This window comes from Elephas maximus, chromosome X (genome assembly GCF_024166365.1).
Source record: "Elephas maximus indicus isolate mEleMax1 chromosome X, mEleMax1 primary haplotype, whole genome shotgun sequence".
NCBI classification, from domain to species: domain Eukaryota; kingdom Metazoa; phylum Chordata; class Mammalia; order Proboscidea; family Elephantidae; genus Elephas; species Elephas maximus.
The window spans coordinates 28,469,483-28,541,571 of NC_064846.1; the positions used below are offsets into that span (position 1 = coordinate 28,469,483).

Below are 72,089 nucleotides of genomic sequence, written 5' to 3' on the forward strand. Positions count from 1 at the left end.
TGGTAAGATTTATTCCTAAGTATTTTATTTTCTTGGGGGTTAATGTAAATGGTATTGATTTGGTGATTTCCTCTTCAATGTTGTTTTTGTTGGTGTAGAGGAATCCAAGTGATTTTTGTATGTTTATCTTGTATCCCGATACTCTGCTGAACTCTTCTATTAGTTTCAGTAGTTTTCTTGAAGATTCCTTAGGGTTTTCTGTGTATGAGATCATGTCATCTGCAAATAGAGATACTTTTAATTTTTCCTTGCCAATCTGGATACCTTTATTTCTTTATCCAGCCTAATTGCTCTAGCTAGGACTTCCAGCACAATGTTGAATAAGAGTGGTGATAAAGGGCATCCTTGTCTGGTTCCCGATCTCAAGGGGAATGCTTTCAGACTCTCTCCATTTAGAATGATGTTGGCTATTGGCTTTGTATAAATGCACTTTTTTATGTTGAGGAATTTTCCTTCTACTCCTATTTTGCTGAGAGTTTTTTTTTTATCATGAATGGGTATTGAACGTTGTGAAATGCCTTTTCTGCATCAATTGATAAAATCATGTGATTCTTGTCTTTTGTTTTATTTATATGATGTCTTATGTTAGCTGTTTTTCTAATGTTGAAACATCCCTGCATGCCTGGTGTGAATCCCACTTGGCCATAGTGAATTATTTTTTTGATATGTTGTGACTTCTATAGGCTAGAATTTTGTTGAGGATTTCTGCTTCTAAGTTCATGAGGGATATAGGTCTGTAATTTTCTTTTTTGTGGTGTCTTTACCTGCTTTTGGTATCAGGGATATGGTGGCTTCATAGAATGAGTTTGGTAGTATTCTGTCCTTTTTTATGCTCTGAAATACCTTTAGTAGTAATGGTCTTAACTCTTCTCTGAAAGTTTGGTAGAACTCTGCAGTGAAGCTCTCCAGGCCAGGGCTTTTTTTGTTGTTGTTGGGAGTTTTATGATTACCTTTTATCTCTTCTTTTGTTATGGGTCTCGTTAGTTGTTCTACCTCTGTTTGTGCTAGTTTAGGTAGGTAGTGTGTTTCTAGGAATTCATCCATTTCTTCTAGGTTTTCAAATTTGTTAGAGTACAATTTTTCGTAGTAATCTGATATGATTTTTTAATTTCATTTGGGTCTGTTGTAATATCGCCCATCTCATTTCTTATTCGGGTTATTTCCTTCCTCTCCTGTTTTTCTTTTGTCAGTTTAGCCAATGGTTTATCAATTTTGTTAATTTTCTCAAAGAACCATCTTTTTGTCTTGTTAATTCTTTTTTTTTTTAATTTTTATTAAGCTTCAAGTGAACATTTACCATTCCAATCAGTCTGTCACATGTAGGTTTACATACATCTTACTCCCTTCTCCCACTTGCTCTCCCCCTATTGAGTCAGCCCTTACAGTCTCTCGTTTCGTGCCAATTTTGCCATCTTCCCTCTCTCTCTATCTTCCCATCCCCCCTCCAGTCAAGAGTTGCCAACACATTCTCCCGTGTCCACCTGATTTAATTAGCTCACTCTTCATCAGCATCTCTCTCCCCTCCACTGACCAGTCCTTTTCATGCCTGATGATTTGTCTTCGGGGATGGTTCCTGTCCTGTGCCATCAGAAGTTCTGGGGAGCATTGTCTCTGGGATTCCTCTAGTCGCAATCATACCATTAGGTGTGGTCTTTTAATGAGAATTTGGGGTCTGTATCCCATTGGTCTCCTGCTCCCTCAGGAGTTGTCTGTTGTGCTCCCTGACAGGACAGACATCGATTGTGGCCGGGCACCAACTAGTTCTTCTGGTCTCAGGATATTGTAGGTCTCTGGTTCATGTGGCCCTTTCTGTCTCTTGGGTTCTTAGTTGTCTTGTGACCTTGGTGTTCTTCCTTTGCCTTTGCTCCAGGTGGGTTGAGACCAATTGATGTATCTTAGATGGCCGCTTGTTGGCATTTAGGACCCCAGGCACCACCATTCAAAGTGGGATGCAGAGTGTTTTCATAATAGAATTGTTTTGCCCATTGACTTAGAAGTCCCCTCAAACCAAGTTCCCCAGACTCCAGCCCCTGCTCCGCTGACCTTTGAAGCTTTCATTTTATCCCGGAAACCTCTTTACTTTTAATCCAGTCCAATTAGGCTGACCTTCCTTGTATTGAGTGTTGTCTTTCCCTTCGCCCAAAGCAGTTCTTATCTACAGATTGATCAATAAAAAGCCCTCTCCCTCCCTCCCTCCCTCCCCCCTTTGTAACCACATAAGTCTGTGTTCTTCTCCGTTTTTTCTATTTCTCAAGATCTTATAATAGTGGTCTTATACAATATTTGTCCTTTTGCAACTGACTCATTTCGCTCAGCATAATGCCTTCCAGATTCCTCCATGTTATGAAATGTTTCAGAGATTCGTCACTGTTCTTTATCGATGCGTAGTATTCCATTGTGTGAATATACCACAATTTATTTACCCATTCGTCCGTTGATGGACATCTTGGTTGCTTCCAGCTTTTTGCTATTGTAAACAGAGCTGCAATAAACATGGGTGTGCATATATCTGTTTGTGTGAAGGCTCTTGTATCTTTAGGGTATATTCCGAGGAGTGGGATTTCTGGGTTGTATGGTAGTTCTATTTCTAACTGTTTAAGATAACGCCAGATGGATTTCCAAAGTGGTTGTACCATTTTACAATCCCACCAGCAGTGTATGAGAGTTCCAATCTCTCCGCAGCCTCTCCAACATTTATTATTTTGTGTTTTTTGAATTAATGCCAGTCTAGTTGGTGTGAGATGGAATCTCATCGTACTTTTAATTTGCATTTCTCTAATGGCTAATGATCGAGAGCATTTTCTCATGTATCTGTTGGCTGCCTGAATATCTTCCTTAGTGAAATGTGTGTTCATATCCTTTGCCCACTTCTTGATTGGGTTGTTTGTCTTTTTGTGGCTGAGTTTTGACAGAATCATGTAGATTTTAGAGATCAGGTGCTGGTCTGAGATGTCATAGCTGAATATTCTTTCCCAGTCTGTAGGTGGTCTTTTTACTCTTTTGGTGAAGTCTTTAGATGAGCATAGGTGTTTGATTTTTAGGAGCTCCCAGTTATCTGGTTTCTCTTCATCATTTTTGGTAATGTTTTGTATTCTGTTTATGCCCTGTGTTAGGGTTCCTAGGGTAGATCCTATTTTTTCTTCCATGATTTTTATCATTTTAGTCTTTATGTTTAGGTCTTTGATCCACTTGGAGTTAGTTTTTGTGCGTGATGTGAGGTATGGGTCTTGTTTCATTCTTTTGCAAATGGATATCCAGTTATGCCAGCACCATTTGTTAAAAAGACTATTATTTCCCCAATTGACTGACACTGGTCCTTTGTCAAATATCAGCTGCTCATACGTGGATGGATTTATATCTGGGTTCTCAATTCTGTTCCATTGGTCTATGTGCCTGTTGTTGTACCAGTACCAGGCTGTTTTGACTACTGTAGCTATATAATAGGTTCTGAAATCAGGTAGGGTGAGGCCTCCCACTTTCTTCTTCTTTTTCAGTATTGTTTTGCTTATCTGGGGGTTCTTTCCTTTCCATATGAAATTAGTGATTTGTTTCTCTATCCCCTTAAAGTATGACATTGGTATTTGGATGGGAAGTGCGTTATATGTATATGGCTTTTGGTAGAATAGACATTTTTACTATGTTAAGTCTTCCTATCGATGAGCAGGGTATGTTTTTCCACTTAAGTATGTCGTTTTGAATTTCTTGTAGCAGATTTTTATAGTTTTCTTTGTATAGGTCTTTTACATCCTTGGTAAGATTTATTCCTAAGTATTTTATCTTCTTGGGGGCTACTGTGAATGGTATTGATTTGGTTATTTCCTCTTCGGTGTTCTTTTTGTTGATGTAGAGGAATCCAAGTGATTTTTGTATGTTTATTTTATATCCTGAGACTCTTCCAAACTCTTCTATTAGTTTCAGTAGTTTTCTGGAGGATTCCTTAGGGTTTTCCATGTATACGATCATGTCATCTGCAAATAGTGATAGCTTTACTTCCTCCTTACCAATCTGGATACCCTTTATTTCTTTGTCTAGCCTAATTGCCCCGGCTAGGACTTCAAGTACGATGTTGAATAAGAGCGGTGATAAAGGGCATCCTTGTCTGGTTCCCGTTCTCAAGGGAAATGCTTTCAGGTTCTCTCCATTTAGAGTGATATTGGCCGTTGGCTTTGCATAGATGCCCTTTATTATGTTGAGGAATTTTCCTTCAATTCCTATTTTGGTTAGAGTTTTTATCATAAATGGGTGTTGAACTTTGTCAAATGCCTTTTCTGCATCTATTGATAAGATCATGTGGTTTTTATCTTTTGTTTTATTTATGCGATGGATTACATTAATGGTTTTCTGATATTAAACCAGCCTTGCATACCTGGTATAAATCCCACTTGATCAGGGTGTATTATTTTTTCGATGTGTTGTTGGATTCTATTGGCTAGAATTTTGTTGAGGATTTTTGCGTCTATATTCATGAGGGATATAGGTCTAAAATTTTCTTTTTTTTGTAATGTCTTTACCTGGTTTTGGTATCAGGGAGATGGTAGCTTCATAGAATGAGTTGGGTAGTATTCCGTCTTTTTCTATACTTTGAAATACCTTCAATAGTAATGGTGTTAAGTCTTCTCTGAAGGTTTGGTAGAACTCTGCAGTGAAGCCATCTGGGCCAGGACTTTTTTTTGTTGGAAGTTTTTTGATTACCGTTTCAATCTCTTTTTTGTTATGGGTCTATTTAGTTGTTCTACTTCTGAATGTGTTAGTTTAGGTAGGTAGTATTGTTCCAAGAATTTATCCATTTCTTCTAGGTTTTCAAATTTGTTAGAGTACAATTTTATGTAGTAATCTGATATGATTCTTTTGATTTCATTTGGTTCTGTTGTGATGTGGTCCTTCTCGTTTCTTATTCGGGTTATTTGTTTCCTTTCCTGTTTTTCTTTAGTCAGTCTAGCCAATGGTTTATCAATTTTGTTAATTTTTTCAGAGAACCAGCTTTTGGCTTTGTTAATTCTTTCAATTGTTTTTCTGTTCTCTAATTCATTTAGTTCAGCTCTAATTTTTATTATTTGTTTTCTTCTGGTGCCTGATGGGTTCTTTTGTTGCTCACTTTCTATTTGTTCAAGTTGTAGGGACAGTTCTCTGATTTTGGCTCTTTCTTCTTTTTGTATGTGTGCGTTTATCGATATAAATTGGCCTCTGAGCAGTGCTTTTGCTGTGTCCCAGAGGTTTTGATAGGAAGTATTTTCATTCTCGTTGCTTTCTAAGAATTTCCTTATTCCCTCCTTGATGTCTTCTATAACCCAGTCTTTTTTCAGGAGGGTATTGTTCGTTTTCCAAGTATTTGATTTCTTTTCCCTAGTTTTTCTGTTGTTGATTTCTAGCTTCATTGCCTTGTGGTCTGAGAAGATGCTTTGTAATATTTCGATATTTTAGTTTCTGGAAAGATTTGTTTTATGACCTAATATGTGGTCTATTCTAGAGAATGTTCCATGTTCACTAGAAAAAAAAGTATATTTTGCAGCAGTTGGGTGGAGAGTTCTGTATAAGTCAATGAGGTCAAGTTGGTTGATTGTTGTAAGTAGGTCTTCCGTGTCTCTATTGAGCTTCTTACTAGATGTCCTGTCCTTCTCCGAAAGTGGTGTGTTGAAGTCTCCTACTATATATGTGGAGGTGTCTATCTCACTTTTCAATTCTGTTAAAATTTGATTTATTTATCTTGCAGCCCTGTCATTAGGTGCGTAAGTATTTAATATGGTTATGTCTTCCTGATCAATTGTCCCTTTTATCATTATATAGTGTCCTTCTTTATCCTTTGTGGCGGATTTAAGTCTAAAGTCTATTTTGTCAGAAATTAATATTGCTACTCCTCTTCTTTTTTGCTTGATATATTTTTTTTCCATCCTTTGAGTTTTAGTTTGTTTGTGTCTCTAAGTCTAAGGTGTGTCTCTTGTAGGCAGCATATAGATGGATCGTGTTTCTTTATCCAGTCCGTGACTCTCTGTCTCTTTATTGGTGCATTTAGTCCATTTACATTCAGCGTAATTATAGATAAGTAAGTTTTTAGTGCTGTCATTTTGATGCCTTTTCATGTGTGTTGTTGGCCATTTCATTTTTCCACATGCTTTTTTGTGCTGAGACGTTTTTCTTAGTAGCTTGTGAGATCCTCATTTTCATAATGTTTAACTTTGTGTTTATTGAGTCGTTACGTTTTTCTTGGCTTTTTTCTTGAGTTATGGAATTGATTTTCCTTTTTGTGGTTACCTTATTATTTACCCCTATTTTTCTAAGTAAAAACCTAACTTGTATCGTTCTATATTGCCTTGTATCACTCTCCATCTGGCAGTTCAATGCCTCCTATATTTAGTCCCTCTTTTTGATTATTGTGATCGTTTATCTATTGATTTCCAGTTGTGTGTATTATTTTGTTTATTTATTTATTTTTTAGAATTAGTCTTAATTTGTTTGTTTTTGTGCTTTCCCTATTTGAGTTGCGTTGATATCAGGACATTCTGTTTTGTGACCTTGGTATCTGATATTATTGGTCATCCGGCCAAACAATCTCCTTTAGCATTTCTTGCAGTCTTGGTTTAGTTTTTGCAAATTCTCTAAACTTGTGTTTATGTGTAAATATCTTAATTTCTCCTTCATATTTCAGAGAGAGTTTTGCTGGATATATGATCCTTGGTTGGCAGTTTTTCTCGTTCAGTGCTCTGTATACGTCGTCCCATTCCCTTCTTGCCTGCGTGGTTTCTGCTGAGTAGTCTGAACTTATTCTTATTGATTCTCCCTTGAAGGAAACCTTTCTTTTCTCCCTGGCTGCTTTTAAAATTTTCTGTTTGTCTTTGGTTTTGGCAAGTTTGATGATAATATGTCTTGGTGTTTTTCTTTTTGGATCAATCTTAAATGGGGTTCGATGAGCATCTTGGATAGATATCCTTTCGTCTTTCATGATGTCAGGGAAGTTTTGTGTCAGGAGTTCTTCAACTATTTTCTCTGTGTTTTCTGTCCCCCCTCCCTGTTCTGGGACTCCAATCACTCGCAAGTTATCCTTCTAGAGTCCCACATGATTCTTCGGGTTTCTTCATTTTTTTTAATTCTTTTATCTGATTTTTTTTCAGCTATGTTGGTGTTGTTTCCCTGGTCCTCCAGAAGTCCCAGTCTACATTCTAATTGCTCGAGTCTGCTCCTCTGACTTTCTATTGCGTTGTCAAATTCTGTAATTTTATTGTTAATCTTTTGGATTTCTACATGCTGTCTCTATGGATTCTTGCAACTTCTTAATTTTTCCACTATGTTCTTGAATAATCTTTTTGAGTTCTTCAACAGTTTTATCAGTGTGTTCCTTGGCTTTTTCTGCATTTATCCTAATTTCATTTGTGATATCTTTAAGCATTCTGTAAATTAGTTTTTTATATTCTGTATCTGATAATTCCAGGATTGTATCTTCATTTGGGAAAGATTTTGATTCTTTTGTTTGGGGGGTTGGAGAAGCTGTCATGGTCTGTTTCTTTATGTGGTTTGATATGGACTGCTGTCTCCGAGCCATCACTGGGGAACTAGATTTTCCAAGTAGTCGGCTAAAAAAAAATGCAGTCAGATCCCTATCTGAATTCTCTCTCTGGCTCCGGGTATTCGGATGTTAATGGGGTCGCCTGGGGAGGGTGGGGGAGGGATCTGAGAGCTAGGAGTGTAGCACCACAGAATATAGAGCTGAACAACACGTTCACGCTCCGCCCCCGTTTGCCAAAATCCGGGCTGGACGGGTCCCTGGCTAGGACACTGCTTTCCTTGCTCGGAAACCAGTCACTTCCTCCTGGGGACTTCCTCCGGTGCGCGGCACCGCTCGTGGGCACTGGGTGGGCGTTTCCCGCACGAACGGGTGGGCCCGCCCCCAGGGTCTATTCAGGCGATTATAATTGGGTCCCACGGTCACGCCCCGCCCGTGCGCGCGCCCAAATCCCAGCGGGATGACTTCCGGGTTGAGACGCTGCTTTCCCCGTTCCGGAACCAGTCACTTCCTCCCGGGGACTTCTCCTTCCGAAGCGCCACACCTCTCGCGCAAACTGGGTTGGCGTCACCTGCACGGCCAGGTGGGCCCGCCCCCTGGGTCAATTCAGGGTAATAAAAATGGACCCCACGCTCACGCCCCGCTCGTGCGCGCGCCCAAGTCCCAGCAGGACGGCACCCCGTCTGGGATGCTACTTTCCGCGCTTCGGGACCAATCACTTCCTCCCGGGGACTTCTCCTTCCAGTGTGCCACACCTCTCGCGCAAACTGGGAGGGCGTCACTCGCACGATCAGGTGGTCCCTGGGTCAATTCAGGGTAATAAAAATGGACCCCGCGCTCATGCCCCGCCCGTGCGCGCGCGCCCAGATCCCAGCGGAATGGCTCCCCGTCTGGGATGCTGCTTTCCCTGCTTTGAGACCAGACACTTCCGGGGATTTCTCCCTCTGGTGTGCCGCGCCACACGCGCGGACTGGGTGTGCGTCCTCCCGCACAGACGTCTGGGCCCCGCCCTGGGGTCACTTTAGGGAAATATAGTTGACCCCCCCGCTCGTGCCCCGTCGGCTTCTCGCCTAACTCCCGGTGGGACAGCACCCCAGCTGGGACGCTGTTCTCCCCCCTCCCAGATCAGTCACTGCCTCCCGGGTGCTTCTCCCTCCGGCTGCGCCTCTACGCCGCCCGCGCCAACCTGCTAAACTTCCTCCCGGGATGGGTTCGGGGGGGAAGGGGTGGGCCCCCTTTCTGTGCTGTCTGCCCCCCTGGGCTCTGCCCCAGATCGGGCTCCGAAGGTCACCTGCCTGGTGCACTGGCTCCTGGTTCTGAAAACAGTCGCTGTCTGCCCGTATTTGTTCGTTTTCCGTCTCTAAGTCTGTGCTTGTTGTTCAGAGTTCGTAGATTGTTATGTATGTGATCGATTCCCTTGTTTTTCCGAGTCTTTGTTGCAAGAGGGATCCGCGGTAGCGTCCACCTAGTCTGCCATCTTGGCCCCGCCTCCCCCTGTCTTGTTAATTCTTGCTAACTGTTTTTCTGTTTTCTATTTCATGTAATTGTGGTCTAATTTTCATTATTTGCTTTCTTCTGGTGCCTGAGGGTTTCTTTTGTTGCTCTCTTTCTATTTGTTCAAGCCGTAGGGATAATTCTTCGATTTTGGCTGTTTCTTCTTTTTGTATGTGTGCATTTATTGATATCAATTGACCTCTGAGCACTGCTTTAGCTGTGTCCCAAAAGTTCTGATAGGAAGTGTTTTCATTCTCATTGGATTCTATGAATTTCTTTATTCCATCCTTAATATTTTCTATAACCCAGTCTTTTTTGAGAAGGGTGTTGTTCAGTTTCCAAGTGTTTGATTTCTTTTTCCTGTTATTGATTTTTACTTTTATGGCCTTATGATCAGAGAAGATACTTGGTAATATTTCAGTGTTTTGCAAGCTGGAAAGGCTTGCTTTATGACCTAATATGTGGTCTATTCTACGGAATGTTCCATGTGCACTAGAAAATAAGCTGTACTTGACTGCTGTTGGGTGGAGTTTTCTGTATATGTTTATAAGGTCAAGCTGGTTGATTGTGGCATTTAGATCTTCCATGTCTTTATTGAATTTCTTTCTGGATCTCCTGTCCTTCACCGAAAGTGATGTGTTGAAGTCTCCTTCTATAATTGTGGAGCTGTCTATCTCACTTTTCAATGCTGTTAGAGTTTGTTTTATGTATTTTGCAGCCCTGTCACTGGGTGCATAAATATTTAATTTGGTCATTTCCTCCTGGTATATTGTCCCTTTAATCATTATATAGTGTCCTTCCTTATCCTTTGTGGTGGATTTAACTTTAAAGTCTATTTTGTCAGAAATTAATATTGCCACTCCTGCTCTTTTTTGATTATTGTTTGCTTGATATATTTTTTTCCATCCTTCGAGTTTTAGGTTTTTTTTGTCTCTAAGTCTAAGGTGTGTCTTTTGTAGGCAGCATATAGACGGACAATGTTTGTTAATCCATTCTGCCACTCTTTGTGTCTTCATTGATGCATTTAGTCCGTTTATATTCAGAGTAATTATGGATAGGTATGAATTTAGTGCTGTCATTTTGATGTCTTTTTTTGTGTGTTGTTGACAATTTCTTTTTCCTGCTTAATTTTTTGTGCTGAGTAGTTTATCTTTATATATTGTCTTTTCCTCTTAGTCATTGTTGTTGATTTTGTTTCTGCTGAGTCTGTATTTTTTTCTTGTATTTTATTTTGATGTGTAGGATAGTTTGTGTCCTTTGTGGTGTCCTTAAGATTTACCCCTATTTTTCTAAGTTTAAACATAACTGTTGTTTCTTTATATCACCTTGCCTTCCTCTCTGTATGAAAAACCTATGACTACATTTCTTAGCCCCTCTTTATTGTTTTATTGTTGTCTTCTTTTACATAATAACATCACTGTTTCCCTGTTTTGAGTGTTTTTTTATCTTGAGTTATTTTGTGATTTCCCTGTCTGGGTTGACTTCTGGTTGCTCTGCCCAGTGTTCTAGTCTTGAGTTGATACCTGATATTATTGATTTTCTAACCAAAGAACTCCCTTTAGTATTTCTTGTAGTTTTGGTTTGGTTTTTAAGAATTCCCTAAACTTTGTTTATTTCGAAATGTCCTAATTTCACCTTCCTATTTGAGAGACAGTTTTGCTGGATATGATTCTTGGCTGGCAATTTTTTTCCTTCAGTTCTTTATTTAAGTCATCCCATTGCCTTCTTGCCTGCATGGTTTCTGCCAAATACTCCGAGCTTATTTTTATTGACTCTTTTTTGTAGGTGACTTTTCAATTATCCCTAGCTGGTCTTAAAATTCTCTACCTTTGGTTTTGGTAAGTTTTTAAAGTCTACCTTATGTGTAGTTTGGTGAGCTTCTTGGACAGATATCGTCTCATCTTTCTTGATATCAGGGAAGTTTTCTGCCAACAAATCTTGAAGAATTCTCTGTGTGTTTTCTGTTATCCCTCCCTGTTCTGGTACTACAATCACTGGTAGGTTATCTCTCTTGATTGAGTCCCACATGATTCTTAAGGTTTCTTCATTTATTTAAATTCTTTTTTCTGATTTTTCTCCAAATGTATTGGTGCCAAGTGTTTTATCTTCAAGTTCAGAATTCTGCCTTCCACTTGCTCAATTCTGCTCCTCTGACTTTCTATCGAGTTGTCTAATTCTGTAATTTTATTGTTAATCTTCTGAATTTCTGATTCCTGTCTATGGATTCTTCCAGCTTATTAAATTTTTATTAAGTTCCTGAATAATCTTTCTAATTTCTTCAATTGCTTTATCTGTGTGTTCCTTAGCTTGTTCTGCGTACTGCCTCATTTCCTTCCTGATGTCTTGAAGGGTTCTGTATATTAATCTTTTGTATTCTGCATCTGGTAATTCCAGGAATGCGCTTTCATCTAGAAGATTCCTGGATTCTTTGTTTTGAGAGCTTGTTGAGGTGATCATGATCTGTTTCTTTATGTGACTTGATATTGACTGTTGTCTCCGAGCCATCTATAAGTTATTGTATTAGTTTATGCTTGCTTACTGTGTCATAGCTTCTTGCTTTGTTTTGTTTTGATATGCCCAAATGGGTTGCTTGAGTGAGCTAGCTTGATTATTTTCACCTTTGGAGCTCTGATGTCCTGTCCCCAGATGGCTAGAGTTGTTATCAGGTATATCAGTCTAGGAGTCCATTCACTTTTCTTGTATGAATTCAGCTCAGGTGTCCAGGTAGCTGATTATCAAGTGTGTGGTACAGGCTCTGTCCTTCAGTCTTAGAAGGGCAGGGGTGATTGGTGTATGTACCCATATCTGATTGCAGTAGGGGGTCATGCTCTGAACAAGGCAAGGGGCTGAGAACCAACCCCCAAGTGTCTCTGAGGAAAGTGCGTCCCTGTTCCGTAGAGTGTGCCGGTGGGTGGTTTCTGCAGAGGGACCATGGGCACCCAAAGTTTTTGGTTGTAAGGACTGGGAGGTACCAGTTTTCCTTAGACCACTGTTGCAGGTGGCTGTGTGACCTGAGTGGAGCTAACAGTTCTTAGGCCCCTGACGTGGGTAGGTGAGAACCCTGTTTAATAGGCAAAGCAATATCAAACATTGAACACCCACCTCTCCATGGCAGAACTGAAACGGTTTGAGTCTGTCAACAAGGGCCTATTCTCCTGAAATAGGCCCACACAGGTCCATGCAGAGGGGAAGTGTGCCCAGAGTTGACAGACCATTTACGCCTGGACATGAGCCACTTTTGTCCTGAGCTCCCCTGGTTAGCGGAGTTGGAAATTATCTTTTCCCCCAGTTGCAAATTTTTTCCTTCACCAAGGCCAGGAGGATGGCTCTAGGGACTCAACAGTGCCTGTCTCAGGCCCAGGGAATTCAGCCGCTGAAGCTGGCCTTGGGGTGGGAGGTGTGGTAGTATATACTCAAGTACTTAGCTTTTGCCAAGAGCACCGTTCTTTTCTGGTTCTGGACGTGTAAGTAGGCTGTGTGGCTGGCTGCTTCTCCCTGAGGAAACTGCAGCCAAACGCTACTACCAGCCCGCCACCGCCGCTGCTCCGGTAATGGTGCCTGAGGGCTCTCCATGATTCAGGTCCAGTAGCTCCTGTCTGCTTCTGAACCTTCTCTTCCTCCTCCTGCCACTCTGTTCATTTTCTAAGCTTGCCTTTGATGCTCAGGGCTCCTAGCTTGTCATAAATATACTCATTTCACTTGTTTTTTTGGGTCTTTGTTGTAAAGAGGGCTTGCCAGAAGCGTCTGTCAATTCCACCATCTTGGCTGTGCCTCTGTATGTTACTCTTTATGTAATGTCTTCTTTCTCTGCCTGCATTTAAGATTTTTCCCTTCATCACTGCTTTTCAGCAGTTGGATTAAAATATGCTTTGCATGGTTTCTTCATGTTTCCTCTGCTTTGGGATTATTGAGGATCTTAGGTTTGTTATCCTCATCAAAATTTAAATATATTTGGTCATTATGTTTTCGTATATATATATATGGTCACTATGAGTCGGAATCGACTCGACGGCATTGAGTTGGTTTGTTGGTTTGTTACTTTATGACTCTCATCACAGATACATCATCACAAAATATCACCCAACATATTGCTGATCCTTGTTTATTTTCCTCCATGTTTTTCTCTCAGTATTTTATTTTGGAGACTTTTTTATTGCTATGTCTTTGAGTTCTCTGATCTCCTTCTCCCCCACGGTGATACTTAATCGTCTACTAATTCCTTCAGTTTCTTTTTAATTCAAATAGTGTATTTCCTACTCTAGACACTTGATTTGAATCTTCCATATCTCCTGTTTTTTTCTTCATCAGTTTCTTTTTTTTCTTCATCCTTTTTAAACATATGCAGTGTATTTAATATCTTTTATAGATTGTGTTATGTTAAAATCTCAACCTTTAGTATTTGTGAAGAGACCCTTATTTGGAAATAGGGTCTTTAAAGATGTTATCAGTTCAGTTAAAATGAGGTCATACTATGAGTGCTGTCCTTATAAAAGAGAAGAAGAAACAGAGAGGCACAGAGAGGGAAGATGGCTATGTGAAGATGGAGGCAGAGATGGAGTTATGCTGTTGCTGCAAGCCAAGGAATTCCTAGAGCTACCAGAACCTGGGAGTGAAAAAACAAATTCTCCTAGAGCCTTTGGAGTGAACATGACCCTTCTAATACCATGAATTCAAACTTGGAGACAATAAATTTCTATCGTTATAAGCCACACACTTTGTGGCACTTTGTTGCAGAAGCTCTGGGCAATTAATGTATTATCTTTCTCTATTAATTCCATCATTACTATCATTTATTAGTCTGTGTACATTGATTGCTTTTCTCCTTTTCTTGTGCCATTTCTTTTCCTGCTTCTTTGCAGGCCTAGTAATTTTTGATTGGGTGCAGACAAATTGAATTTTACATTATTTGGTGCAAGATTTTGTTATATTCTTTTAAATATTGTTGGGCTTTCATACTGGGATGAAGTTAAGTTACTTGGAATCAATCTGTTCCTTTCAACGTGGATCCACAACAGTCTTTAACCCAAGGAAAATTTGTTTCCACTATTAGAGCAAAAGTCTTCTGAGGACTTGTCTTGGTTTCCATAAGTGCTACCATAATAGAAATTAGTGTTGTCATAATAGAAATATCACAAATGGGTGGCTTTAAAGACAGGAATTTATTTTCTCACAGCTGAGGAAACTAAAATTCAAAATTCAGAGCATGGCTCTAGGGGAGGTCTTTGTCTATTTCAGCCTCTATTAGCCAGCAATCTTTGGAGTTCCTGGGCCTGTAGAATCATCTTCCTCTATTGTAGGATAGCATTTGCCTTCCCTGTGTGGGTGTCTCTGTCTAGTCTGGTGTTTTTATAACTAGTATTTATGTTTAGGATCCACCCTATACTCATTAACATACCAAAAGGAAACCCCCTATTTTCAAACAGGGTCATATTTACAGGCTCAGGGGTTACAATTTCAACACATGTTTGGTGCAACACAATTCAATCTATAACAGGTCTCAACCTAAAGGCCGATGCGTTTGGATGTCTTTACATTCTGGCAGGTGAAAGTACAAACCATTTCACTCTTATGTGAACTGTAAAGATTATTTTCCCCAGAAGTTTCCAGTGTTTTCTTTTCCAACCTTTATATTCACCACATAGACATATCCAGGTCAGTACTCATCCAGACACTTGTGCAATTCTCCAGAGCTCTCTTACTGTGAAAAAAACTGAAGCTTCCATAAATCCAGTATTTTGCTCCATGATTTGAGACACCCTGCACTTTCCAAACTCCAAACTCCCTCTCCTCAAATCATCAAGACTATTAGGCTCTACATGGGCTTCTCCTCTTTGCTATGTGGTCAGGAAACACACCCCAGGTAGTAAGTTTAGGCAATCATAAGGATCACTTTATTTCTGTTTTTGCAGTGATCAGTAGCATGTATTGCCAATTGATCAATGCCTGAAAACTTACGTTTTTATATATAACATCCAGTTTTCTAGTTGTCTTCAGGGGGATGGTGTTACATCTTATCCATGCTACTCCATCACGTCCGGAAGCAGAAGTAATAAAGCTGTGAGCACATTCCACTACTGCCCCTCTTAACTATTATAGATGCCTGTTATCAGGTTGGGGATTTTTTTTATTCTGTTCTTAGTTTTATAAGTGTTTTTATCCTAAAAGGATGTTGAATTTTGCCAAGTGTATTTTCTGCATCTGTTAACATGTTCATAAGATTTTTATTTGATTTTGTTAATGTGTTGAATTGCATCAATTGATGTTTGAATGCTAACTTTGCATCCTGGCAATAAATGCCAGGTGGTCTTGTTGTATTATCATTTTTACATACCGCTGATTTGATTTGCTCATTTTATGTTAAATTTTGCCTCTAAGTTCATGATAGATATCAGGTTATAATTTTCATTTCTTATATATTTTTTTCTTTTTTATAATTTCTTTCTCAGTTTTTTGTGCCAGGGTTATATTTGCTTCTTAAAGTAGGTTGAGACATGTTCCCTCTCTCTCTTTATTCATAAAAAGTATGTGCAAAACAGGTATTATTTCTTTTTGAGTTGTTTGATAGAATTCACCAGTGAAACCATTTGGGTCTATAGTTGTCTTTGAGGGAAGGGATTTGAAAATGAATTCAAACTATTTTGCTAGATATAGGGTATTTAGATCATCTATTTTTAAGATAAAAAAATAGACTCGATGCACTGGGTTTTTTTTTTTTTTTTTTAAGATACTTTTTTTGATCTGTAAAGAATTTTCCATTGAAACTAAGTTGTCAGGTTAATATGCATAAAATTGTTTATAATATTCCTTTCTTACTACATTTAATGTTTATAGTAACTGTAGTGATATAAACTTTTTCATTCTTCATATTGGTAATTTGAGTCTTTTTTCTTTTAACAGAAGTTTTGCTAGATGCTAATTAATTTTATTACTATTTTCAGAGAATAAACACTTGTCTTTTATTTGTCTCTATTATTTTTTCACTATTTCTTTTTTACTACCTACTTTGGGTTTAATTTCCTCTTTCTTTTCTAGCCTCTTAAGGTTGAATCTCAGATCATTCATTTAAAGGTTTTCATGTTTTTTTAAAATAAGCATTTAGTGCCTAAATATTTCCATCTAAGCAATGCTTTAGATGTATCTCAAAAATATTTATATGCTGTCTTTTCATTATTCATTTGGAAATACTTTCTTATTCTTTCAATTTATTTTTAGATCTTTGTTTTTTTTTATATGTATATTGTTTAAATTCTAACTATGTGGAGATTCTTTACTTATCTTTTGATATTTATTTATAGTTTATTTATTTTAGTCAGAGAATATTCTCTGATTTTTAAATTTTGTAATTACTTGAAACTTATTGAATGCTGAAATATAGGGTCTATCTTAAGTGAACTACTTCATGTTAATTTTTGACCAATGTGTAGCCTATATTTGTTGAATATAGTGTTGTATACCTGTAAATGGAAACCCTGGTGGCACAGTGGTTAAGTGCTACGGCTGCTAACCAAAGGGTCCACAGTTCAAATCTGCCAGGTGCTCCTTGGAAACTCTATGGGGCAGTTCTACTCTGTCCTATAGGGTCGCTATGAGTCAGAATCAACTCGATGACAATGGGTTTTTATACCTGTAAATTGGAGTCCCTGAGCGATGCAAATTGTTAAGTGCTCAGCTGCTAACCAAAAGGTTGGAGGTTTGAGTTCACCCAGAGGCACCTCAGAAGAAAGGACTGGTGTTTTACTTCCAAAATATAAGTCACTGAACACCCTATGGAGCATAGTTCTACTCTGACACTCATGGGATTGTCATGAGTGCGAATGGACTTGACAGCAACTGGTTTAATTTGGTTTACCTGTTAGTTAGGAGAAGGTGATTATTACTGTTGTTAAGATCTTCTATTTTCTCAATGATTATTTTGTCTAATTGTTATATTTTATTCTTAGACTGGGGTGTTCAAATCTCCAATGATGATTTTAAACATTTTCCATTTGTGACTTCTGCCAGTTTATGATTCATGTATTTTGAATCTTTTTCATTAAATTCATGTACGTTTAGGATTGTCTTCTTTAATTTTCAGGTTTCAAGTGCTTTATATCAAACTGCCCCAAAGTTTCATGATTTAAAAAACAGATAGCTATCTCTTATGACTCTGTGCTGGGGTGTTCTCATTTGTTATCTGTCTTGTGATTGCAGTTAGTAAATGGGACTAAACTTATATGAATGTTTTACAGGGCTGGATTTGCAATATGGCTTTCATTCACATATCTGATTCTTTAATGCTTATCCATATGGCCTCTCCCTAAAACAGTTCCCTGTCAGTTTATGTCTCCAAGAAGCAAGAAGTGAAAGTTTCCAAGCAAGTTACCAATTACTCCCAGCATGGCGAAAATATGACTTCTCCCCTACTGTATTGGTGAAAGCAGTTAAAGGGAACACCCAGATTAAAAAAAAAAAAATTCCCTTGCCATTTAATTTGCTATAATTTAGTTGTTTGTGATTTTACTAGGGATCACAATTAACATCTTAATATATAAAAATTTAAACCCAAACCTGTTGCTGTTGAGTCGATTCCAACTCATAGCAACACTTTAAGACAGAGTACAACTGTCCCATAGGGTTTCCAAGGCTGTAAATCTTTGTACAGAAGCAGATTGCCACATCCTTCTCCTGTGGAGCAGCTAGTGGGCTTAAAATTTAACCACCGTGCTTTAACCACTGCACCATCAGGGATCCTCAAAGGACCCACCAGATAAATTTAATAATGACAATTTTCTAGGAAAGAGAATTTGAAGGACCTTCTATTCTATTCTCTTTCCATATTGTAATTGTGGACTCTTGCTTTTCAAGGATACTGTGGAGTCGGGAAGGGGAACAGGGATAGGGCAGGATAAAACTCCCCAAAGTTTGCTGTTGTTATCAAAATTCAGATATGAACCTATAGGACAGAGTAGAACTGCCATATCGGGTTTCTAAGGAGCGGCTGATTAATTTGAACTGCTGAACTTTTTGTTAGCAGCTGATGTCTTATCCACTGGGCAACCAAGACCACTTTTTTGAACTAGGCTCCCCATATTGCTGCAAGCCTTTGGTAAATTTCCAGACTTCTTAATGAATGATCCAGTCAATTTTTGCCAGTATTCTCATTGCTTTAAGAAAGAGTGATTTTTTTTGATATTTATACTCCACATTTATTTCTGACATCCTCTAATTGAATATTTATATGCATTCAGGAAGCATTGTATTCAGATCCACAACTCGGCCTTTGAGATAAGCATTAACATGAGAGAATACAAGTGCCCCACAAAATGGATCCTGTGATGTATAAGATTGTGTGTCAACTTGGCTGGGCCATGATTCTCAGTGTTTGTATGTGATCACCCCCTGTGATGGGATCTGCTTTAAGTAGCCAATCTGTTGAAAGGGAATTTCCTTGGGCATGTGGCCTGCATCCAAGTATAAGCGGACGTTCTGGCTCTTGCCTGTTCTGGATCCTGCAGCTGGCTCCTGTTTGTATGACCTCTGGTTCTTGGGGCTTGAGCTAGCAGCTTAGCTGCCAATTTTGGGATTCATCGATTTTCACAGCCTGTGAGCAAAAGTCCTGCTCCCAGACCTACCAATCTTGGGTTTGCCAGCCCATACAGGTACATAAATCAGGAGAAGCCTTGTGGTCTTGCTTGCCAATCTTGGGATTTGTCGATATTCACAGCGTGTAAGCAAGAGTCCTGCTCTCTGACCTGTTCATGTTGGGTTTGTCAGCCCCTGTGGCTACATGAATCAGGAGAAGCCTCTATTCTGATCCACGGACTTGGGGTGTTCCAGCCTCTTCAATCACATGAGCCATTTTCCTTAACATAAATCTCTCTCTATACATATTTATATGCTTTATTGGTTTTGGTTCTCTAGAGAACCCAGCCTAAGACAGATGCCATTATTGATTTGTTGTTTTTGTGTTGGTCTAGAGCATGGCATGTGTTGTTGCTGTTGTTGTTAGGTGCCTTCGAGTCAGTTCCGACTCATAGTGACCCTATGTACAACAGAACGAAACTTTGCCCAGTCCTGCGCCATCCTCATGATAATTGTTATGCTTGAGCCCATTGTTGCAGCCACCTTGTCAATCAGTCTCATTGAGGGTCTTCCTCTCTTTCGCTGATCCTCTACTTTACCAAGCATGATGTCTTTCTCCAGGGACTGATCCCTTCTGATAACATGTCCAAAGTATGTAAGATGAAGTCCTCCCATCCTTGCTTACAAAGAGCATTCTGGCTGTACTTCCTAAGACAGTTTTGTTCATTCTTTTGGCAGTCCATGGCATATTCAATATTCTTTGCCAACACCATAACTCAAAAGCGTCAATTCTTCTTTGGTTTTCCTTATTCACTTCCCAGTTTTCACATGCTTATGAAGTGATTTAAAACACTGTGGCTTGGGTCAAGTGCAGCTTAGTCCTTAAAGTGATATGTTTGCTTTTTAACACTTTAAAGAGGTCTTTTGCAGCAGATTTGCTCAATAAAATGCATCCTTTCATTTCCTGACTGCTGCTTCCATGTGTGTTGACTGTGGATCCAAGTAAAATGAAACCTTTGACAAGTTTGATATTTTTTCGACTTCTCATGATGTTGCTTATTGGTCCATTTGTGAGGATTTTTGTTTTCTTTATGTTGAGGTGTAACCGATACTGAAAGCTGTTGTCTTTTATCTTCATCACCAAGTGCTTCAAGTCCTTTTCACTTTCAGCAAGCAAGGTTGTATCATCTGCATAACGCAGGTTGTTAATGAGTCTTCCTCCAATCCTGATGCCCCATTCTTCTTCATGTAGTCCAGCGTCTCAGATTATTTGCTCAGCATACAGATTGTATAGGTATGGTGAAAAGATTCAGTCCCGATGCATAACTTTCCTAACTTTAAACCATGCAGTATACCCTTTGATCTATGTACAGATTCCTCGTGAACATAATTAAGTGTTCTGGAATTTCCATTCTTCTCAAAGTTATCCATTATTGGTCCACATAGTCAAATGCCTTTGCACAGTCAATAAAGCACAGGTAAACATCTTTCTGGTATTCTCTGCTTTCAGCCAGGATCCTTCTGACATCAAGAATGACATCCCTTTTTCCACATCCTCTTCTGAATTTGGCTTGAATTTCTGACAGTTCCCTGTCGATCTACTACTGATATTTCAATACCCATGCCATTGCTTCCAGTATTACAGCAACACGCAAGCCCCCACAGTATGACAAACTGAAAGACGTGTGGGGTGGCATGTGTAGATGGACTAAATTGTGAAAAGAACCCAATCCTGATGTTTTGAAGAATGAGAAGCAGTAAGGGTATGTTGTGAAATGTTATAATGTACTGGGGATATGAGCTTCTTCTAAAACACATGCATCTGAGCTGTCTTCTCTTTATTTCATTTTTATTTATTTTGTTGTTGTCGTTGAGAATATACATAGCAAAACATATACCAATTCAGCAGTTTCTACTTGTGCCATTGTTGTTGTTGTTGGGTGCCATCGAGTCAGTACCGACTCCTAATGACCCTATGTACAACAGAACTAAACACTGCCGAGTCCCGCACCATCCTTACAAGCCTTGCTATACTTGAGCCCATTGTTGTAGCCACTTTGTCAATCCACCGCGTTGAGGGATTTCCTCTTTTCTGCTGACCCTGTACTTTACCAAGCATGATGTCCTTCTCCAGGGACTGATCCTTCCTGACAACATGTCCAAAGTATGTAAGATGCAATCTCACCATCCTTGCTTCTAAGGAACATTCTGGCTATACTTCTTCCAAGACAGATTTGTTCATTCTTTTGTCGGTCCATGGTATATTCAATATTCTCCAACACCGCAATTCAAAGGCGTCAACTCTTCTTCGGTCTTCCTTATTTATTGTCCAGCTTTCACATGCATATGATGCAATTGAAAATATCATGGCTTGGGTCACGCGCACCTTAGTTTTCAAGGTGACATCTTTGCTTTTCAACACTTTAAAGAGCTCTTTTGCAGTCGATTTGCCCAATGCAATGCGTCTTTTGATTTCCTGACTGCTGCTTCCATGGGTATCGATTGTGGATCCAAGTAAAATGAAATCCTTGACAACTTCAATCTTTTCTCCGTTTATCACGATGTTGCTAATAGGTCCAGTTGTGAGGATTTTTGTTTTTGTTTCTTTATGTTGAACGCTGTGGTCTTTGGTCTTCATCAGTAAGTACTTCAAATCCTCTTCACTTTCAGCAAGCAAGGTTGTGTCATCTCCATAACGCAGTTTGTTAATGAGTCTTCCTCCAATCCTGATGCCTCATTCTTCATATACTCCAGCATCTCGGATTATCTGCTTAGCATACGGATTGAATAGTTATGGTGAAAGGATACAACCCCACTGCTTTTCCTGACTTTAAACCACTCAGTATCCCCTTGTTCTGTGCGAACAACTGCCTTTTCATCTATGTACATGTTCCTCATGAGCACAATTAAGTGTTCTGGCATTCCCATTCTTCGCAATATTATCCATAATTTGTTATGATCCACACAGTCGAATGCCTTTGTGTAGTCAGTAAAACATAGGTAAATATTCTGGTATTCTCTGCTTTCCGCCAGGATCCACCTGACATCAGCAATGATATCCCTGGTTCCACATCCTCTTCTGAATCTGGCCTGAATTTCTGGCAGTTCCCTGTTGATATACTGCTGTAGCCGTTTTTGAATGATCTTCAGGAAAATTGTGCTTGTGTTTGATATTAATGATATTGTTTAATAATTTCTTCATTGGGTTGGACCACCTTTCTTGGGAAGGTGCATAAATATGGATCTCTTCCAATTGGTTGTCCAGGTAGCTAGCTGTCTTCCAAATTTCTTTGCACAGACGAGTGAGCACTTCCAGCACTGCATCCGTTTGTTGAAACATCTCAGTTGATATTCTGTCAATTCCTGGAGCCTTGTTTTTCACCAGTGCCTTCAGTGCATCTTGGACTTCTTCCTTCAGTACCATCAGTTCCTGATCATATACTACCTCTTGAAATGGTTGAATCTCGACAAATTATTTTTGGTATATTGACTCTGTGTATTCCTTCCATCTTTTTCTGATGCTTTCTGCATTGTTTAATATTTTCCCCATAGAATCCTTCACTATCCTGAGGCTTGAATTTTTTCTTCAGTTTTTTTCAGCTTGAGAAACATCGAGAGTGTGTTCTTTCCTTTTGGTTTTCTATCTCCAGGCCTTTACACATGTCATTGTAATACTTTACTTTGTCTTCTCGAGCCGCCCTTTGAAATCTTCTGTTCAGTTCTTTTACTTCATCATTTCTTCCTTTTGTTTTAGCTGCTCGGCATTCAAGAGGAAGTTTCAGAGTGTCCTCTGACATCTATCTTGGACTTTTCTTTCTTGTTTTTTCAATGACCTCTTGCTTTCTTCATGTATGATGTCCTTGATGTCATTCCACAACTCGTCTGGTCTTTGGTCATTAGTGTTCAACATGTCAAATCAATTCTTGAGATGGTCTCTAAATTCAGGTGGGATATACTCAAGGTCGTATTTTAGCTCTCTTGGACTTGCTCTGATTTTCTTCAGTTTCAGCTTGAACTTGCATATGAACAATTGATGGTCTGTTCCACAGTCGGCCCCTGGCCTTGTTCTGACTGATGATATTGTGCTTTTCCATCATCTCTTTCCACAGATGTAGTGAATTTGATTTCTGTGTATTCCATCTGGTGAGGTCCATGTGTATAGTCACTGTTTACATTGGTGAAAAAGATATTTGCAATGAAGAAGTCATTGATATTGCAAAATTCTGTCGTTCAATCTCTGGCATCTTTTATATCACCTAGGCCATATTTTCCAACTTCTGATCTTCTTTGTTTCCAACTTTTGCATTCCAATCACCTGTAATTATCAACGCATCCTGATGGCATGTTTAATCAGTTTCACACTGCAGAAGCTGATAAAAATCTTCAATTTCTTCATCTTTGGCCTTAGTGATTGCTGTGTAAATTTGAATAATAGTTGTATTAACTGGTCTTCCTTGTAGTTGTATGGATAGTATCCTATCACTGACAGTTTTGCACTTTGGGATAGATCTTGAAATGTTCGTTTTGACGATGAATGCAACGCCATTGCTCTTCAAGTTGTCATCCCCAGCATAATAGACTATATGATTCAAAATGGCCAATTCCAGTCCATTGTGGCTCACTAATGCCTAGGGTATCGGTGTTTATGCGTTCTGTTTCATTTTTTGACGATTTCAAATGTTCCTAGGTTAGTAGTTCGTACATTCCAGGTTCCGATTATTAATGGATGTTTACAGTTGTTTCTTCCTCATTTTGAGCCATGTTCCATCAGCAAATGAACATCCTGAAAGCTTTACACCATCCACGTCATTAAGGTCGACACTACTTTGAGGGGGCAGCTCTTCCCCAGTCATCTTTTGAGTGCTTTCCAACCTGGGGGGCTCATCTTCCAGCACTATATCAGACAATGTTCTGCTGCTATTCATAAGGTTTTCACTGGCTAATTCTTTTCAGAAGTAGACTGCTGGATCCTTCTTCCAAGTGTGTCTTAATTTGATGAGATATTCATTGCACTGTTTTTTTTTTAAATTTTTGTTGTGCTTTACATGAAAGTTTACAAATCAAGTCAGTCTCTCACGCAAAAACTTATATACACCTTGCTACATACTCCCAATTGCTCTCCCCTGATGAGACAGCTGCACCCTCCCTCCAGTCTCTCCTTTCATGTCTATTCACCAGCTTCTAACCCCCTCTACCCTCTCATCTCCCCTCCAGACAGGAGATGCCAACATAGTCTCAAGTGTCCACCTGATCCAAAGAGTTCACTCCTCACCAGCATTCCTCTCCAACCCACTGTCCAGTCTAATCCATGTCTGAAGAGTTAGCTTTGGGTATGGCACCTGTCCTGGGCCAACAGAAGGTCTGGAGGGCATGACCACCAGGGTTCTTCTAGTCTCAGTCAGACCATTAAGTCTAGTCTTTTTACAAGAATTTGGGGTCTTTGACACATTGAACACTAGTGACCGAAGACCAGACGAGTTGTGGAATGACATCAAGGACATCATCCATGAAGAAAGCAAGAGGCCACTGAAAAGACAGGAAAGAAAGGAAAGACCAAGATGGATGTCAGAGGAGACTCTGAAACTTGCTCTTGAGCATCGAGCAGCTAAAGCAAAAGGAAGAATTCATGAAGTAAAAGAACTGAACAGAAGTTTTCAAAGGGTCTCTCGAGAAGACAAAATAAAGTATAATAATGACATGTGCAAAGAGCTGGAGATGGAAAACCAAAAGGGAAGAACACGCTTGGCATTTCTCAAGCTGAAAGAACTGAAGAAAAAATTCAAACCTAGAGTTGCGATAGTGAAGGATTCCATGGGGAAAATGTTAAATGATGCAGGAAGCATCAAAAGAAGATGGAAGGAATACACAGAGTCATTATACCAAAAAGAATTAGTCAATATTGAGTCATTTCAAGAGGTGGCATATGATCAGGAACCGATGGTACTGAAGGAAGAAGTCCAAGTTGTTCTGAAGGCATTGGCAAAAAACAACGCTCCAGGAATTGATGGAATATCAATTGAGGTGTTTCAACAAACAGATTCAGCGCTGGAGGTTCTCACTAGTCTATGCCAAGAAATATGGAAGACAGCTTCCTGGCCAACTGATTGGAAGAGATCCATATTTATGCCTATTCCCAAGAAAGGTGACCCAACCGAATGTGGAAATTATAGAACAATATCCTTAATATCACACTCAAGCAATATTCTGCTGAAGATCATTCAAAAATGGCTGCAGCAGTATATCGACAGGGAACTGCCAGAAATTCAGGCCAGTTTCAGAAGAGGACGTGGAACCAGGAATATCATTGCTGATGTCAGATGGATCCTGGCTGAAAGCAGAGAATACCAGAAGGATGTTTACCTGTGTTTTATTGACTATGCAAAGGCATTTGACTGTGTGGATCATAACAAACTATGGATAACACTGCAAAGAATGGGAATTCTAGAACACTTAATTGTGCTCATGAGGAACCTTTACATAGATCAAGAGGCAGTTGTTTGGACAGAACAAGGAGATACTGATGGGTTTAAAATCAGGAAAGGTGTGCATCAGGGTTGTATTCTTTCACCGTACCTATTTAATTTGTATGCTGAACAAATAATACGAGAAGCTGGACTATATGAAGGAGAACGGGGCATCAGGATTGGAGGATGACTCATTAACAACCTGCGTTATGCAGATGATACAACCTTGCTTGCTGAAAGTGAAGAGGACTTGAAGCACTTCGTAATGAAGATCAAAGACCACAGTCTTCAGTATGGATTATACCTCAACATAAAGAAAACAAAATCTTCACAACTGGACCAATGAGCAACATCATGATAAATGGAGAAAAGCCAGAAGTTGTCAAGGATTTCATTTTACTTGGATCCACAATCAACAGCCATGGAAGCAGCAGTCAAGAAATCAGAAGACACATTGTATTGGGTAAATCTGCTGCAAAGGACCTCTTCAAAGTGTTGAAGAGCAAAGATGTCACCCTGAAGACTAAGGTGCGCCTGACCCAAGCCATGGTATTTTCAATTGCATCATATGCATGTGAAAGCTGGACAATGAATAAGGAAGACTGAAGAAGAGTTGATGCCTTTGAATTGTGGTGTTGGCAAAGAATATTGAATATACCAGGGACTGCCAAAAGAATGAACAAATCTGTCTTAGAAGAAGTACAACCAGAATGCTCCTTAGAAGCAAGGATGGCGAGACTGCATCTTACATGTTTTGGACATGTCATCAGGAGGGATCAGTCCCTGGAGAAGGACATCATGTTTGGCAGAGTACAGGGTCAGCGGAAAAGAGGAAGACCCTCAACGAAATGGATTGATACAGTGGCTGCAACAATAAGCTTAAGCATAACAACGATTGTAAGGATGGCGCAGGACCGGGCAGCGTTTCGTTCTGTTGTGCATAGGGTCACTATGAGTTGGAACCGACTTGATGGCACCTAACAACAACAACAACAATCCCACTGCTGTCCTGCTCCCTCAGGGGTTCTCCGTTGTGTTCCCTGTCAGGGCAGTCATCGGTTGTAGCTGGGCATCATCTAGTTCTTCTGGTCTCAGGCTGATGTAGTCTCTGGTTTATGTTGCCCTTTCTGTCTCTTGGGCTCGTAATTACCTTGTGTCCCTGGTGTTCATTCTCCTTTGGTACAGGTGGGTTGAGACCAGTTGATGCATCTTGGACGGCCGCTTGGTAACGTTTAAGACCCCAGATACCAATGCAGACATTTTTTAGCAGGTAAACTATTGTTTGGTTTTAAGAAAACTCCAAGGACTATTTTTGGTTTAAGGTTTAAAGATTGTCTCAGGGAAGTAGATTCAGGCATTCATCCAACCTTCTTACCTCTAGGAAACCTGAAGTCTGTGTGAATTTAAAATTCTGTTCTGTATTTTCCTCCTTTTGACTAGGCTACTTCTACAGAATCTTTGATCAAAATGTTGAGTAATGCTAGCCAAGCACCATCCAGTTCTTATGGTCTCAAGGCAAAGGACTCAGTTGTTCATGGAGGGAGTTAGGAACATATTCCATATCCTCCTCCTATTCCCGACTCTCCTTCTTCCTCTGTGGCGCCAGGTAAATAGAGACCCGTTGTTATGCCTTGGATGTCTGCTTGCAAGCTTTTTAGACCCCAGGCAGTATGCAATGAACTAGGATGTAAAGCAGAAGTACTAAACATGTAATTAGGCCAGTTAACCGGGATGTCCCGTGAAACCATGACCTTAACCTACAGACCAAGGAACCAAATCCCACAAGGGTTTTGCTTGCACATAAGTAACCTCAGCAGCTATTCTTTTATTTTTGTTGTTGTTTTTGTTGTAAATATGAGCCATCTTCTCTTACTTAAAGTTAAAATAGGCCAGGCCAATATAACTTGAATACAGAAGCTTATCTTCAGTAGAAGACTACTACACTAGGATTGGAAACCCTGGTGACATAGTGGTCAAGTGCTATGGCTGCTAACCAAGAGGTCGGCAGTTCAAATCTGCCAGGTGCTCCTTGGAAACACTATGGGGCAGTTCTACTCTGTCCTATAGGGTCGCTATGAGTCGGAATTGACTTGATGGCAGTGGGTGGGTTTGGACATTAGGATTTCCTGAAGGGTAATAGTGGACAGTGAAATCTATAAATACTGCTACAGATTTATGCATGGAATATATAGGATATAGTAGTATCAAATGGGACATAATTCCACTCCTTTAAGGTATTCTGTCATCATTGAAAGAAGCATAAAAGTGTGGAGTACCTAGATGACCTTCTCAATATTATCCTGGCTATGGAAGCTTACAAAAACCAGACCTCAAACAGAGTCATATACCAATATCTGTCTACTCTACTGGGTCTATTCCATCTTTATTTCCCAATTTAAATCTCATTTTCACTTGGGGTATGCTAATGAAACTGAAGATTTTGATGGAAATATTGAAAAATCTATTATCAGTCATGGAAATATCTTTACTTCAATAGATGTCTTGATCAAAGCAGATAAATAAATAAATTTGTATGATAAATTATAAGAAAGATATCTACACAAATCACAGTAAAATTTCAGAACACTAAATGACAACAAAAGGAAAGCTGTATTACCAAACAAGGAATGAAGGCAGTGGTGTGAGGCAACCAGCTGGTACCACTTCACAAGATCTGATTGTGTGCATAGACTTCTAACACAGCAGCATGAGGGGCTCTGAGAATCTGGTTCCCAGTGAAACTGGTGAAAATTCTTTTTAAAACAATCATTTAAAGTCTCTGGAAATGGTCCTGAGGACACAGCAAATGAAGAAACATTTATTCACGAAAATGTACTAAAATTTGCTAATAAAAATGAGAGCTTGTGTTACTTAAACCAGGATTCCTCTCCCTCCTAATTCATTAAAATGGAAACTTGATACAGGACTCCCTGCTTTCACAGTTCCCAGCTAGAAGGCATCTTCCTGGGAGAAGTAGGACATCAACATTTCTCATGCTGCATTCAGCTATGTGTTACTGAGACTAAGTTCTTGGTGTGTGTGATTTAGAGATGTAGACTTCCTTATTCTGCTCGGCCCTCTCATGTGGGATGAAAGTGCTACCTTGGGCACAGTCCCACTGAGGTCACTGGTGTCCCAATCACACTTACCAAGGCTCATAAGGCAGTGGTTCCATGCCAGGAAAGGCAAACTGAGAAGACCTGAGGTACTTTCCCCCTCCACTAAGCTCAGACCTCCTAATATGTGAGAGTCACTCAGAGAAAACTGTGCTGTTGTCTTCACCCCCAGCTCCAGAGCCATGGCTCAGTGCTTCTACTGGGAGAAGCAGGGGTGGGAAGAGGTATAGGCTAGGAAAACACACAAGTTGTAATCACTTCCAAAAGGAACTAACTTCATTTACAACACAATGTATACAAGTACAATTCTAAGAACACTCTCAAATACTAGGGAAGGCTATATACCCCGCTGCTGTCGAGCCGATTCAGACTCATAGCGACCCTATAGGACAGAATAGAACTGCCCCACAGAGTTTCTAAGGAGCGCCTAGTGGATTTGAACTCCCAAACTTTTGGTTAGCAGCTGTAGCACTTAACCACTACAGTGCCAGTGTTTCTAGGGAAGAATATACTGAAAGGCAATTGGGAGGACATTGGTGGAAGCATTGGAGATATAGGCTAAGCTATAGGTCAGTTATTTTGCTAGAGAGAAGCAGCACAGAGGTATCTGGAAGGAAACCTCATGAGTTCACATCAAATTTCAAACAATGAACTTGAAAACAATCCCTTCAAAGAAGCCCAAATTTATTTAGTCTATGGGGTATTCTATATCCCATGGTTAAAATTGATAATCAGCCAGCAATAAGTGTAACTTAACAGGTGGGTGTAGCTACATAGAAAGACAGTCAAATAGAACCATGCCAAAGTCGCTGTCATTAAAACAATGAAATAATGGAATATGCTAAAACATGGATGAGTCTTGAAAACAATATGCTAAGTGAGCAAAGTCAGACACAAAAGGCCACATATTGTATGATTCCATTTATAAGAAATATCCTGAAGAGCTGAATCTATAGAGTCAGAAAACAGGTTAGTGGTTCCTTTGGAGCGAGGGAATGGGGTGATATTGGAGTGATAAATAAAGGATAAGGATTTAGAACTGTTCCAAAATTGACTGTGGTGCTGACGGCACATATCCATGAATATACTAAGCCAAAAACCAAACCCATTGCTGTCAAGTCAATTCCAACTCAAAGCAACCCTATAGGACAGAGTTGGCCTGTCCTGTAGGGTTTCCAAGGAGCAGCTGGTGGATTCGAACCGCTGACCTTTTGGTTAGCAACCATAGCTCTTGACCACTGCACCACCTAATTGTACAGTTTAAATGGATGAATTGCATGGTATATGAATTATATCTTCATGTATCTGTCCAGCAACAACAACGATAACAAATATAGGGGGAAATAAAAAAGAATAATCTGAGTGTCTGCTGGAACTGGGTTTTCGGTGTCGCTACTCTGACCCAGCTGTGTGTCTGGTGCTTAGTGCTTCCCCTTAGCAAAGGGAACTGTGTTTTTGTCATCCCCCAAATAGCAGCTCAGCTGAGCAGAGAAGCCAGTTCTCTGCGACCAGCCCACAGCTGGGCTCCTTCCCTTGGTTCTAAGGCTAGGCCTCTGGTTTGGGTTCACAAGCTTATGACAGCCACTCATAGGTAGGTATGGTTTGTCTTTTTCTGCTTCCTGTCTCACCTAGCAGGGTGTGCTGGTGGGTCAGAGCTCCGCCCCTTTAAGGTCCCTCTGATGCTTACTGAGGACAATTGTTGCCTGGTTACATTGTTACATAGGGGACAGCCATCCTTGTAAAGGCCGCAGCAGGCCCTGGGCCATGTGAAAGGACGACAGCTTCATGGGCTGAGGATGGGATATTCTTGAGGATTGGGCACAGCCTGCTAGCTCCACCTGGGGGACAAACTGAACACTGCGGAATCCCGTGGCTTTTGAGCTTCAGAGGTGGGTGTTGTGTCAAAAAGTAGTCCAAGTGTTCTGTCTTTATTTTGGTGAAGCTCAGAAGATTCTGCTGTAGACATGTTTAATCGACATATATTAGATACTCCAGCTGTGATTTTTGACAATGGGTCTGGACTGTGCAAAGCAGGCTTGTCTGGAGTGATTAGACCCACTCACGTCATCGACTCTGCTGTGGGGTATCCAAAATTGGACTTGTGTTCAGTTGGCTTCAAAGAGAATGCATACTATGTGGGGGAAGATACCCTGTCCAAGTATGATACCCTACACCTGCACTACCCCATTGTGCGTGGCCTTGTCATGGGCTGGGAGGACGCAGAGAAGCTCTGGCATCACATTTTTGAGTGCGAACTAGGTGTGGAACCCAGTGCCCAGCCCGTCCTCATGACTGAGCCTTCCTTGAACCCAAGGGAGATTCGTGAAAAGATGGCAGAGGTAATGTTTGAGACCTTCAACGTTCCCGCCTTCTATCTGTGTAACCAAGCAGTTTTATCACTCTATGCCTATGGCTGCGTCACGGGCCTCGTGGTGGACAGTGGAGATGGGGTCACTTGCACTGTCCCTGTCTTGGATGGTTACCCCCAAGCTCATGCCGTGAACAAGCTCTTTGTGGCAGGGAGGGACCTCACAGAATACCTCACCCAGCTCCTCCTGTCCAGCAGGCGTGCCCGCCCCAGCATACTCAACAGGTGCTTGGTGGACAACATTAAAGAGAAGCTGTGCTATGTGGCTGTTGACATAGAGAAGGAGCTAAGCAAGAGGCCACAGGAGGTTCTGAAAGAATACAAATTGCCAGATGGGACTGTCATCTGCATGGGGGAACAGCTGTACCAGGTGCCCGAGGCCCTCTTTGCGCCTGACCAGCTGGGCGTCCACAGTCCTGGGCTCTCGAAAATGACTGCTAGCAGCATCATGAAGTGCGACACCGACATCCAGATGACCCTTTTTGCGGACATTGTGCTGGCTGGGGGCACCACTCTATTCCCTGGCTTTATGGAACGCCTCTTGAAAGACCTGAAGCTGTTAGCTTCAGAGGGGACCACCATCAAGATCACAGCTTCTCCTACCAGGAGTTTCTCTGCGTGGATTGGCGCATCCATTGCAACCTCTTTAAGCACTTTCAGGCAAATGTGGGTAACCTCTGCCAATTTCAAGGAATTTGGGCCATCAGTGGTCCAGAGAAGATGCTTTTAGAGGACCCTGAGCACAGCAGAGGACAGCTGGAAGCCTTGAAGCACAAGGGCACCAAGGGCAAGTGAGGTCATCCCTTAGCATGATCTTCAATAAAGTGTTTTGCCCTTTCTGAGAATGTTTCATTCTTGGTGGCACCAGAATATTTTCTGACCCTGGTAGTGAATCTTTAAGTGGTTCTATTCCACCCTTCCCCTCCCATGTGCCTCAAAAGTTGTCTTCTCTTGAGAAATCCTTGGCTTGTGAGTTGAGCCTGCCCCCTGCAGTTTGTAGTCAAAGCATCTGGGCCTCATGCCCACCGGCTTGACTCAGCAGGGGTCCTGGAATCTGCATTGTGAATGAGTGTATTGGGTGGTTCCAACAGACCCAGTGTCCAGGAGGCATAGTCAGCAGGGGGAGAGGGTCGGGATGGGGGGTGGGAATAGGAGTACAAGCAGGAATGCTACCTTGTTTGTAGAGCTCAACAAACCCTTTAGCTGGGTGGATCCTTACCACAATAAGACTCTTGCTTTGCTTTTATGTGATTGGGCATCTAAATAGGTTGGAGCTACTGTACTTGGCTGACAAGGAGAGATGGGCTCAGAAATCACCATTTGTTTAGGATTCTTTAAGCTCAGTGTCCCTGCGCTCCAGTAGGAAAGTGTATGAAGCATCACCACCTCTAGTGATTATTAGTCTTTCTGTTTATTTTATTTTATTTTCAAGGGTGTTTATGGCAATATTATATGGGGTGTAAAATACTGGAAATATTATGTTACAATAAATTATGCATAGTGGGAATTTTGCCACGTTGATTTGTGGAGTATCTTCATAATACTATTGGGAGAGACATGCAAAATGCAAAGATGTCTGTATAATATAAAATTTTTTTCAGGGGTAAAGAAAACAATGACACTTTCCCATGTGTAGGCATATTTATGCACATGTGTGAGTACATATGAAAGTGAAGATGTGTATTTGTGGTTATAAGCACATTAAGAAAAGTAAAAGAAGATACACACTGGTGGGTTTCCACAGGTTGGTGGGGGAATTTGGAATGAGAGGTAATGCAGGTGCAAAGAAGAGATGAATAGGGAAGAAAAAATAAAATAAAAAAGAACTAGATTAAAGAAATTGAGCCTGAATGATTCTTTGTAGATACAGGCAACCTCATTCTAAAATTTGTATGGAATGATATATGAACTTGAATAGCAAAAATCATTTTGGAAGAAGATGTATATTGTTGTAGGGAAAGCACTTTCTGATTTTAACACTTACTATAAAGTTTTTTTTATAAAGTTATAGTGTTCTAGAGTATGTGGTGTAGAGAAGACTTAAACAAATAGATCAGTGGAACACAATAGAGAGCCAAGAAATAGAACCACACAAGTATGGCTTATCTATTTTTGACAAAGGTGCAAAAGTAATTCATTGGAGTAAGGAGAGTCTTTATAACAAATGGTGTTGAAAATTGGACATTCATATGCAAAGAATTACCTCAACCTACACCTCTTACCTTATACACAAGTTAACTGAAAATGGATCATTAATATACTTGCAATACATAATGCTATAAAACCTTTAGAAGAAAACATTAGAGACAGCCTTTGTGATTTAGGGTCAGTGACAAATTCTTAGATATCTTACAATGGAACATTATCGAAATGAAAAACTTTTCTTCTGCAAAAGAACATATTAAAGGAATAAAAAGACAAGACACACATTGGAGAAATTTTTACAAATCACAAAAAGACTTGGGTGTAGAATATGTAATAAATTCTCTAAACTCATCAGTTAGAAAACATACCATCAATTAGAAAATGGGCAAAAGAGAATCAAACAGACACTTCACTGAAGATATATGGGTGGCAAATAAACAGTTGAAAATATTTTCAACATCATTTGCTTTAAAAAAAAAAAAAAACCCGTTGCCATCAAGTCAAATCGGACTCTAGCGACCCTATAGGAGAGAGTAGAACTGCCTCATGGGGTTTCCAAGGAGCAGCTGGTGGATTCAAACTGCGTACCTTTTGGTTAGCAGCTGAGCATGTAACCACTGAGTCACCTTATAAGGAAATAGCACTGTACACCTCTTAGAATGACTAAAATAAAATGCATAGGTAATTCGATGGCACTGGGAATAAATACCAAGCACTGGCAAGGAGCTCAGAAACTGGATCTCATGGATTGTGGGTGGGAATGTAAGATGCTACAACTACTCTGGAAAACAGTTGGCAGTTTCTTGTAAAACTAAACATACTCTTACCATATGACCCAGCAATCATATACTTTGTATATTTATCCTAGATAAATAAAAACCTATATTCACATAAAAGCCTGTACATAAATATTCCTAGCAGCATTATTAGTTATAGTCAAACCTGAAAATGATCCCAAGATCATTAATGGGTGAATTGGTAAACAGTTTATCTATACAATGGAATACCACTTAGCAATAAAAAGGAATAAACTATTGGTGCACGCAATAACTTGGCTAGATCTCAAGATCATCATGGTTAGTTTAAAAAGCTAATCTCGAAGTGTTACATATGTAGGATTCTTATATATAAATGTTTTGAAGTGTGAAACTGATGCTGATGGGGAACAAATCAATGGTCACTAAGGGGTTAGAGCTGGAGAGAGGGTATGGCTACTAAGTAATAACATGACAGAGTAATCTGTGGTGATAGAACAGTTCTCTATTCTGATTGCGGTGATGGTTACACATCCCTAGATACGTGGAAAAATTTCATAGAACTATATACCAACAAATACGTGTGGTGAAAACAGGTGAACTATGAATAAGGTATGCATCTGAGTAAATAGTATTGTATCAATGTCAAATTTCAAGTTTAGGCAATGTGGCATATTATTGGGGGAAACTTGGTACAGGCTACACAGAAACTAAATTTTTTTAATTTCTTGTGAGTCAAATGATTTCAAAATAAAATGTAATAATAATAAAAATGAGAAGGAGTAAAGAATTTAGGAATTCCAGGGGCAGATGAGGGGACAATCAGGGAGTTCATTTTCCTAGAACTGAAAGTTATCGAGATTAAGAATAATTCAATCTAGAAGGGCAGAGCCAACATGGCTCTATAGACAGAAGCACCACACCATCCCTCCACACCAAAGACCAGAAAAACTAAGTAAAACAGAGACAAATGTCAATCCTGGAACCCTAAGCATCAAATGAAGACATAAAACCTCAGCCAAGCAATGAATGGAATAAGAAACTGACAGAGAACCGAGTGTGAGGGGAGATACTTGCAGAGGTTCCTTGTCAGCTAATGCAGCATGGATTCACCACCTTGAACTCCTGTCGGAGATCAGCGGATAGGGAGTATGGGAAAGCAGCTTTGTGGAGCTCCCAGCAGGAGACAGAACACCTGGTAACTGGTGATATATGCTTTTCCCACCCTCCATCCTTCTCCCCCCGTTCTACCTCCGTGGCTTTCTGCAGGTCATGGTTTCTTGGTTGGGGCTTGAATTCGCCTCACCCACACTGGCCAGCTCCATCAGTGCCTATTGTTTGTGGCTGGTGTTGCTTTTTTTGGCTTCTTTTGGTTTCCTTCCTGTCTCTTGCCACGTCCCCTTCCTTTCTCTCCAACACCTGGCTCCGTGTGCCAGTTTTGCTTCTTCTTGAAAGGCTGTGAAGCGCCACTCAGCTGGGGAACTGCTCCCCAGACTACACTGCCAGCTGGTGGGATCCCCAGGGCTTTTTTTTGTTTTGTTTTGTTTTCTCTTTTTGAAGCTTGGGAGCACCTTCTACCTTGACTGTAGTGCCCTGCTTGGGAGCTACTACACTGGTTGCACAGCTGTGTTGGTGGGATCCCTGGGGGCATTCCTTTCTTGTTTTGTTTTGTTTGTTAATTTGTTTTCTTTTTCCTTTTGTGACTTTGGAGCCCCTTCTAGCCAGGCTGTACTGCACGGCCTGTGAGCAACTTTCCTGTTCTTCCCAGCCACATTGGTGAGATCCCTGGGGGCTTTGTTTCTCTTCATTTTTTTCTAGTTTTTATTTTCTTTTTGTTTTTCTCCATTTCTCATATCTCCACTCCACTCATTGTTTGTTTGTTTCTTTTATGTTTGTTTTTGGTTCCTGTATCTGTCTCCTCTCTCTTTTCTTTCCCATACCCATCCTAGCTCCACACATCACAACCTCCCCCATCCTTCCTGCCTACCTACACTGTGTGCTGAACACCACATACCTGGGACAGCACAGGTATGGCCTTCTGGAACCTGTCCCACACTTATTCCCACCCCACCCTGTCGGCCCTAGTATGTGCCACAAACCACCCATCCCAGCCCCTCCCCTTCAGCTGGACCTGCCCTACTGCACCATAGCTGAATGGCTGGCCCTACCCGTTAGACAAGGAGATGAAAACTACTGTGTCCACAGATGAGCAAACAACTGAGAACACACAGCCTGCCTGCTCAAACATAACCAAATAAAACAAAAAAGCTGAACAAAACAAAGAAATCTACAACAAATAAATGAAGAAAATAACTACTGAATGTCCTGAAGACAGCAGACAATGTCAAAACATATGAAAAAACAGGACAGAATGGCTCCAGTATGCATCCAAAATAAAACATGAGATGACTTTCCAGTAGAAGAAAAGACACTAGAATTACTTGATAGGGAATTCAAACCTCTAACATTCAGAGCTATCCAAGAGTTGAAGCAAAAAGCAGAAAAAGATTAGGAAAAAAAAGAAATTCATGGAAAAGGTAGACAAATTCATGGAAAATACAGACAAAAAAATGGAAGAATTCAGGAGCAAAATGCCAAAATAAATTAACAACTAGAAATCATACAAAAGCAACGACTAGAAATACAAATGATAAACAAGATTTCAGAAATGGTCGGCATCATAGAAGGGCTGAGGAGCAGGTTTGAAAGGATGGAAAACAGGATCAGTGAAGGGAAAGACAAACATTTGGATAAAACTCTGAGGAAAAATCAGAAAAAAGAATGAAGAAAAATGAAGAAATCCTGAGAATTATGTGGGATCCAATCAAAAGCAAAAATTTGCCAGTGATTGGAGTTCCGGAACAGGGGAAGAAAATGGAAAACACAGACAGGATCATTGAAGAATTGCTGACAGAAAACTTCCCTAATATCATGAAAGACGAAAAGCTGACCATCCAAGAAGCTCAACAAACCCCATATAGGATAGGCCCCAAAAGGAAATCACCAAGACATATCATAATCCTACTCGCTAAAACCAAAGGCAAAGAAAGAATCCTGAGAGCAGCTTGAGAAAAACGAAAAGCCACATACAGAGGAAAAGCAACGTCTAAACTCTGATTACTCAGGAGAAACCATTCAGGCAAGAAGGCAATGTGATGACATACATAAAACCTTGAAAGAAAAAAATGCAAACCAAGAATACTTTATCCTGCAAAACTGTCATTCAAATATGATGGTGAAATTAGGACATTTCCAGGTAAACAGAAATTAAGTGAATATGTAAAAACCAAACCAAGCTTACAAGAATTACTAAAGTGAGTCCTTCAGTTTTGGGACAAACAACATCAGGCCACAGCCTGAATACAAATCATGGAGATTATACAAAGTATCTTCTCTGACTCCAACCCCATCAAGGTAGAAATTAACAGGAAGTACAAAGAAAAAAAAAATCAATTACATGGAAATTGAATAACACCCTGCTTAACAACCACTGGGTAACAGAAGAAATCAGAGATGGAATAAAAAAAATCCCTAGACTCAAACAAGAATGAAAACACATCATATCAATACCTTTGGGACACAGCAAAGACAGTCCCCAGAGGTCAATTTATAGCAATAGATGCACACATCAAAAAAGAAGAAAGGGACAAAACCAAAACATTACCTACACAACTCAAAAAGTAGAAAGAGAACAGCAAAAAAGCCCACAGCCACCAGAAGAAAGGAAATAATGAAGATCAGAGCAGAAATAAATGAAATAAAAATGAAGTAGAGAATAGAAAATAGAATCAACAAGATCGAAAGTTGGTTCTTTGAAAGGATTAACAAAATTGACAAACCACTGGCCAAACTGACAAAAGAAAAACAGTATAGGATGCAAATAACCTGAATAAGAAATGAAATGGGGACATTACAACAGATCCAACTGAAATAAAAAGGATCATAACAGAGTACTATGAAAAACTATACTCCAACAAATTTGAAAACCTAGAGGAAATTGACAAATTTCTAGAAACACCCTACCTACCCAAAATGATGTTGAAAATCTGGACAGACCCATAACAAGAGAAGAGATTGAAAAAGTAATTAAAAAACTACCAACAAAAAAAGAGTCCTGGCCCAGATAGCTTTACTGGAGAATTCTACCAAACATCCCGAGAAGAGCTTATGCCAGTACTACTCAAACTATTTCAGAACATAGAAAAGGAAGCAGTACTTCCAAATTCATTCCATGAAGTCAGCATAACCCTTATACTAAAACCAGGCAAAGACACCACAAAAAAGAAAATTACAGACCAATATCTCTCATGAATATAGATGCAAAAATGCTCAACAAAATTCTAGCCAATAGAATTCAGCATCATATCAAAAAAAATAATAATACACCATGACCAAGTAGGATTCATACCAGGTATGCCAGGATGGTTCAACATTAGAAAATCAATCAACGTAATCTATCAAATAAAAAAAAAAATGAAAGAATCTTGTGGTCATCTCAATCGACACAAAAAAGGCATTCGAAAAAGCCCAACACCCATTCCTGATAAAAGCTCTAAATAAAATAGGTTTAGAAGGGAAATTTCTCAACATAATAAAAGGCAACTATAGAAAACCAACAGCCAAAATCATTCTTAATGGAGAGAGGCTGAAAACATTCCCCTTGAGAACAGGAACAAGACAAGAATGCCCTTTATCACCGCTTCTATTTAACATCCGTGATCCAACTGAATACGGAAATTATCAAACAATATCATTAATATCACTTGCAAGTATAATTTTGCTGAAGATCATTCAAAAGCAGCTGCAGCAGTATATTGACAGGGAACTGCCAGAAATTCAAGCCAGATTTAGAAGGGGACGTGGAACCAGTGATATCATTGCTGATGTCAGGTGGATCCTGGCTGAAAGCAGACAATACCAGAAAGATGTTTACCTGTGTTTTATTGACTATGCAAAGGCATTTGACCGTGTGGATCGTAAAAATTATAGATAATATTGCAGAGAATGGGAATTCCGGAAAGTTTAACTGATGCCTTTGAGTTGTGGTGTTGGCGAAGAATATTGAATATACCAGAGACTTCCAAAAGACCAAACAAATCTGTCTTAGAAGAAGTGCAAGCAGAGTGCTCCTTAAAAGCAAGGATGGCAAGACCGCATCTCGGGTATTTTGGACATGTTATAAGAAGCGATCAGTCCCTGGAGAAGAGCATCATGCTTCGAAAATCAGAGGGTCAGTTAAAAAGAGGAAGACTGTCAAAGAGATGGATTGACACAGTGGCTGTGACAATGGGCTCAAGCATAGCAATGATTGTGTGGATGGTGCAGCACCAGGCAGTGTTTTGTTCTGTTGTACATGGGATCGCTATGAGATGGAACTGACTCAACGGCACCTAACAAGGACAACATTTAACATTGCGCTGGAAGTTCTAGCTAGAGCAATAAGGCAAGAAATGTAAATAAAGTCCATCCAAATTGGTAATGAAGAAGTCAAACCGTCCCTATTTGCGAATGATATGATACTATACATAGAAAACTCAAAAGACTCCACGAGAAGACTACTGGAACTAATAGATTCAGCAGAGTAGCATGATGCAAGATGAACATACAAAAATCAGTTGGATTCCTATACACCAATAAAGAGAACAATGAAAAGGAAATCAGGAAAACAATACCATTTATAATAGCCCCTAAAACATAAAATAAAAAATTTTTTTTTTTTTTTACTTAGTAATAAATCTAACCAGGTATGTAAAAGACCTGTACAAAGAAAACTACAAAACACTACTGCAAGAAACCAAAAGAGATCTACATAAATGGAAAACATACAATGCTCGTGGATAGGTAGACTCAACATTGTGAAAATGACAATTCTACCCAAAGCAATTTACAAACACAATGCAATCCCTATCCATATATCAACAACATTCTTTAAAGAGATGGAGAAACTAATCATTAACTTCATATGGAAAGGGAAGAAGCCCCGGATAAGTAAAGCACTACTGAAGAAGAAGAATAAAATAGGAGGACTAGCACTACTTGACCTCAGAAACTACCATACAGCTATGGTAGTCAAAACAGCCTGGTACTGGTACAATGACAAATACATTGAACAATGGAACAGAAATGACAACCCAGATATAAATCCATCCATCTACAGTCACCTGATCTTTGACAAGGGCCCAAAGTCCATCAAGTGGGGAAAAGACAGTCTTTTTAACAAATGGTGCTGGCAAAACTGGATGTCCATCTGCAAAAAAAATGAAAAAGAACCCATAACTCACACCATACACGAAAACAAATTCAAAATGGATAAAAGACCTAAATATAAAGCCCAAAACTATGAAGTTCATAGAAGAAAAAATACTATCAACGCTAGAGGCCCTAATAGAAGGCATTAACAGGATACAAACCACAACCAACAGCACACAGATTCCAGAAAATAAGCTAGATAACTGGGATTTTATAAAAATTAAACATTTATGTTCATCAAAAGACTTCTGCAAAAGAGTAAAAAGGGAATCTATAGCCTGGGGAAAATATTTGGCTATTACAAATCAGACAAAGGTCTAATCTCTAGAATCTACAGGAAAATCCAACACCTCTACAACAAAAAGACAAATAATCCAATTAAAAAATGGGCAAAGGAAATGAACAGACCACCAAAAAAGACATTCAGTGGCCAACAGACACATAAGGAAATGCTCCCGATCACTAGCCATTAGAGAAATGCAAATCAAAACCAGAAGGAGATATCCTCTCATCCCGGCATTACTGACATGAATCAAAACAACAGGAATTGGGGTGGAGCCAAGATGGCGGACTAGGCAGACGCTACCTCGGATCCCTCTTACAACAAAGACACGGAAAAACAAGTGAATCGATCACACACATAACAATCTACGAACCCTGAACAACAAACACAGATTTAGAGACGGAGAACGAACTAATATGGGGAAGCAGCGATTGTTTTCAGAGCCTGGAGCCAGCGTACCAGTCAGGTACGGCACAAGCACAGAGAGCTGCTCCACTTCCCTGGACTAACCCCGGGAGGCGGACCAGCCAGTTCCGCGGGCGGCGTGGGACGCAGCCGGTAGGAGAAGTCCCCGGGAGGCAGTGACTGGTCTTGGAATGGGGAGAGCAGCGTCCCAGCCGGGGAACCATCCCGCCGGGATTTGGACTGGACGCAGGTACGGCATAAACACGGAGAGCTGCTCCACCCCCCTGAACTAACCCCGGGAGGGGGACCAGCCAGTTCCGCGGGCGGCGTGGGACGCAGCAGGTAGGAGAAGTCCCCAGGAGGCAGCAACTGGTATTGGAGCGGGGAGAACAGCGTCCCAGCCGGGGCACTGGGTCACAGCACAAGCACGGGGAGCTGCTCCACCCACCTGAACTAATCCCGGGAGGGGGCCCAACCAGTTAGCAGAGGCGGCACGGCAACGCGGCTGGAGGGACAAGAAGTCCCCGGGAGGCAGCGACTGATTTTGGCGTCGAGAGTGCACCGTCCCAGCAGGGGAGCCTTGACGCTGGGCGTGGGGCTGGAAGCGGAGGATCTGACCGTGACGCCAGCGGGCCAGACCCCCCGGGGGCAATCTCCACACAGCCAGCACACATAGGCGACGCGCCCTGTGGGAATCTCAGATATAATAGTCATTCCAAGCAAGACAAGCAACTCTGGCTATATTCTGAGGTACTACTCTCCTATCTCTCTGTTCCCTCCCCCACCCTCCCCAGGTGGCTTCATTAACATCCAAATAGCCTGAGCCAGAGGGAGAACTCTGATAGGGATCTGACTGCATTTTTTTTTAGCGGATTTTCTGGAAAAACTAGTTTCCCAGTGATGGCTCGGAGACAACAATCCATATCAAACCACTTAAAGAAGCAGACCATGACAGCTTCTCCCTCCAACCCCCCAAACAAAAGAATCAAAATCTTTCCCAAATGAAGATACAATCCTGGAATTATCAGATACAGAATATAAAAAACTAATTTACAGAATGCTTCAAGACATCACAAATGAAATAAGGCAAACTGCAGAAAAAGCCAAGGAACACACTGATAAAACTGTTGAAGAACTCAAAAAGATTATTCAAGAACATAGTGGAAAAATTAAGAAGTTGCAAGAATCCATAGAGAGACAACATGTAGAAATCCAAAAGATTAACAATAAAATTACAGAATTAGACAACGCAATAGGAAGTCAGAGGAGCAGACTCGAGCAATTAGAATGTAGACTGGGACTTCTGGAGGACCAGGGAAACAACACCAACATAGCTGAAAAAAAATCAGATAAAAGAATTTTAAAAAATGAAGAAACCCTGAGAATCATGTGGGACTCTATCAAGAAGGATAACTTGCGAGTGATTGGAGTCCCAGAACAGGGAGGGGGGACAGAAAACACAGAGAAAATAGTTGAAGAACTCCTGACAGAAAACTTCCCTGACATCATGAAAGACGAAAGGATATCTATCCAAGATGCTCATCGAACCCCATTTAAGATTGATCCCAAAACAAAAACACCAAGACATATTATCATCAAACTCACCAAAACCAAAGATAAAGAGAAAATTTTAAAAGCAGCCAGGGAGAAAAGAAAGGTTTCCTTCAAGGGAGAATCAATAAGAATAAGTTCAGACTACTCAGCAGAAACCATGCAGGCAAGAAGGGAATGGGACGACATATACAGAACACTGAAGGAGAAAAACTGCCAGCCAAGGATCATATATCCAGCAAAACTCTGAAATATGAAGGCGAAATTAAGATATTTACAGATAAACATAAGTTTAGAGAATTTGCAAAAACCAAACCAAAGCTACAAGAAATACTAAAGGATATTGTTTGGTAAGATGACCAATAATATCAGATATCAGCACAACACAAGGTCACAAAACAGAACCTCCTGATATCAACTCAAATAGGGAAATCACAAAAACAAACAAATTAAGATTAATTAAAAAAAATACACATAACAGGGAATCATGGAAGTCAATAGGTAAAAGATCACAATAATCAAAAAGAGGGACTAAATACAGGAGGCATTGAACTGCCATATGGAGAGTGATACAAGGCGATATAGAACAATACAAGTTAGGTTTTTACTTAGAAAAATAGGGGTAAATAATAAGGTAACCACAAAAAGGTATAACAACTATATAACTCAAGATAAAAGCCAAGAAAAACATAACGACTCAACTAACATAAAGTCAAACACTATGAAAATGAGGATCTCAGAATTTACTAAGAAAAACGTCCCAGCACAAAAAAGTATGTGGAAAAATGAAATTGTCAACAACACACATAAAAAGGTATCAAAATGACAGCACTAAAAACTTATTTATCTATAATTACCCTGAATGTAAATGGACTAAATGCACCAATAAAGAGACAGACAGTCACGGACTGGATAAAGAAACACGATCCATCTATATGCTGCCTACAAGAGACACACCTTAGACTTAGAGACACAAACAAACTAAAACTCAAAGGATGGAAAAAAATATATCAAGCAAACAATAAGCAAAAAAGAAGAGGAGTAGCAATATTAATTTCTGACAAAATAGACTTTAGACTTAAATCCGCCACAAAGGATAAAGAAGGACACTACATAATGATAAAAGGGACAATTGATCAGGAAGACATAACCATATTAAATATTTATGCACCCAATGACAGGGCTGCAAGATACATAAATCAAATTTTAACAGAATTGAAAAGTGAGATAGATACCTCCACAATTATAGTAGGAGACTTCAACACACCACTTTCGGAGAAGGACAGGACATCCAGTAAGAAGCTCAATAGAGACACGGAAGACCTAATTACAACAATCAACCAACTTGACCTCATTGAATTATACAGAACTCTCCACCCAACTGCTGCAAAGTATACTTTTTTTTCTAGCGCACATGGAACATTCTCTAGAATAGACCACATATTAGGTCATAAAACAAACCTTTGCAGAGTCCAAAACATCGAAATATTACAAAGCATCTTCTCAGACCACAAGGCAATAAAACTAGAGATCAATAACAGAAAAACTAGGGAAAAGAAATCAAATACTTGGAAAATGAACAATATCCTCCTGAAAAAAGACTGGGTTATAGAAGACATCAAGGAGGGAATAAGGAAATTCATAGAATGCAACGAGAATGAAAATACTTCCTATAAAAACCTCTGGGACACAGCAAAAGCACTGTTCAGAGGCCAATTTATACCGATAAATGCACACATACAAAAAGAAGAAACAGCCAAAATCAGAGAACTGTCCCTACAACTTGAACAAATAGAAAGTGAGCAACAAAAGAATCCATCAGGCACCAGAAGAAAACAAATAATAAAAATTAGAGCTGAACTAAATGAATTAGAGAACAGAAAAACAATTGAAAGAATTAACAAAGCCAAAAGCTGGTTCTTTGAAAAAACTAACAAAATTGATAAACCATTGGCTAGACTGACTAAAGAAAAACAGGAAAGGAAACAAATAACCCGAATAAGAAAGGAGAAGGACCACATCACAACAGAACCAAATGAAATTAAAAGAATCATTTCAGATTATTATGAAAAATTGTACTCTAACAAATTTGAAAACCTATAAGAAATGGATGAATTCCTGGAAAAACACTACCTACCTAAACTAACACATTCAGAAGTAGAACAACTAAATAGACCCATAACAAAAAAAGAGATTGAAACGGTAATCAAAAAACTCCCAACAAAAAAAAGTCCTGGCCCGGACGGCTTCACTGCAGAGTTCTACCAAACTTTCAGAGAAGAGTTAACACCACTACTTCTGAAGGTATTCCAAAGCATAGAAAAAGACGGAATACTACCCAACTCATTCTATGAAGCCCCCATATTCCTGATACCAAAACCAGGTAAAGACATTACAAAAAAAGAAAATTTTATAGACCTATATCCCTCTTGAACATAGATGCAAAAATCCTCAACAAAATTCTAGCCAATAGAATCCAACAACACATCAAAAAAATAATTCACCATGATCAAGTGGGATTTATACCAGGTATGCAAGGCTGGTTTAATATCAGAAAAACCATTAATGTAATCCATCACATAAATAAAACAAAAGACAAAAACCACATGATCTTATCAATTGATGCAGAAAAGGCATTTGACAAAGTCCAACACCCATTTATGATAAAAACTCTCACCAAAACAGGAATTGAAGGGAAATTCCTCAACATAATAAAGGGCATCTATGCAAAGCCAACAGCCAATATCACTCTAAATGGAGAGAACCTGAAAGCATTTCCCTTGAGAACAGGAACCAGACAAGGATGCCCTTTATCACCGCTCTTATTCAACATCGTGCTAGAAGTCCTAGCCAGGGCAATTAGGCTAGACAAAGAAATAAAAGGTATCCGGATTGGCAAGGAAGAAGTAAAGTTATCAGTATTTGCAGATGACATGATTATATACACAGAAAACCCTAAGGAATCCTCCAGAAAACTACTGAAACTAATAGAAGAGTTTGGCAGAGTCTCAGGTTATAAAATAAACATACAAAAATCACTTGGATTCCTCTACATCAACAAAAAGAACACCGAAGAGGAAATAACCAAATCAATACCATTCACAGTAGCCCCCAAGAAGATAAGATACTTAGGAATAAATCTTACCAAGGATGTAAAAGACCTATACAAAGAAAACTACAAAGCCCTACTACAAGAAATTCAAAAGGACCTACTTAAGTGGAAAAACATACCTTGCTCATGGATAGGAAGACTTAACATAGTAAAAATGTCTATTCTACCAAAAGCCATCTATACATTTAACGCACTTCCGATCCAAATTCCACTGTCATATTTTAAGGGGATAGAGAAACAAATCACCAATTTCATATGGAAGGGAAAGAAGCCCCGGATAAGCAAAGCACCACTGAAAAAGAAGAAAGTGGGAGGCCTCACTCTACCTGATTTCAGAAGCTATTATACAGCCATAGTAGTCAAAACAGCCTGGTACTGGTACAACAACAGGCACATAGACCAATGGAACAGAATTCAGAACCCAGACATAGATCCATCCACGTATGAGCAGCTGATATTTGACAAAGGACCAGTGTCAATTAATTGGGGAAAAGATAGCCTTTTTAACAAATGGTGCTGGCATAACTGGATATCCATTTGCAAAAAAATGAAACAGGACCCATACCTCACACCATGCACAAAAACTAACTCCAAGTGGATCAAAGACCTAAACATAAAGACTAAAACGATAAAGATCATGGAAGAAAAAATTGGGACAACCCTAGGAGCTCTAATACAAGGCATAAACAGAATACAAAACATTACCAAAAATGATGAAGAGAAACCAGATAACTGGGAGCTCCTAAAAATCAAACACCTATGCTCATCTAAAGACTTCATCAAAAGAGTAAAAAGACCACCTACAGACTGGGAAAGAATTTTCAGCTATGACATCTCCGACCAGCGCCTGATCTCTAAAATCTACATGATTCTGTCAAAACTCAACCACAAAAAGACAAACAACCCAATCAAGAAGTGGGCAAAGGATATGAACACACATTTCACTAAAGAAGATATTCAGGCAGCCAACAGATACATGAGAAAATGCTCTCGATCATTAGCCATTAGAGAAATGCAAATTAAAACCACGATGAGATTCCATCTCACACCCGCAAGGCTGGCATTAATCCAAAAAACACAAAATAATAAATGTTGGAGAGGCTGTGGAGAGATTGGAACTCTCATACACTGCTGGTGGGAATGTAAAATGGTACAACCACTTTGGAAATCCATCTGGCGTTATCTTAAACAGTTAGAAATAGAACTACCATACAACCCAGAAATCCCACTCCTCGGAATATACCCTAGAGATACAAGAGCCTTCACACAAACAGATATATGCACACCCATGTTTATTGCAGCTCTGTTTACAATAGCAAAAAGTTGGAAGCAACCAAGGTGTCCATCAACGGATGAATGGGTAAATAAATTGTGGTATATTCACACAATGGAATACTACGCATCGATAAAGAACAGTGAGGAATCTGTGAAACATTTCATAATATGGAGGAACCTGGAAGACATTATGCTGAGCGAAATTAGTCAGAGGCAAAAGGACAAATATTGTATAAGACCACTATTATAAGATCTTGAGAAATAGTATAAACTGAGAAGAACACATACTTTTGTGGTTACAAGAGGGGGAGGGAGGGAGGGTGGGAGAGGGTTTTTTATTGATTAATCAGTAGATAAGAACTGCTTTAGGTGAAGGGAAAGACAACACTCAATACATGGAAGGTCAGCTCAATTGGACTGGACCAAAAGCAAAGAAGTTTCCGGGATAAAATGAATGCTTCAAAGGTCAGCGGAGCAAGCGCGGGGGTCTGGGGAACATGGTTTTCTGGGACTTCTAAATCAATTGGCAAAATAATTCTATTATGAAATCATTCTGCATCCCACTTTGAAATGTGGCGTCTGGGGTCTTAAATGCTAACAAGCAGCCATCTAAGATGCATCAATTGGTCTCAACCCACCTGGAGCAAAGGAAAATGAAGAACACCAAGGCCACACAACAACTAAGAGCCCAAGAGACAGAAAGGGCCACATGAACCAGAGACCTACATCATCCTGAGACCAGAAGAACTAGTTGGTGCCCGGCCACAATCGATGACTGCCCTGACAGGGAGCACAGCAGAGGACCCCTGAGGGAGCAGGAGATCAGTGGGATACAGACCCCAAATTCTCATAAAAAGACCAAACTTAATGGTCTGACTGAGACTCGAGTAATCCTGGCGGCCATGGTCCCCAGACCTTCTGTTGGCACAGGACAGGAACCATCCCCGAAGACAACTCATCAGACATGAAAGGGACTGGTCAGCGGGTGGGAGAGAGACGCTGATGAAGAGTGAGCTAATTATATCAGGTGGACACTTGAGATTGTGTTGGCAACTCTTGTCTGGAGGGGGGATGGGAGGATAGAGAGAAAGGGAAGCTGGCAAAATTGTCATGAAAGGAGAGACTGAAAGGGCTGACTCAAGAGGGGAAGAGCAAGTAGGAGTAGGGAGTGAGATGTATGTAAAGTTATATGTGATAAACTGATTGGATTTGTAAACGTTCACTTGAAGCTTAATAAAAGTTAATAAAAAAAAAAAACAGGAATTAATGTTGGAGAGACTGCGAAGAGATCAGAACTCTTATGCATTGCTGGTGGGAATGCAAAATGATACAGCCATTCTGGAAAACGATATGGTGCTTCCTTAGAAAGCTAGAAAATAGAAATACCATATGATCCAGCAATCCCCCTCCTAGGAATATATCCTGGGCAAATAAGAGTTGTCACTCGAATAAACATATGCACACCCATGTTCATTGCAGCATTGTTCACAATAGCAGAAAGATGGAAACAACCTAGATGCCCATCAACAGATGAACGGATAAACTATCTAGGGTACATACACACAATGGAGCATTACGCAAAAATAAAGAACAATGATGAGTCTGTGAAGCATCTCATAATATGGATGAATCTGGAAGGCATTATGCTGAGTGAAATAAGTCAATCACAAAAGGACAAATATTGTATGAGACCACTACTGTAAAAACTCATGAAAAGGTTTACACATAAACAGGAACAATTTTTGATGGTTACAAGGAAGGTTGGCGGGGGGGATGGAAAAACACTAAATAGACAGTAGATAAGTGGTAACTTTGGTGAAGGATAAGACAGTATACAGTACTGGGGAAGCCAGCACAACTTGTACGGGGCAAGGTCATGGAAATGCCATAGACACATCCAAACTCTATGAGGGACTGAATTGGTGGGCTGAGGGCTGTGGTGGCCATGGTCTCAGAAAACATCTATGTCAATTGGCATAATATAGTTTATAAAGAAAATATTCTACATTCTACTTTGGTGAGTAGCGTCTGGGGTCTTAAAAGCCTGTGAGCAGCCATCTAAGATACTCCACTGGTCTCACCCCTTCGGGAGCAAGGGAGAATGAAGAAAACTAAACATACAAGGGAAAGATTATTCCAAAGGACTAATGGATCACATCTGCCACGACCTCCAGCAGACTGAGTCCGGTACAGCTAGATGGTTAACCCTTCAGCCAAAGATTAGACAGTCCCATAAAGCAAAACAAGACTAAAGGGGCACAACAGGCCAGGGGTGGGGACTAGAAGGCAGGAGGGGCAGGAGAGCTGGTAGTAGGGAACCCAAGGTCAAGAAGAGAGAGCACTGACATGTTATGAGGTTGTTAATCAATGTCATAAAAGAGTATGTTTAATGAAAACCTAGTTTGTTTTGTAAACCTTCACCTAAAGTACAATAAAAAAAAGAATAATTCAATTTAGAGATAGGATACTAAGCTTGAAATCTTTTCCTTATCAGGGGTTCTGTTTTTGGATCTCTGCTAACTCCTCTTGGGGTGGGAGAGAGGGCCCTGGAATCTGTCCAGGGCTGAGGTATGAAGCTTACTCCAGGCCTTTTCATGGTGGTTGGAGAGAAATCTGGGCCTCTAACTATTCTGAACCTCTGCTTCCCACATGTACAAAGAGAGTGGATACTTCTCAGCTTTGGGGCCACCACTGGATCCAGAAAAGTGAGAGTAAAGGAATGGAGTGAGTCAGAGCAATGAGGCGAGCTAGATAGATAGACAGCATGGAGAGGTGCACTTGGAAGACTGTAAATTTTCCATAAATAATTTCAGCAGCTTCATTTTTCCTCTTGTGCCTTTCATGAAACAAAAAGTTAGAGAGGAGTGAGAATAAGGAAATACAAAACTGCAGTTGTATGCTTTTACGGTATATATAATTGATGTTTTCCTCAACTAGATGAATGTATCCTCAGCTCTTCATAAGAAATGGAACAACACTCTGGCATCCATTACCCAAATGCCTACTGGAAATGATGTCTTCTTGTCTCAAGACATTCATCTGACTCTTGTATATGAACAATAGTTTTTAAAATTTTCTCAATGATAATTTGGTGATCAGTATAATAAACCTGAGACCTGAACAATCTTACTTTAGAGAGGCGTTCACTTACATTCAGTACGTTTTGAGAATAGCTTCTTTATGTACATGGCTCTAAAGAAAAGGATTTTTTTTTTTCATCCCACTCCTTTTCTGCAGCTAGAAACAGGACCACCTTGTTTCTGAGGTCAGGGAAAAATCAAGCCACTATGATTTTTGAGAAATATGAGAAAAAAGAAAAAGATTATTTTAGCGTTGCAAGGCTCAGGAATAAGTTAAGTGGCAATCACCCTTCATGGTATCAAATGTCTGATTGTACATCTACAGGTGAAGATACTTACATACTTTTTAGTGCTTAGATTGCTACTTAAAGTGTGATCCACTGGCAGCAGAGTTTAAATCATGACAAATATCTATTAACTCAATTTAACATCAATAAGTTACCTAAAAGGTCCTAGAAATTATTTTAAGCCTGTATACCATAAAACATAACTGTAACTGAAATAAAGTCTGTTTAAACAATCTAAGTTTTCATTCAATTTTTACTATTTCTCATATTTTGCCTACCTAATTTTAGCCCTTAAAGATTTTATCAACTGGCTTTGGAAATCACAAAGTCTCTGCTTGACTGACCAATTCATTGATATGGATATAACGTGAAGTGTTATGGTGTGTCTCATTGTGATTTCTATTTTTTGGCTTCTTAAAGTTCCTCCACAATAGAGAGCAATTGTTTACAGTCCTTTTATGATTGGGATCCACCTAATTTCTGGTAACTATAGTAAAACAGCAATTTTTCTTCTTTTTGTCTTAAAAAGGGTCTCCACCTAGTTGGAAAGGGTCATTTGAAAGCTTCCGTGGTACTATACGACCTTGGAGACTGGAGGTTATGAAGACCTGATCTTTCCCCACCCTACATACCTTTTAACTCATGGTAGAAGACAAGATTAGGTCACTCCAATTTATTTACATATGTTTAAGTCGACCTAGACAGTTTGAAAGGCAAAAGATAACTAATTTCTTTCCCTTTTACTGTTCTGGAACTGTTACTTTTACTTTAAGACAAAACTATCCCTTGTCTTTAAATAAAATACATTTCATATAATATCTAGCTTAAGCTACTTAGGTTTCACTTCTAAGACTGACATACAGAACATAAAGATCTTGGTGTACTTTTCAAATAGAACAATTTATATAAAAATTTTCTGTAAGTTGCTACTGAAAATCTAAATCCAAAAACAGACACAAGACTGTTTTTCTGGACGAGGAAAGAATTGAGGTTCTAAGACAGCCTTAAAAAACCAACAATTGTCAGTACTAGCCTCTAACCTGATACAAGACAGAAACTTAGACACAATGCTCTAGACCAGAAGCCAGCTCTTAGAACAAAAGGAGACAGAAAAATCACATAAACTCACCGAATAATACCAAACGAAACAAGGATATGGGGATCCTAGTTTCTAAAAGTGTTTATAGCAATTTTTGGTAAGATTAACTCAATTCAACAGAAAGAACAGATTCTACACAAACCTTATTAACTTGCCAGATCTTCAGATGGAGGAATATTAGACCTTTTGACAAAACCTAAGCATCAAGCAAATTTCCCTAAAGAGGAAAAGACAACACAAATGATATTTCGTTTTCCCAGAATGGTCACTGACCTTCCAAATTACTTCTAGTGTATTCAGTTTATAGCGTTTTTAAATATTAACCCCAAACCGGTGTCTCAGTAACCCAAAACCCATTGCTGTTGAGTCGATTTTGACTCATAGTGACCCTGTATGACAGAGTAGAACTGCCCCCATAGAGTTTCCAAGGAGCACCTGGCAGATTCGAACTGCTGACCTCTTGGTTAGCAGCCGTAGCACTTAACCACTATGCCACCAGGGTTTCCCAGTAGTAGGGGGGAAATTCAGGCTCATTCATCAAAGATATTAAGCTCTAAGGTTTAAGATTTTGGTTTCCTTCTTTTTGAACTTAATTCATTCCACTGGCTAGAGACCTAGTCTCTTATTTTAGACCTTAAATATACTAGTTCTTCCAACTGGAAAGTACTTTAAGGCTACTCATGATTTTAATTTTAACATTGTGATTCCTCATTGAGAAACTATATCATAAAGAAGGTATGGAGCTACCACTTCTTTAAATTTCATAACTCGGTCACGAGCTGCCACCTCTCCCTAAGAATTTCATAACATAGGTCAGGAGCTGCCACCTCCCCCTGAGAATTTGGCAAAACAGAGCACTATTTTCCAGGCTTTCTCTGAGACACAAAAAGAAACCTAATGAGGAACAAACGTAGGATTTGGACAGTGTTTCACCGTCTAGTGTCTAGCATTGACTGGTTTTTCTTTTTTTTTTAATCTTTATAGTTTTTGGTTTTATATTTAGGTCTTTGATTCGTTTCGAATTAATTTTTGTGTATGGTGTGAGGTATGGGTCCTTTTTCTTTTTTTGCCGGTGGACATCCAGTTTTGCCAGCACCATTTGGTAAAAAGACTGTCTTTCCCTATTTGATGGACTTTGGGCCTCTGTAGAAGATCAGGTGACCATAGGTAGATAGAGTTACATCTGGGTTCTTGATTCTGTTCCATTTGTCAATGTGCCTGTCGTTGTACCAGTACCAGGCTGTTTTGACTACCATAGCTGTAAAGTAAGTCCTGAGATCAGGAAGTGTGTGGCCTCCTACTTTATTCTTCTTCAATAGTGCTTTACTCATCTGGGGCCTCTTTCTTTTCCATATAAAGTTAATGATTAGTTTTTCCATCTCTTTAAAGAACATTGCTGGTTTTTGAATCAGGATTGCATTGTATTTGTAGATTGCTTTGGGTAGAATTGACATTTTTACAATGGTGAGTCTGCCTATCCATGAGCGTGTTATGTTTTTCCATTTTTATGTAGGTTTCTTGCAGTAGTGTTTCATTGTTTTCTTTGTATAGGTCTTTTATGTCCCTGGTTATGTTTATTCCTACCAATTTTATTTTTTAAGGGCTATTATAAATGATATTGCTTTCCTGATTTCCTTTTTGTAGTTCTCTTTATTGGTGTGTAGGAATCCAACTGATTTTCGTATGTTTATCTTGTATGCTGCTACTCTGCTGAATATATTAGTTCCAGTAGTTTTCTTGAAGAGTCTTTTGGGCTCTCTATTATAGTATCATATCATCTGCAAATAGGGATCATTTTACTTCTTCCTTACCAATTTGGTTGTCCTTTATTTCGTTTTCATGCCTTATTGCTCTAGCTGGGACTTCTAGAAAAATGTTAAATAGGAGTGGGGATAAAGGGCATCCTTGTCTTGTTCCCGTTCTCAAGGGGAATGTTTTCAGGCTCTCTCCATTAAGAATGATGCTGGCCATTGGTTTTCTATAAATGCCCTTTATTATGTTGAGAAATTTCCCTTCTATGCCTATTTTATTGAGAGTTTTTATCAGGAATGGGTGTTGGACTTTATTGAATGCCTTTTCTGTGTTGATTGAGATGATCATGTGATTCTTTTCTTTCCTTTTATTTATGTGGTGGATTACATTGACTGGTTTTCTAGTGTTGAACCATCCTTGCATACCTGGTACGAATCCTACTTTGTTGTGGTGTATTATTTTTTGGATATGATGCTGAATTCTATTGGCTAGAATTTTGTTGAGAATTTTTGGATCTATATTCATGAGAGATATTGTTCTGTAACTTTCTAGCTAGGACTTCCAGCACAATGTTAAATAGGAGTTGTGATAAAGGACATCCTTGTCTTGTTCCTGTTTTGAGGGGGAATGTTTTTCAGCTTCTCTCTGTTAAGAATCATGTTGGCTGTTGGTTTTGTATAACAAGAACAACAACAACAAAAACATTGCTTTCGACTCAGTTCCAACTCATAGTGACCCTATAGGACAGAGTAGGGTTTCCAAGGAGGGCCTGGTGGATTCGTACTGCCGACATTTTGGTTAGCAGCCGAGTTCTTAACCACTATGCCACCAGGGCTCTTGGTTTTGTATAGATGCCCTTTATTATGTTGAGGAATTTCCCTTCTATTCCTATTTTATCGAGTGTTTTTATCCAGAATAGGTGTTGGACTTTATTGAATGCCTTTTCTGCATCAATTGATATGATCATGTGATTCTTTTGTTTTATTTATGTGGTGAATTATGTTGATTGATTTTCTAATGTTGGACCATCCTTGCATACCTGGCATGAATCCTACTTGGTTGTGATGCATTATTTTTTTTGATATGGTGCTGAATTCTAGTGGCTAGAATTTTGTTGAGAATTTTTACATTTATATTCATGAGAGATATTGGTCTGTAACTTTCTTTTTTGTGCCTGGTTTTGTTATCAGGGTTATGCTGGCTTCATAGAATGAATTCAGAAATATCCTTTTCTTTTCTATGTTCTGAAATAGTTTGAGTAGTACTCATATGAGCTTTATTATGAATGTTTGGTAGAATTCTCCAGTGAAGCCATCTGGTCTAGGACTTTTTTTTTGTTGGGATTTTTAAAAAATTATCTTTTCAATCTCTTCTCTTGTTATGGGTCTGTTCTGATTTTCAACTTCAGTTTGTATTATTTTGGGTAGGTAGTGTGCTTCTTGAAATTTGTCCATTCCCTCCAAGTTTTCATATTTGTTGGAATATAGTTTTTCATAGTATTCTCTTATGACTCTTTATTTCAATCGAGTCTGTTCTAACGTCCCCCATTTCATTTCCCATTTGGATTATTTGCTTCCTCCCCTGTTTTTCTTTTGTCAGTTTGGTCAATGGTTTGTTGATCCTTTCAAAGAACCAACTTTTGGTTTTGTTAATTCTATTGTTTTTCTATTCTCTATTTCATTTATTTCTGCTCTGAACTTTATTATTTCCTTTTTCTGGTAGCTGTGAGTTTCTTTTGCTGTTCTCTTTCTATTTGTTTGAGTTGTATAGCTAAGGTTTTAATTTTGTCCCTTTTTTCTTTCTTGATGTGTGCATCTATTGCTATAAATTGACCTCTGAGCACTGCCTTTGCTGTGTCCCAAAGGTTTTGATATAATGTGCTTTGATTCTCATTTGATTCTAGGAGTTTTTTTACTCCATCTTTGATTTCCTTTATTACCCATTAGTTTTTAAGCAGGGTGTTATTCAGTTTCTCTGTACTTGATTTTTTCCCTTGTTCTTCCTGTTATTAATTTCTACTTTTATGGCATTGTGATCAGAGAAGGTGCTTTGCATTATCTTAGTGTTTTGGATTTTATTGAGGGTTGCTTTGTGGCCTAAGATGTGGTCTCTTCCAGAGAAAGGTTCCATGTGCATTAGAAAATAAGGTATACTTTGCTGCTTGTTGGGTGGAATGTTCTGTATATGTCTGTAAGGCCAAGTTGGTTGATTGCAGCCTTTAGATCTTCTGTATCTTTGCTAAGTTTCTTTCTACATGTTCTGTCCTTTACCGAGAGTAGTGTGCTGAAGTCTCATACTCTTATTGTGGAACCGTCAATTTCTCTTTTCAGAGCTGTTAGTGTTTATGTATTTTGGAGCCCTGTCATTGGGTGCATAGATATTTATCATGGTTATGGCCTCAAGGTGGATTGTCACTTTGATCATTGCATACTGTCTTTCCTTGTGTTTTATGGTGGATTTTGTTTTAAAGTCTATTTTATCTGAGATTAATATTGCTACTCCTGCTCTTTTTTGGTTGCCATTTGCATGATATGTATTTTTTCGTCCTTTGAGTTTTAATATATTTATGTCTTCATTTCTAAACTGTGTCTCTTATAGACAGCATATTGGTGGGTCCTGTTTTTTTTTTAATCCATTCTGTCTCTCTCTGTCTCTTTATAGGTGCATTTAAGCCATTTACGTTCAGTGTGATTGCTAGCATTTTGTAGTGGTTTTTTTTGTGGTGCTGGTGTTTTCTTTGTTCCTCTTACTGTCCTGTGCTGAATTCCTTTTGTTTGTGGATTTTATTTTTACTTCTTTCATTTTTGCAGATTTTGTGTTTACTGAGACTTTATGTTTTTCTTTTTATTTTGATGAGTAGGTTTAACTTTTTTTGTGGTTACCTTGAAATTTACCCCTATCTTCCTGCAGCTTAAAATATACTATCAGAATTTTTAAAACACCATTCTAAATCATTGGTTCCTGTAAACATCATCATGAAAATTAGAAAATACATAAAATTGAATGGTGAAAATATTGCATATCAGAACATGGTGATTTCAACTAAAATTATTCTTAGTAAAATATATAGCCCTCAAAACTTATAAAAAGAAGAGATTCATAAAATTAATTAACTAAGCATAAAAAAGCATACTACTTAAGAAATTAGAACAATAGAATAAACGTTAAAAAGAGCAGAAGAAGATAAATAATAAAAATGTAAGCAGAAAACATAGATTAGACAGAAAGGAATAAAGTTAAAGGTTGGTTCTTCAGAAAGACTAATCACGTTTAAAAAAACCTCTGGAGTATTGATAAAGAAAAAAAAAAACTGTCAAAGAAGCAATGTTCTGAACGAAAGGTGCCGCTCAACTAAAGTCGTAGAAGAGACTTAAAAGAACGTAAGATAATAATATGAATTAAAAAATAAGAATAATAAAATTGACAGATGCCTAGAAGTTAAAAATCATTAGAAATGACAAAAAATAGGAAAATTTAAATGCCCTAACCACCAAAAAAGTAAATCCATAAGTTAAAATTTTCTCACAAAGAAAATATTAGATTGTTTATCCAGTAAATTCAAATAATTGTTTAAGGGACAGAGGCTTCATGTTTTATATAATCTCTTATGAATAATAATAAAAAAAACTGGGCATATAATCCAACTGATTTAATTGGGGCTAGTGTAATATCGGAAACCCTGGTGGAGTAGTGGTTAAGTGCTATGGCCGCTAACCAAAAGGTTGGTGGCAGTTCAAATCCACCAGCCACTCCTTGGAAACTCTGTGGGTCAGTTCTACTCTGTCCTGTAGGGTAGTTATGAGTCAAAATCAACTTGATGGAAGCAGATTTGGGTGTTGGTTAGTGTAATATTGATATTTGAACCTGACAAGGGTAATACAAAAGAAGATACTACTGATACAAAACTCATAATGACAAGATTTGCAACATAAATCCAGCACTGTATAAAAATGACAATACATCATCATCAGTGTTGGGCACATCTGGATAATTGAAGTCTGACTTAATACTAGAAAATCTAGTAATGTAATTTAAAACATTAAAAAAAATTGAAGTAAATAATACAATAACACACTAAATGAGCAAAATTATATTTGGTAAAATTCAAAATCCTTCATGAATTGAAACACGAAAATACAACCTTTTAACAAACAAGAAATATATGGCCTCTTGTTCAAGGTTGATTTGTAGATAACAGAATCTTCTCTAGTTCAAGGAGGAAAGGATTTATTTCAGCAACAGATGATCACCAAAATTATGATGCCTTTGCACATTATTTCTCATATAGGCAAAGTCTAAAACAGCTCTCCAGGACAACACCCTTCCAAGCAGTGACTCAGAGATCCAAGCTGCTTCCATTTCATACCTTTCACATATAAAATTTATGGACTCCAGTGTCACACGGAAACAGGGAGCAGGTTGGTGCCATGAGATACTTTTCAGGGCCAAGTCTTAGAGAGGTTTACATCACTTATGGTCATATCTCTTGGCCAGAACCCAGTTACATGTTCTTGACCTGACTGCAAGAGAGGCTTGGGAATATAGTTTTCTTGGACATGTAGGAAACAGAAAAAAGAAACATGATTTGATGACTGCATAGCATTGTCTCTGCCATAGGAGGGAACAATTTTATTCCTTTAAAATCTGGAGTGAGACAAGATTGCCATCATTACTATTGTTCAACATAGTATGGATAGCCCCACACAGTACAGTAAGCCAAGACAAATATAAATAAATGGCATAAGGATTAATGGAAAGAATTAAATCTGATTATATGATGATTAACATAGAAGACCCAAAAGAAACTAGAAGCATTGTTATAATTAATTATGGGGTTTAGAAAGATTGCAGGGTAAAGTTTATTTTTAAAAATTCAATTATGGGGCGGAGCCAAGATGGCGGACTAGGCAGACGCTACCTCGGATCCCTCTTACAACAAAGACACGGAAAAACAAGTGAATCGATCACACACATAACAATCTACGAACCCTGAACAACAAACACAGATTTAGAGACGGAGAACGAACTAATACGGGGAAGCAGCGATTGTTTCCAGAGCCTGGAGCCAGCGTACCAGTCAGGTACGGCACAAGCACAGAGACCTGCTCCACCCCCCTGAACTAACCCCGGGAGGGGGACCAGCTGGTTCCACGGGCGGCGTGGGACGCAGCCGGTAGGAGAAGTCCCCGGGAGGCAGTGACTGATCTTGGAGCAGAAAGAGCAGCATCCGAGCCGGGGAACCGTCCCGCAGGGATTAGGACTGCACGCAGGTACGCCATAAACACGGAGAGTTGCTCCACCCCCTGAACTAACCCCGGGAAGGGGACCAGCCGGGTCGCGCGGGCGGCGTGGGACGCAGCCGGTAGGAGAAGTCCCCGGGAGGCAGCGACTGGTATTGGAGTGGGGAGAACAGCGTTCCAGCCAGGACACTCGGTCGCGGCACAAGCACAGGGAGCTACTCCACCCATCTGAACTAACCCCGGGAGGGGGCCCACCTAGTTCACGGGGGCGGCACGGCCACGCGGCTGGAGAGACGAGAAGTCCCCGGGAGGCAGCGACTGATTTTGGAGTTGAGAGTGCACCGTCCCAGTAGGGGAGCCTTGACGCTGGGCGTGGGGCTGGAAGCGGAGGATCTGACCGTGACTCCAGCGGGCCAGACCCCCCGGGGGCAATCTCCACACAGCCAGCACACATAGGCGACGCGCCCGCGAGAATCTCAGATATAACAGTCATTCCAAGCAAGACAAGCAACTCTGGCTATATTCTGAGGTGCTACTCTCCTATCTCTCTGTTCCCTCCCCCACCCTTCCCAGGCGGCTTCATTAACATCTGAATAGCTTGAGCCAAAGGGAGAACTCTGATAGGGATCTGACTGCAGTTTTTTTTTTAGCGGATTTTCTGGAAAAACTAGTTTCCCAGTGATGGCTCGGAGACAACAATCCATATCAAACCACTTAAAGAAGCAGACCGGGACAGCTTCTCCAACCCCCCAAACAAAAGAATCAAAATCTTTCCCAAATGAAGATACAATTTTGGAATTATCAGATACAGAATATAAAAAACTAATTTACAGAATGCTTAATGATATCACTAATGAAATTAGGATATCTGCAGAAAAAGCCAAGGAACACACTGATAAAACTGTTGAAGAACTCAAAAAGATTATTCAAGAACATACTGGAAAAATTAATAAGTTGCAAGAATCCATAGAGAGACAACATGTAGAAATCCAAAAGATTAACAATAAAATAACAGAATTAGACAACGTAATAGGAAGTCAGAGGAGCAGACTCGAGCAATTAGAATGCAGACTGGGACATCTGGAGGACCAGGGAATTAACACCAACATAGCTGAAAAAAAATCAGATAAAAGAATTAAAAAAAATGAAGAAACCCTAAGAATTATGTGGGACTCTATCAAGAAGGATAACCTGCGGGTGATTGGAGTCCCAGAACAGGGAGGAGGGACAGAAAACACAGAGAAAATAGTTGAAGAACTTCTGACAGAAAACTTCCCTGACATCATGAAAGACGAAAGGATATCTATCCAAGATGCTCATCGAACCCCATTTAAGATTGATCCAAAAAGAAAAACACCAAGACATATTATCATCAAACTCACCAAAACCAAAGATAAACAGAAAATTTTAAAAGCAGCCAGGGAGAAAAGAAAGGTTTCCTTCAAGGGAGAATCAATAAGAATATGTTCTGACTACTCAGCAGAAACCATGCAGGCAAGAAGGGAATGGGACGACATATACAGAACACTGAAGGAGAAAAACTGCCAGCCAAGGATCATATATCCAGCAAAACTCTCTCTGAAATATGAAGGCGAAATTAAGATATTTACAGACAAACACAAGTTTAGAGAATTTGCAAAAACCAAACCAAAGCTACAAGAAATACTAAAGGATATTGTTTGGTCAGAGAACCAATAATATCAGATATCAGCACAACACAAGGTCACAAAACAGAACGTCCTGATATCAACTCAAATAGGGAAATCACAAAAACAAACAAATTAAGATTAATTAAAAAAAAAAATACACATAACAGGGAATCATGGAAGTCAATAGGTAAAAGATCACAATAATCAAAAAGAGGGACTAAATACAGGAGGCATTGAACTGCCATATGGAGAGTGATACAAGGCGATATAGAACAATACAAGTTAGGTTTTTACTTAGAAAAATAGGGGTATATAATGAGGTAACCACAAAAAGGTATAACAACTCTATAACTCAAGACAAAAACCAAGAAAAACGTAACGACTCAACTAACATAAAGTCAAACACTATGAAAATGAGGATCTCACAATTTACTAAGAAAAACGCCTCAGCACAAAAAAGTATGTGGAAAAATGAAATTGTCAACAACACACATAAAAAGGCATCAAAATGACAGCACTAAAAACTTACTTATCTATAATTACCCTGAATGTAAATGGACTAAATGCACCAATAAAGAGACAGAGAGTCACAGACTGGATAAAGAAACACGATCCATCTATATGCTGCCTACAAGAGACACACCTTAGACTTAGAGACTCAAATAAACTAAAACTCAAAGGATGGAAAAAAGTATATCAAGCAAACAATAAGCAAAAAAGAAGAGGAGTAGCAATATTAATTTCTGACAAAATAGACTTTAGACTTAAATCCACCACAAAGGATAAAGAAGGACACTATATAATGATAAAAGGGACAATTGATCAGGAAGACATAACCATATTAAATATTTACGCACCCAATGACAGGGCTGCAAGATACATAAATCAAATTTTAACAGAACTGAAAAGCGAGATAGATACCTCCACAATTATAGTAGGAGACTTCAACACACCACTTTCGGAGAAGGACAGGACATCCAGCAAGAAGCTCAACAGAGACACGGAAGATCTAATTACAACAATCAACCAACTTGACCTCATTGACTTATACAGAACTCTCCACCCAACTGCTGCAAAATATACTTTTTTTTCCAGCGCACATGGAACATTCTCTAGAATAGACCACATATTAGGACATAAAACAAACCTTTGCAGAGTCCAAAACATCGAAATATTACAAAGCATCTTCTCAGATCACAAGGCAATAAAACTAGAGATCAATAACAGAAAAACGAGGGAAAAGAAATCAAATACTTAGAAAATGAACAATACCCTCCTGAAAAAAGACTGGGTTATAGAAGACATCAAGGAGGGAATAAGGAAATTCATAGAAAGCAACGAGAATGAAAATACTTCCTATCAAAACCTCTGGGACACAGCAAAAGCAGTGCTCAGAGGCCAATTTATATCAATAAATGCACACATACAAAAAGAAGAAAGAGCCAAAATCAGAGAACTGTCCCTACAACTTGAACAAATAGAAAGTGAGCAACAAAAGAATCCATCAGGCACCAGAAGAAAACAAATAATAAAAATTAGAGCTGAACTAAATGAATTAGAGAACAGAAAAACAATTGAAAGAATTAACAAAGCCAAAAGCTGGTTCTTTGAAAAAATTAACAAAATTGATAAACCATTGGCTAGACTGACTAAAGAAATACAGGAAAGGAAACAAATAACCCGAATAAGAAATGAGAAGGACCACATCACAACAGAACCAAATGAAATTAAAAGAATCATTTCAGATTATTATGAAAAATTGTACTCTAACAAATTTGAAAACCTAGAAGAAATGGATGAATTCCTGGAAAAACACTACCTACCTAAACTAACACATTCAGAAGTAGAACAACTAAATAGACCCATAACAAAAAAAGAGATTGAAACGGTAATCAAAAAACTCCCAACAAAAAAAAGTCCCGGCCCGGACGGCTTCACTGCAGAGTTCTACCAAATTTTCAGAGAAGAGTTAACACCACTACTACTAAAGGTATTCCAAAGCATAGAAAATGACGGAATACTACCCAACTCATTCTATGAAGCCACCATCTCCCTGATACCAAAACCAGGTAAAGACATTACAAAAAAAGAAAATTATAGACCTATATCCCTCATGAACATTGATGCAAAAATCCTCAACAAAATTCTAGCCAATAGAATCCAACAACACATCAAAAAAATAATTCACCCTGATCAAGTGGGATTTATACCAGGTATGCAAGGCTGGTTTAATATCAGAAAAACCATTAATGTAATCCATCACATAAATAAAACAAAAGACAAAAACCACATGATCTTATCAATTGATGCAGAAAAGGCATTTGACAAAGTCCAACACCCATTCATGATAAAAACTCTTACCAAAATAGGAATTGAAGGAAAATTCCTCAACATAATAAAGGGCATCTATGCAAAGCCAACAGCCAATGTCACTCTAAATGGAGAGAACCTGAAAGCATTTCCCTTGAGAACGGGAACCAGACAAGGATGCCCTTTATCACCGCTCTTATTCAACATCGTGTTGGAAGTCTTAGCCAGGGCAATCAGGCTAGACAAAGAAATAAAAGGTATCCGGATTGGCAAGGAAGAAGTAAAGTTATCACTATTTGCAGATGACATGATTATATACACAGAAAACCCTAAGGAATCCTCCAGAAAACTACTGAAACTAATAGAAGAGTTTGGCAGAGTCTCAGGTTATAAAATAAACATACAAAAATCACTTGGATTCCTCTACATCAACAAAAAGAACACCGAAGAGGAAATAACCAAATCAATACCATTCACAATAGCCCCCAAGAAGATAAGATACTTAGGAATAAATCTTACCAAGGATGTAAAAGACCTATACAAAGAAAACTACAAAGCTCTACTACAAGAAATTCAAAAGGACATACTTAAGTGGAAAAACATACCTTGCTCATGGATAGGAAGACTTAACATAGTAAAAATGTCTATTCTACCAAAAGCCATCTATACATTTAACGCACTTCCGATCCAAATTCCAATGTCATATTTTAAGGGGATAGAGAAACAAATCACCAATTTCATATGGAACGGAAAGAAGCCCCGGATAAGCAAAGCACTACTGAAAAAGAAGAAGAAAGTGGGAGGCCTCACCTTACCTGACTTCAGAAACTATTATACAGCCACAGTAGTCAAAACAGCCTGGTATTGGTACAACAACAGACACATAGACCAATGGAACAGAATTGAGAACCCAGACATAGATCCATCCACGTATGAGCAGCTGATATTTGACAAAGGACCAGTGTCAATTAACTGGGGAAAAGATAGCCTTTTTAACAAATGGTGCTGGCATAACTGGATATCCATTTGCAAAAAAATGAAACAGGACCCATACCTCACACCATGCACAAAAACTAACTCCAAGTGGATCAAAGACCTAAACATAAAGACTAAAACGATAAAGATCATGGAAGAAAAAATTGGGACAACCCTAGGAGCCCTAATACAAGGTATAAACAGAATACAAAACATTACCAAAAATGATGAAGAGAAACCCGATAACTGGGAGCTCCTAAAAATCAAACACCTATGCTCATCTAAAGACTTCACCAAAAGAGTAAAAAGACCACCTACAGATTGGGAAAGAATTTTCAGCTATGACATCTCCGACCAGCGCCTGATCTCTAAAATCTACATGATTCTGTCAAAACTCAACCACGAAAAGACAAACAACCCAATCAAGAAGTGGGCAAAGGATATGAACACACATTTCACTAAAGAAGATATTCAGGCAGCCAACAGATACATGAGAAAATGCTCTCGATCATTAGCCATTAGAGAAATGCAAATTAAAACTACGATGAGATTCCATCTCACACCAGCAAGGCTGGCATTAATCCAAAAAACACAAAATAATAAATGTTGGAGAGGCTGCGGAGAGATTGGAACTCTCATACACTGCTGGTGGGAATGTAAAATGGTACAACCACTTTGGAAATCTATCTGGCGTTATCTTAAACAGTTAGAAATAGAACTACCATACAACCCAGAAATCCCACTCCTAGGAATATACCCTAGAGATACAAGAGCCTTCATACAAACAGATATATGCACACCCATGTTTATTGCAGCTCTGTTTACAATAGCAAAAAGTTGGAAGCAACCAAGGTGTCCATCAACGGATGAATGGGTAAATAAATTGTGGTATATTCACACAATGGAATACTACGCATCGATAAAGAACAGTGACGAATCTCTGAAACATTTCATAACATGGAGGAACCTGGAAGGCATTATGCTGAGCGAAATTAGTCAGAGGCAAAAGGACAAATATTGTATAAGACCACTATTATAAGATCTTGAGAAATAGTAAACCTGAGAAGAACACATACTTTTGTGGTTACGAGGGGGGGAGGGAGGGAGGGTGGGAGAGGGTTTTTTATTGATTAATCAGTAGATAAGAACTGCTTTAGGTGAAGGGAAAGACAACACTCAATACATGGAAGGTCAGCTCAATTGGACTGGACCAAAAGCAAAGAAGTTTCTGGGATAAAATGAATGCTTCAAAGGTCAGCGGAGCAAGCGCGGGGGTCTGGGGAACATGGTTTGCGGGGACTTCTAAGTCAATTGGCAAAATAATTCTATTATGAAATCATTCTGCATCCCACTTCGAAATGTGGCATCTGGGGTCTTAAATGCTAACAAGCAGCCATCTAAGATGCAGCAATTGGTCTCAACCCACCTGGAGCAAAGGAAAATGAAGAACACCAAGCCCACATGACAACTAAGAGCCCAAGAGACAGAAAGGGCCACATGAACCAGAGACCTACATCATCCTGAGACCAGAAGAACTAGTTGGTGCCCGGCCACAATCGATGACTGCCCTGACAGGGAGCTCAGCAGAGGACCCCTGAGGGAGCAGGAGATCAGTGGGATGCAGACCCCAAATTCTCATAAAAAGACCAAACTTAATGGTCTGACTGAGACTGGAGGAATCCCGGCGGCCATGCTCCCCAGACCTTCAGCTGACACAGGACAGGAACCATCCCCGAAGACAACTCTTCAGAAATGAAAGGGACTGGTCAGCGGGTGGGAGAGAGATGCTGATGAAGAGTGAGCTAATTATATCAGGTGGACACTTGAGATTGTGTTGGCAACTCTTGCCTGGAGGGGGGATGGGAGGATAGAGAGAGAGGGAAGCCGGCAAAATTGTCAAGAAAGGAGAGACTGAAAGGGCTGACTCAAGACGGGGAGAGTAAGTGGGAGTAGGGAGTGAGATGTATGTAAACTTATATGTGACAGACTGATTGGATTTGTAAACGTTCACTTGAAGCTTAATAAAAGTTATTATAAAAAAAAAAAAAAATATACATGACTCAGATTGCAATATCCAAAGTAGGCATCAAAGACAGAATGGCAAAACTCTGGTCTATAATTTAATTAACAGACTTCAGGTTTTTTTTTTTTTTTCTTTTTACTTTCCATGGTCCGTCTTTCGAAGAGCTTGGAGAGATGGTCTGTGACATGCCAGGCATTAAAGAGACAAGGGTCAGAAAGATAATCAGGGTAATGTTTTTGTGAGGTGATGAATCACTTCCTAAAAAGCAATTGGGCTTTTGGCCTTGGTTTCTGAGAGCCAAACCATGCCTGAGGCTAATGAGTGGGAGGGCTGCCCAGATCAAGAGGGACCGCCTGGGGACCTGAGGTTGACTAAGCCTAAGGAGGCATGATGTAACCTATCACTGCATGACCATGTGGGGAGGCCGATAAGAGCCCTGAGCCCAAGTGCTGTGATGAGCTTCCTGGTTAGTGACCATGAACTTCCTAGTTTGGGAAATGGAAGCTGTGCATTGGGATCCCCCTCAGACCTTACCCTATGTGACTTTTCTTGCGTCCTCTTTGGCTGTAATAAATCTGTAGCTGTAAAAAAAAAAAAAAAAAAAAAAAAAATTCAATTATATTCCTAAACATAAGCAACAAAAAGAAAATACAATTTGTGAAAATCTTTTTATACCTTTTTTATGCTTCAGGTAGATCCTTTATGAACAAGTATCTCTCACTGTGAATATTTATTTCAAGTTTAGCAATTCCCCCACGTGTCTGCAGTTTGTCGTACTGTGGGGCTTGGGTGTTGCTGTGATGCTGGAAGCTATGCCACCTATATTCAGATACCAGCAGAGTCACCCATGGAGGACAGGTTTCAGCTGAGCTTCCAGACTAAGACAGACTAGGAAGGAGGATCCGACAGTCTACTTCTGAAAAGCATTAGCCAGTGAAAACCTTATGAATAGCAGCGGAACATTGTCTGACATACTGGTGGAAGATGAGCCCCCCAGGTTGGAAAGCACTCAAAAGATGACTGGGGAAGAGCTGCCTCCTCAAAGTAGAGTAGACCTTAATGACTTGAATGGAGTAAAGCTTTCGGAACCTTCATTTGCTGTTGTGGCACGACTCAAAATGAGAAGAAACAGCTGCAAACATCCATTAATAATCAGAACTGGAATGTAGGAAGTATGAATCTAGGAAAATTGGAAATCGTCAAAAATGAAATGAAACACATAAACATCAATATCCTAGGCATCAGTGAGCTGAAATGGACTGGTATTGGCCATTTTGAATTGGACAATCATATAGTCTACTATGCTGGGAATGACAACTTGAAGAGGAATGGTGTTGCATTCGTCGTCCAAAAGAACATTTCAAGATCTATCCTGAAGTACGACGCTGTCAGTGATAGGATGATATCCATATGCCTACAAGAAAGACCAGTTAATATGATTATTATTAAAATTTACGCACCAACCGCTAGGACCAAAGATGAAGAAATAGAAGATTTTTATCAGCTGCTGCAGTCTGAAATTGATCGAACATGCAATCAAGATGCATTGATAATTACTGGCGATTGGAATGAGAAAGTTGGAAATGAAGAAGGAACAGTAGTTGGAAAACATGGCCTTGGTGATAGAAACAATGCCAGAGATCGAATGATAGAATTTTGCAAGACCAACAACTTCTTCATTGCAAATACCTTCTTTCACCAACATAAACAGCGACTATACACATGGACCTTGCCAGAAGGGACACACAGAAATCAAATTGACTACATCTGTGGAAAGAGGCAATGGAAAAGCTCAATAACATCAGTCAGGACTAAGGCCAGGGGCCAACTGTGGAACAGACCATCAATTGCTCCTATGCAAGTTCAAGCTGAAACTGAAGAAAATCAGAGCAAGTCCACGAGAGCCAAAATATGACCTTGAGTATATCCCACCTGAATTTAGAGACCATCTGAAGAATAGATTTGATGCATTGAACACTAGTGACCGAAGACCAGATGAGTTGTGGAATGACATCAAGGATATCATCCATGAAGAAAGCAAGAGGTCATTGAAGACAGGAAAGAAAGAAAAGACCAAGATGGATGTCAGAGGAGACTGAAACTTGCTCTCGAACGTTGAGCAGCTAAAGCAAAAGAAGAACTGATGAAGTAAAAGAATTGAACGGAAGATTTCAAAGGGCGTCTCAAGAAAACAAAGTAAAGTATTATAATGACAAGTGCAAAGGCCTGGAGATGGAAAACCAAAAGGGAAGAACATGCTCAGTGTTTCTCAAGCTGAAAGAACTGAAGAAAAAATTCAAGCCTTGAGTTGCAATAGTGAAGGGTTCTATGGGGAAAATATTAAACAACACAGGAAGCATCAAAAGAAGATGGAAGGAATACACAGAGTCATTATACCAAAAAGAATTAGTTGATGTCCAACCATTTCAAGAGGTGGCATATGATCAGGAACCGATAGTACTGAAGGAAGACGTCCAAGCTGCTCTGAAGGCATTGGCGAAAAACAAGGCTCCAGGAATTGATGGAGTATCAATTGAGATGTTTCAACAAACAGATGCAGTGCGGGAGGTGCTCACTAGTCTATACCAAGAAATATGGGAGACAGCTTCCTGGCCAACTAACTGGAAGAGATCCATATTTATGCTGTTACTTGTAACTAAATACTAGATAGTTATTCATCTGTATATATGAGATATTTTGATTGATACTCAGTAAATGTTAAAAATAACTCTAGGTAGTGAAATGTGGGGTGTTTTACTTTTATCTTAGTATTTTCCTATATTGCTTGGATTTTTAATGAGCAAGTACTTATAAAAATATAAATGCAGGAATGACATCATTGGCTGGTGGTATAAGTAGCTCCATGCTCCTATCTCCCCACAAAAACACTGAAAACTAGCAGAAGCTGGCAGAAACAACTTCGTCAGAACTCTGGAAACCAGTCAACAGTTTATAGCAACTAAGGGAATACTAAATCAAGAAAAACATAACTTCCAAAAGGAAAACGTTGGTTTTCTGTGTGTCTAGTCTCTACCCTTTCCTTTCCCTGGCTCAAGACCGTCTTAAAGCTGTGGCAACCTGCATTCTCAGAGAGGCACCCTGGTCGCTGGCTCAGGAGCGAGCAGAGCTGACTTTATTCACAAATTATTCAGTTTGTACTAACCTGTCTGAAGGACTGATGTGAGGTACAGAGCTGCTGTGGCAGAGAAAGGCTCCAGTCACTGCCAAAGCTGTAAATGCCAGTAACCACCTGGGGCTAAAGGGTAAGATTAAAGCATATAATAGATGACTAGGTACTGAAAGGAGGATGTGGGGAGAGAGTTTCTTTGTGAAATTAGAACATTCAAAGGCACCTATGTACATGAGGTCCCTGGGTTACACAAACCTTTTGCCCTGTGCTAATAACCTAAAGGTTGGTGGTTTGAACCCATCCAAGGGCACCATGGAAGAAAGACCTGGTTACCTGTTTCCATAAATATATAGCCAAGAAAACCCAAAGGAGTAGTTCTACTCTAACACAGGGGGTCACTATGAGTCAGAGTTGACTCAATAGGAGGGAATTTAGAAAGTCACATGCATGCCCAGGACAAGATGTATACTCAGAAATTACCTGAGAATATTTTACAGTTTACCTCGAGGTAATCTCAATTCAAGTATGGCTAAATGTTGAAGGGGTGCTCTGACAAAGAGCCAATCTACAAAATTTGGAGAAGTTTTCTTGCTTTTTTTTCTTGTCCTCTGGCATTCAAAGAAATTTCTGTAAAAAACACTAGCTTAGCACAAGCTAAGGAACAGAGACTTCAGTGCCTACACACGACTAGGAAGGCAGTCTTTGCAAAAATGGTTAGGTAATATATTTGAGCCACCAAAGTTATGCTTTAGAACTGTGTATTCTGATATAGAAAATAATTGAACTATATTATTAATTAGAAAAGGGTACGGTATATGATGTATTTTTAAAAAGTAAAACAAAAGATGTCTATTTACATAGAGGAATGTCTGGAAGAATGTACATTACGATGTATATAGTGTCTAGCACTGTGTTGTAAATTTAATGGTAGTTTTACTGCCGTCTTCGTATTTTTCTGAAATATCTGATTTTTTTTTACACTTAGCATTTCTTTTAGTATTAGATAAAATCAATATTATTTCTATTTTGAAAGAAACAAAACACTTCATCTTTAATTTTCACATTTACCTAATGATGGTAAAAAAAAAAATTTTTTTTGTATGCCTCATTAATTAATGGATTTGCCCTCTGATTTAATAAAAGTTATTTCTCACTTCTACAAACAGAAATGGAAATAATCAAGTAGAAAAGTGTCACAAACCTGTCACTTCTGTGACTGCTGTTTTGGGTTTTAATGGCTAAATTGTCTATAGTAATTGCTCTTTTGATTCAGTTAGCAAGAGCAGGTTCCTTTGCCTGAAATCCATGGTGGTTGCTTTCTGCTTCAATGCTTTCTTATTTATAGCTACCCATATTTAAGGTGTATGCTTATATCAAACATATTAATTAGATAAACTATGGCTTAATTGAAATAAAAAAAAATGTAAATATTACAATTTTTAGAATCCCTTAAGAAAACATGGAGAACACATGTCTTGGATTGATTTAAAATGTTATACTTTATCACTCTTTGAAACCTGGTATTGGATTTAAATTTTTTCATCTCAATCGTCAATTTATTTGAGATAGCAAACACGTATATCATACTTACCATATTCCATTGATGTTCCAAATGCTTTTCAAACATCAACTCAGTTAATCTGATAAATTACAGCCATTTTGTTTTTGTTGTGTGCCATTGAGTCAATTCCGACTCATAGCGACAGCATGTGACAGACTAGAAGTGCCTCTAGGCATTTCTTGGCTGTGATCTTTACGAAAGCAGATCGCCGAGCCTTTGTCCTGCAGAGCCACCAACCTTATGGCTAGCAGCCAAACACTAAAAAACCCAAAACCAAACCCACTGGGGTTGAGTCGATTCCAATTCACAGAGACCCCAGACGGTTTTCAAGGGTGTGAATCTCCAGGGAAGCTGACTGCCACAGCTTTCTCCTGTGTAGCTGCTGGTGGTTTTGAACCCTGACCTTTCAGTTAGCAGTCAATCACTTTAACCACTGCACCACCAGGGCTGCTTGCCCAATATTACACAACTAGTAAGTGCTGGAGCCAGAATTCAAATCCAGAAAAACTGACTGTAGAAGTCTCATTTTAACCGTTTTGCTCCTCTGAGGAAGGAAAGAGAGGTAGGATTATTATACTTCACTGCTTCCTTTTTATTTTTTTTGAATATCAGGTGCAGAGTTGATTTAGTCATACTCTTTTCATCGTACAATATTTTCATTGGTCCATATAGAGAAGGCATATCCACTCTGTATTAGTTACCTATGCCATGCAACAAAATTACCTCAAAAATTAGCAGTTTAAAATAATAGGTATTTATCCTCTTACATAGATTGAGACAAGAACCTAGAAGTAGCTTACCTGGATGGTGCTGGCTCAGTGTCTCTCATACAGTTGTGTCATGTTGGATTTTCTTTTATTTATTGTTGAATTGAGTTGTTTCAATAATTTGTTGAAAAATTTTGCATACATATTTGTGAAGGAGAGTCCTGAGATTCTCCTTTCTGATTATGCCTTTGTAAGATTTTGGTAATAAAGTTTTGATGCACTCAAAGGAATACTGGGGGGAATTGTTCAAGTTTTTTCTATTTTCTAGAAAAATGTATAAGATTTTCACTTTGGTGCTTAGCAGTTTTTCTATGTTGTATGAAATTGTGGTTTTCATTGTATTTATCCTCCTTTGGGTTCAAAGAGTTTGCTGAAGCTATGCCTTATCATTCTTTAATTTTGGAAAATTCTTATTCTTTATTTCATCAAATATTTCTTTTATTGCATTTTCTCCTCACCTTCTCTCAGGAATCCATTTACCTTCTTGTTAAAACTTTTAATGAATCCCATGTATATCACGTGTACTTTCAGCATTTTGCATTTTTCCATAGAGTATTTTCTTCTGACCTCTCCTCCATTACACTAAATGTTTTTTCATCTGCGCCTATTTTTGTTACTCCCATCCACATATTTCCAAATTGTAATTATTCTATCTTATCAAATTTTCATTTCATTCTTTGTGTGTGGGTTTTCCAGTCTTAGTGTACATTTTCACAAGTTTTGATGAATACATACTCCTCTGAATATAACACTCAAATCAAGGTATAGAACATTTAAAACCCCAAGAGTATGGCGCCCCAACACCCTTTTAACTCAGTACTGAAGCGCTCCTGAGGTTCACCCTTCAGCCAAAGATTAGATACAAACAATAATACACTTAGCTCAACCATGTATACGAGGCTGAATGGGCATCCCAGCCTAGGGGCAAGGACGAGAAGGCAGGAGGGGACAGGAAAGCTGGGTGAATGGAAATGTGGAACCCAAGCTCCAGAAGCGGAGAGCATTAACATGTCGTGGGGTTGGCATTCAATGTCACAAAACAATACGTGTATTAATTGTTTAATGAGAAGCTAATTTGCTCTGTAAACCTTCATCTAAAGCACAGTAAAAAAAAAAAGATATAGAACATTTGTATCACCACTGAAAGGTCTTGATTGTAGAGTGCTTATGACACTCTACAATCAAGAGCCCCCCCCCATAAGAACCACCATTGTTCTGATATTTATCAAATTAATTTAGTTTGGACTGTGTTTGAAATTCATAAAAATGGAATAAAGATACATACTTTTTTTAAATTAACTTTTATTAAGCTTCAAGTGAACGTTTACAAATCCAATCAGTCTGTTACATGTAAGTTTACATACATCTTACTCCCTTCTCCCACTTGCACTCCCCCTATTGAGTCAGCCCTTTCAGTCTCTCCTTTCGTGACAATTTTGCCAGCTTCCCTCTCTCTCTATCTTCCCATCCCCCCTCCAGTCAAGAGTTGCCAACACACTCTCAAGTGTCCACCTGATTTAGTTAGCTCACTCTTCATCAGCATCTCTCTCCCCCCCGCTGACCAGTCCCTTTCATGTCTGATGAGTTGTCTTCAGGGATGGTTCCTGTCCTGTGCCAACAGAAGGTCTGGGGAGCATTGCCGCCGGGATTCCTCTAGTCTCAGTGAGACCATTAAGTATGGTCTTTTTATGAGAATTTGGGGTCTGCATCCCACTGATCTTCTGCTCCCTCAGGAATTCTCTGTTGTGCTCCCTGACAGGGCAGTCATCGATTGTGGCCGGGCACCAACTAGTTCTTCTGGTCTCAGGATGATGTAAGTCTCTGGTTCATGTGGCCCTTTCTGTCTCTTGGGTTCTTAGTTGTCGTGTGACCTTGGTGTTCTTCATTTTCCTTTGCTCCAGGTGGGTTGAGACCAATTGATACATCTTAGATGGCCGCTTGTT

At 39.3% G+C, this 72,089-nt stretch overlaps 1 protein-coding gene across 1 annotated transcript; it reads left to right on the plus strand.

The window, feature by feature from the left end:
* Positions 1-30,072: 30,072 nt before the first annotated feature.
* On the plus strand, positions 30,073-31,228 carry LOC126068960 (actin-related protein T2-like). Its single transcript, XM_049871749.1, has one exon. It carries the CDS (start codon positions 30,095-30,097, stop codon positions 31,226-31,228), a length of 1,134 nt encoding a protein of 377 aa, XP_049727706.1. The 5' UTR covers positions 30,073-30,094.
* Positions 31,229-72,089: the final 40,861 nt, after the last annotated feature.

Bases quoted from the DNA above. Each gene is read 5' to 3' on its own strand.
- LOC126068960 (XM_049871749.1), top strand. From the start codon at position 30,095: ATGTTTAATCGACATATATTAGATACTCCAGCTGTGATTTTTGACAAT.